Here is a 64,858-nt window from a genome sequence, read left to right as displayed (position 1 = left end):
TTCTTTTTAAACCACCTCCAGACCTGCCAGCTGTAATTTATGCTAACCTTGAAGGCCATCATGCCTGCTGAAGATCACCAGCAGATGCACCAACCAGAATCACCTTGCCTCCATCCACCCTGGCAAGACAGTAGCTCCATGAGCCTTGCTCTACTGTGACTGTCCTTGGCCAGCCGGATGACAGCCTGTCACATAGTCACTTTGCAGGCCAGAACTGGCCCAGAAGGGCTGCAGCTCCTACCTGTGGAATTCTACACAGGTGTAGTTGCTCTTCTAGCTGTGACTACACACCATGCCTTGCTCTTTCTTCCTCTGCTTCAGCTTGGTCTGCAGCACAGGCATACAGAAGCTTTGCCTCAGCGATGCCTCTTTCACTAAGGCTTTAAAAACAAAACAAAACAAAACCAAATCATTTGGAACTGTGGAGAAAACTGTGCTTCAAAAGATTTATTACATATATTTGTACATATTTTACACCAATGGAATGTTAAAACAGACAACCTAAAAATCAATAAAAAAATATTTTCATTCATGATTATTATGTACTGGCAAACCACTGAAAAGGGTACCTTAGGACAGCTGAAGTCAACTTGCAATCACACTGCTCAATTAAAAAGAAGAAACAAACCCAACACACAGACATGGTTTACGTCAGACATTGCAAATTACATTCCCATTTCTGCTCCAGGTAATGAAGGAAGACATCACATCCATTACCACTGTGTGTACTGGTGGCAGTAGGGGAGCTAGCACACAGTTCCCTCTAGCTCATGGGCAGGGGCAGCTCTGTGGGAGGAGGATATAAGAAAAGGGAACGTGGACACTCTGCTCCTTACCAGTGAGGTACTTGCTGGAGGGTAGGAAGAGCCAGAATGCGATTTGCCATCCAGTGATGAGGTTCATGCTGGATCTCTGCTCTTTCAGTGTGATGCTGCAGCTTTGAACTTTAATTAGTCTATCATAACATCCCCTCTACAGCTAAGCCATCTCCCTCCTTCCTTGGAAGTTATCATGCTTTGGCAATATCTGCTAGGAGAGAATTCCTGATTACTTCAGCTTCACATACACAGGAATAAGACAGAACCACACTTTGACGTCTCTTTTCTGTTAGCATTTCACACCTTGAGAGCCTGTGACCAGTCAGACTGAGAAGTGTTTACTATTAAATACAACAAATTAGCAATGAAAGAGAGATATTTTAGGAAAAACAAGAGGAACAGGATTCAGCAACAGATTATGTTCTTGCAACATCAGGTTACTTACACTTGAAACTCTGCCAGAACCAAGCAAACCTTACTTATCGCTGCAAAATCTTTGCCAAAGCACACCCAAGGGCAAAAGTCTCTCAAACAAACATACAGAGATTAAAAGCTGTCAGAGATCGGCTAGCAGGCTTGCTGCCTTCTACTTCTTGTACACTGCCAACCTACTAGATCAAAGACAGAACCAAGTCCAATCTCTTCCAGATGTGGGCTATTCCTGCAATGGTTTACCTGAGCAAGCCTTCAGCAAGCCCCACAACAAGGTAATTTTGAAGTTTCTCTCAGCAGCAGCTATGGTGCTTCATTGAAAAATGACTTCACAGAACACAAGGTGGCTGCTTGAGAAGTCAGCCACACTCTGTGGTAAGATAACCAAATGTAACTTGAGACATCCTGAGGGCAAGGGACTGGGCTTTCCCCAGCCCCCCTCAACAGGCTAAAGCACCTCTGACCTGCTTTTAGAAATAGGTTAATTTAAATGGAGAAACATCTTAAGTTTTACATTCAGGAAATGACCCCTGGAGATCGTTCTGTTGTGAATGTCTCATGCGGAGCACTCTGAAGGACAAGAAGTGATACAAGCTGATGACTCTGCTGCAGGAAAAAAAAACCACATTTGGCTGGGTCGTAGCAAATCCATAACAAGTCCTCCACTTCCAGCTACAACCTCTCACATTGCTTTGCTTATACCAGTGGCCCTTCTGGCAAGCAGCATGTTTATGGCAGACCTGAGTATGGGAATGATTCCACACCCTTACATATTTAAGGAAGGACAGGAAATACTCTGAAACAGCACAGAATTGGCAATCTCAATGTATTTACAAAAAGAAGCACATCACACTGGAATTCAAGTTATTGCTTCTCATGGACAAGTGTGGCGTTCCTCAGCTGAGACTGGTTTGGTGTTTGCTTTTCCCTTCTGAAGCACAATGATTTCAGGAGCACTGTGAGGATGTTTGCAACATGAAGGTGTTGCCTGCAACTAGAGCTGCTGCATGGTCACAGCCAAGTGACCAGCACAGCTGGTGACAGAAAGCTAACAAAGGGGAATCTACACAGACATCTTCAAACATCAGAACCTCTCTCATGCTTCCAGGGTCATTCTAGGTTTGGTCTATATTACAATTTTTAATACAGGAAAACCTCCCATAGGCTTTCAGGATAGATTTATGGACACCAAGAATGCCAAATGAGGATATCTAAGGCTGACCTCCTATCAGCTCCTCAAATAACCCAGGCTCTTGCTGCTCTGCTGTGCTGATGGAAGCAGCAACAGCCTCTTGCCTGCACCACCACACCTGGCTGCTCATGGTGTGCTTCTCAAACACTGCTCCTAAATGTGGGGCAGCAGAAGTAACTGCTGGGTCTTTAAACCAGCTTCTTGCATCTGAACACAGAAAATGAAGAGTTATTAAAAAAACCACAAAACCCAAAAAAACCAATAAATGAACTAGAAATATGAACTACAGAGCTTAAGGTGTAAACAGATTTCTGTTTAGAATATTTACCTACTGAATCCCCAAGCCAAAGGCTATCTATGACTTCAGAGCACAGGACACCAAACACTTACCTACCCCCTTTACATTGCTACAGGTGAGTTTCTGTAGGCAATCAAGCCAACAGTAAACATGAAATGGATGTAAATACAAAAGCTTTCCTTTCAGAAGACAGCAGGAATTTCAAACACTGGAAAAGTGGCCCTGCAGGCAACACCACTATTGGAATATTCCAGGGTGCTGTAATTCCTCACCCCTCTCCCTCCTCCCCAGGACAATGCAAGGCAGCACAAACGTTGTTGGCTAAAAAAGGAATCTGTACAGGAAACAACTGTACATTGGATGTGACTGCACAAGTGTGACAAAATGAATCTGCTCCCACTGAAAAAGAGAATACCACAGGGCCCCACAGTTACAGACTCAGCTGAAACTAGTGATGCTAGCCCAAAATATATAGAAACTGCAGGGGTGATGATGACAATCAGCTAGTTTGGACTCCTTCAGATTTGCAGCATGACAAAGGCATTTTACAGAGCAACATTCAGGAGAAAGTGTGACCCTGACAAGAAATGCTCTGCAAGCAAGACAGGAGAGTTTAACATGCACTGCACTTGTTCTCCAGATAGCAGCAGTTGCTCTTGTTCTTTGCCCATTTTGATATGAATCACAGTTGCAAGAGAAAACTAAGTACTTGGAAAAAAAGAAAAGCAGAATTTTGTGTGTAGAAGAAAAAATATTCCAAGCGTTGTGCAATGTCTTTTAACTCTTGAAACCCACTAAAAATGCTGTCCCTAACAAATAGTCAGAAATTCTTCCCTGTGCTGGCAAATTCAGATGACTCAATCTATTCAGATTTCTACTTTGATTAATTCTTGATATACAAACTATGCTTCTATGCCCTGATATCTGTTCCAGTTTATTCTCTTTTTAATTTTTTTCCCGTTTCCCTGCTTTCTTTTGTAACTGTGATACTTTATGGGAACTTCTCCACAGTTTTACTGCATCCTGCAGAGCCCTGGTTAGACCAATATCTAAACCAGGAAAATAATTAATAAATTAAACAAAATGCAGGTGGCATTTGAAACCAAACCGAAACCACAAAGCACGCTATCAAATGCTGGTCTCCATGTGAAGAGGCCAAGGATGCAGAGAACTATGGATCTTTCCATTAAAAAAAAACTAAAACATTCAAATAAGGAAAGAAAAATTTTGTGTTTGAAAAACCTGAACACAAATCCCACCTCGATGTTATTTCACCCACGCCTATAAAAACCTCTCACTGTGCCCACGTTTGCAGTTCAGGAGGCAGCCTGGACATGATAGTAGTACAAATAAAATAATAATTACCTGAAACTTCTTTAAAAAAATACCCGTTAAACAAATTACCTTAACTGGCAGCACTTAAAACTGGTAATTATTTTTCTTTTTCTTTTCCTATTTAAAAAAAATTTGCATAGCTCTTAAAATTTTGCTTTGCTGCATTTTGTTGTTGTTGTTACTCACAAGCAGTTAAAAGAGAAGTTGTAGTTAATTAAACAGCAATACAATGTGCAGATTTCAACCTCTAGCGTGATGGATATAAATCAGTTACCTGCCTTGGTTTCACTCTTTGGATTGCATTGTGACAAAGGTTTAGTTAGAAAGTTTGGAAATCTCATATTCCTATGCAGAGTTGGTTTTTGTTCTTGAAAAAAGAGAACAACAGAAACCAGAGTGTGAAATCAGCAAATTAAGGTCACACTGTTAGGTTATATTTAATTTGCCATTTACTCTTCTTCAGCCAACAAGAAGGTGAAAACGTTCCCACTCCAAAGCAGGGCCATCCTCCTGCCAGGGACTCAGCCAGCATGGATCTCAGGTCTCCACTCCTGAGGCAGCAGCAAACATGTCCGATAACCTGTTTCTTCACAGAACCACAAGTTAGGCTGAATTGAGGAACTTTGGCCTTAGGTACAAAAGAGTGTCAGGAATGTCTGTGGGGAGTCGATTGTTACCCAGCGTGCAGCATTCTCCAAAGCACTGTGTGTCCTTTGCATGAGTGCTTGGTGGACCAAGCTCTGCTGGCAAGGAACTGCTGTCTACAGTGCTTTTCCCATCCCACTGTCCATCTTTGCCTTTTTTCCAGCCACAAAGAACTGTAAATCTCAAGGCAGGCATGCTGTGCTCAGCAAGGGAACCTCGCATCTCCTATGTTGTCTGATCAGTGGAAGCAGCTGTTGAAAAAGCAGAAGACAAAGTGCCATCGCTTCAGATATTTCAGTCCACAACACGTACAGCAGGAGCACAACCACTGTGCTTTCCGTCCCCTCTTCCCTGAACCCCCAGTTAGCACCATCTCTGCTGTGAAGAAAAGCAAATGAAATTTGACATGCCAACCATGAGCATGTGCAGAGGCAAATGTGTTCAGAAACAGCATGTGGGCTTCTTCCAAAGCTCACTTCCTGGGGGGCAACATAGGATGATTCATTTTGGTTAACACTGCCTTGGGGTGAAAACAATTCCCCCTTCCTTCTGCTACTCCTACAACAAGCACAGCACTGCAATGGGAACTGCAATGCAGATTCCTGAAGCAAAATGAAACAAATTAACAAATATATGCCCATGATGAAGTCTTCAGATGATAATTTCTTTTCAGATTTCATCAGAACAACAAAACCAATGCCTCAGCTACCAGCCAGAGCTTTATATATCTCCATTTCTCTAAGATTTCTGGTGAATGTTGGTGTGTTTTGCAATGCTTAGGGGCAGTACTTTAATGTAAAATGAAGTTTTTGAAGTAGTCCAATAAAAGAATAAACCAATCCTTTAAACTTCGGACACTGATTGCAGCTCTGCAATCATGAACACAAACTGTGATCCGGAGAAATGTGAGCTCCTGTAAGATGGGATGCACAGAATATTAGCAATCTGTAGTTATTGCAAGTTTGCAAATGGTACCAAACTGAGTGGTGGGGTTGGTAAGTCTGAAGGATGGGATGGGTGCCATTATTAAGGACCTGAACAGGCTAAAGAGGAGAGCTGAGGAGAATTCTCATGAGGTTCAATAAGGCAAAATGCAAGGCCCTGAACCTAGGTCAGGGCAATCCTAGATATCAATCCAGGCTGGGGGATGATGAGATTGAGAGCAGCCCTGCAGAAAGGGACTTGAGGGTGCTGGTGGAAGAGAAGCTGGACAGGAGCCACCAATGGGCACCTGCAGCCCAGAAGGCAAATGGCAGCCTGGCAAGAGATGGAGAGAGGGGATTCTGCCCCTCTGCTCTGGGGAGACCTTACCTGCAGTGCTGTGTCCAGCTATGGAGCCCTCAACACAGGAAGGACATGGACCTGATGGAAAAGGTCCAGAGGGGGGCCATGAAAATGATCAAGGGGCTGGAGCAGCTCTGCTACAAGGACAGGCTGAGGGAGCTGGGGTTGTTCAGCCTGCAGAAGAGAAGGCTCCAGGCAGACCTAACAGCAGCTGGCCAATACCTGAAGGGGACTACAAGAAGGCTGCAGAGGGACTGTTTGCAAAGGCCTGCAGGCACAGGATGAGGGGCAATGGTCTGAAATGAGAGCAGAGCAGATTAAGATTGGATGTGAGGAACAGCTTCTACACCATGAGGGTGCTGGAACGCTGCAACAGGTTGCCCAGTGAGGTTGTTGAGGCTCCATCCCTGGAGATATTGAAGGTGAGGCTGAAGAAGGCTCTGAGCAAGCTGCTCTAGTGGAGGATGTCCCTGCTGACTGCAGAGGGGTTGGACTGGATGACCTCTAGAGGTCCCTTCCAACCCAAACCATTCTAGGATTCTTTGTATTTAAAACATTCCTTAATGCATTAACATGGAAGTGGTTTTGCAAATATCTAGTTTCACGTTTTTCATGTGATTCCAGAAGCTTTCTGTCAGAAATAAACGCTCATGGAACAACCGCAAATTACAAAATTGTGTTTTCTTCATCTTGTTTTATTTCCACAGGAAAGAAAAAAAACCTCTTTAAAAGTTAATGCCTTACTGGCACTGATTTGACACTTTCCAGAATCCATCATTTCAGACCATGGCATGTAAAGGATGCAGAAACCTTTTATATACTGCAACACACATCAATACTTACTGAGCAATCCTGCAGTTCTGAGTCAGTAACAAATTCACAAATGAATTATTTCAGGTAATTAAGATTTTTTAATTGTTGAAATGGACATGTCTAAAAAGATATATTACCTAAAATCATGAATCTGGTCTTAATCTGATGGATGCTCAGGGCAAGATCTATTTACTTCAAACCATTCATCTATGCAGCTGTTGAATGGAAGACAAAAGAAAAAAAGAATTGCCATGAGTATCTCAGTACCATTGAGCAATAAGATATCAATATAAATTAATTGGTCATCATTTCAATGAATAGCAGGATTTGACATCATGCAAAAAAGTATATGTGCATACAAACATCCCTGGGAAATTTCAATAACCCCCAAACCACACTAATAGTTGGATATGAAACTGATTTCTTTGTTGATAAAGTTACATTTCCCAGATGTGAAGCATTTTATGAGTTACTGCTTTTATACACTGCTTACTTCACTTGCTTGATTCATCTTTACTCTTGTTTTACTTCATGTAGTAACAGACAGCCATGAAAACAAATAGGAAATGGGTTTTAAAAGTGTTCCTCCCCTCTCCCACCCATGTCTGCCAGCATTTGACAGAAGTTAATTAAACAGACCCCAAGCTCCCCAGAAAGGATGTCCACTCCTCCTCCCTTTTTTCCTGTAGGCTTTTCATGCAAGCATAAAGATGACCATGGAAGGTAAAAATTACTTCAAATATGTTGGTGGGGATGCAGAAAGATGTCATTTAGAAAACATCATTAGGGTTCCTGCTGTTGTTTCTTTGATGTTTGGGGGCGCGGGGGGGTTAGTGTGAAAAGCAGCTAAGTTTCAGTGCTCCTTTTAAGCGCCCCTTACCCATAAATGCAACCTGCTGGACTCCTCCCCACACCCTGCTGAATACTTGCCCTTTATGATATATGCAGAGACAAGGCAGCCGTGCTATCGTATCTCCTTGCTGCAGCTCCTCCAGGCATATTGCACACTCCCCAGCATCTTTACTCAGCACATCCTCTGAAGAAAGAGCACAGAATTCAGTGGTTAAAAAGAAGGCTGCCACTAACACAATGTATTCAGGGACAGCTACAGAAGGTAGTGCTTGTCCTGGAGAAAGCCCTGTCAAGGTGGGGATCAATCACAGACTCCCAATGGAAGGCTTCTCAGCAGCTCAAATTAAAATATGGTTATGACGCAGTTTCTTGCCTGAAGAACATAGCCATAGCTCCAACTCAAGTTTTGTATGGGAGAGTGGCTGGAATAATCAACGGCCAGTATTCCTTTGGAGTTTATATTCTGCCATAGCACAGAGGCTGCTCTCACCTGACCTTGGAAAGCTGCACTCTCAACCACACAGCCACAACAGACACACACTGTGCTGCTCACTCCAAGAGCGGGGTTCCTCATGAAGGTGGGACATAACACCTCCAGGACTCTGAAAACTGGTGCTGGGTAAGTTTTTTCCTAGCTCTACTTTCTTCCACTTGCTTGGTTTTCACTATGGAGGTGAAGTTCAAGCCTGAAGATCATTTTTTTTTTGACAGGATACTGGAGGTAATTAACTAGGTAGGTAGGTAGGACACTGTAGGACAGGACACTGGAGGTAATTAATCTTCTAAACACCTAGTCTATCATTTGTTTTTTCTACTCCTACTCATCTCTCCTCTGTATGTTTGGCTTTCTTTTGCCAGTGTTGTCTGTGCTTGTATTTCACACCTCCAACCTCCTCTGCTCACAATGTCAGTATTTTCTACCACATCACATCCACCTTTTCCTCAATGTAAAGTATGCAACTGTTATCAATAAGAATAATCCAACAGGGAAAGATCAGTGCTGTTGAGCTACAATGATCCTAAATTCCTGCAGATAGTGAAGGTTTTGCAGCATTACCAAGTCCCATAACAAAGGAGGAAGAAAAAAGTTACTAGGAATGTGCAAGAGCTGGCCTTCACACAGACAGTTCTGGGGAAAAAAAATATTTTTAATGAAAACCTTCTCTCTTGGACAGTTCTCTGAGCCAGAAGATAGGATGCAGAATTCAGTCTGGGCACAAAGTGAAACAGGACTTTTCATGAGGATGTCTAGAGACAGGACAAGGGGAAATGGTTTGAAGATGAGGCAGAGCAGGGTTAGACTGAATCTGAGGAAGAAGTTCTTCAGTAGGAGAGTGGTGAGTAGGCTGCCCAGGGAGGTTGTGGATGCCTCCTCTCTGGGGGTGTTCAAGGCCAGACTGGATGAAGCCTTGAACAGCTGAGTCTAGTTGAGAGGTGTCCCTGCCCATGGTGGGGGGATTGGAGGAGATGCTCTGAGATCCCCTCCAACCTGAACCACTCTATGATTCCGTGGTAATTCTATGTAAGGCTCCACTGGTCAGAAGCAGCTTAAGTCCCAGTTAGATGTGACCTCATGGGGCACAAATAATTTCCAATAAGGGACCAGGTAGCCACCAAGCTGGCAATCTCTGCCAGGCCAGAAAGGTGCACACTTGGCCAAGTGAAGCCCATGTGTTCATACTGCCACAGCTTCATGGGAAAAGGTTCTCCCTCTTGACCAAAAGCAGTCTAATGGAACTGTTTATGCAGAGCATTGTTTTCAACCACCAGCTCTATGCTGTTCTCTCCAGTGGCTCCAATACTCAGCACTGTGGCACTCCACATGCAGAGAAAATTATAAGCAGAAAATAAAAAGCTATTATGGCAGCAAAAAGTGAAGTGAGGCCTGCCTTGTTTCCCATTGAATGACATTAAGCTGTCCTGCAGGCACTTGGGTTTCTCAAACAGGGATTGTTTCAGTCTCTGCTGTATTCACTGCTTATCCTAAATGCACTGTGAAGAATATCTAACGTGAGGTGAACTGTTACATAGAAAAATATTCACCATGAAATAATAAGCAATATAAATCCACCACAATGAAGAAAATTAACCTAAAGGCATTTTACACATGGGAACATTATTGATAAGAAATCACTCCCCTTGCTCTAACAGAAGCTTCTGAGAACATTAGAGGTATCCAAGAGACAAGGCATTTTGAAGCAATGAAAAAAGATCTTAAGAGCTCTTATCTGTCCTTATAAAATCCTGACACTAAGAATTTGCCCAGGAGAGGGTGCTAAGGATAAATACTTCTTGGAGGGGTTTGGGTTGGTCTCCTGCATTTTTTTTTTATTTTAATAAAAAGGCACTTCAGTATCTGACAACAGGAGGCAAGGACTCTCCAGACAGTATTGTCCTGCTGCTGAGGCTGTTTGTCCAAAGCCCTGTGAGCAGATCTACCCACCCTTAGGTTTCAGGAAGAAGCACCATTAATAATTCAAGCATGTATCACACACATGAAACATACTTAATAAAAGTCTTTTTTTTTTTTCCTTGCCATGGAGTCACCTTAACAGATCAGCAGCTGCTACCCAAACCAAAATGGCACTAAGATGACTCCAGTGAATCAAATCCCAATATCCCTTACTTAGCAGTCTCAAGAGGCATGCATTTAGTCAAGATTTGATGACAAAAAGCTGTCCAAAAAAAGATCCCATTTAGAAGAGAAAAAATTCCTATGAGCTGCTTTCACATCATTCTCTACTGTACATGACTGGCTTATCACACACTCAGAGTCAGTGATGGGGTCTGAGCTCCTGCTGAGCAAGGTTCTGCACCTGTGGGCTAACATTAGGACAAGATGCCCATTTAAACATTTGTATCTCCCACCAGCCCTAAGTGTTCTTCCCTCCAGTGTTCCCATGCCCTCCCCAAATGCTATTCAGTTCCCTCTTGCCAACACAAGCCCTGCTGCACAAGCAGCTTGCTGCCCTCCCTGCCATCACCCCTGGCCTTCCCTGCAGAGCAAGCGGCCAGCACCCATGGCGCTGTGCCTGGTGGTGCCAGGGGAGCTGCTGTGAACGGGGGCGATGGCTCAGAGGACAGGGCCTCACAAAGATGGTGGAGCTCTGCCAGCCCTACAGAAGAGATTTTGTCAACAGGTTTTAAATCTCTCCAGCCTCTGAAATAACAAGCTGGCATTGCCCACTTACTCATGCTAACCTTACAGATCCTACCAGGCTCTCAGGCAAGAGGAGAGCACAAATACTGCAGGAATTAGTACAAAGTACCCAACTGCTAAAAATGCCCAGGTGAAGCTTGGCACTGCATGTTCACAAGACTTTTAACCCATGTAATTATGCCCACAACTGCTAACACACATAGAGCAACGACAGCAAAACCAAATCCTTTGTGGACCTAGGGCACTTTGGGTCCAACTCCCTTCTCACCACAGTTGGTGATTCAAATAATCCATCTGAGATCAAGAAGAGGGAGCGAAACAACCTGTGAGACACAGATCTGGTCATGCTGTGTTCTGTTCTTGTCTCATACCGCACTCTCCTGCACCCACACTGGCTTAGCACCAGACAAAGCCAGTTTAAGGCCATTTGACACCAGCCTTTAAACACATCTGATATGGAAAAATGTGTAAATCATTTTACACTGAACCACTGCAGCCAGGACAAGCCTTTTGTTCCCAGATTTTCCTGCAGCAGAATGATTCAGCAGATACCTATAACTATTTTTCTCTCTTCTCTTTCAAAAAAAACAAACCACACCAAACCCAAAAACCCAAACCCAAAAGGGTTTGAGATTTCATCAGTGCTATCACAACGTTCACATGAATGCATTACCTAAAGGGAAGGGGAGATGATGATTCTATGCTTCTCTGATTCACAGCCAGGAGTTAAACTTGCACTGCCTTCAGCAAGTAACATGCCCTCTTAAAAGGCCCTTCTGAAGCAGCAGTGGATTCCTGACCAGAAACATTTCTTATTGCTCTAATACAAGCAATCTCCTTTAGATAAGACACCAGAGGGAAGGGCTTTTTTAACATCTGGTGTTTTCACTTGAGCCACAGACAAGTGGTTTTCAGGATTCACAATACCAGAATGCTGAGCACATGGAAATTCAGAATTCATCTCTGCTGTCTATCTTCAATCCCAATTCCCTTCTATACTGTTGGAAAAACTAAACACCCACATGCTAACCAAACAAGCACATTGCAACTTTCTGTACACTTCTGACAGACACAACAACCCCGAATACCACTGCACAGCTCACATGGAACTACCTAGAACTGAAGAAACTGAAGAAATCCTTTCCCACCACAATGTAACAAAAGCATAACCTCTCTAAAGCAAAGCAACCAGCTACAACAAACATGAGACTTCCTCTAATACTGACAAAGTATTTGATGAACTTGGGGAGGATGTTGGCTGTCATCTCACTCCTCACCCCCTGCAACACAGCAGCCCCATCACAATTTCCTATCCAGAGGTCAGTGTTATCCTCATTTCCCCTTCCCTCTCACCCTGCTCAGAGTTGGTCCAAGACTGAGGTATCTATATGCAAACATCCCCAGCATGAAAGACTTTCTGCACAAACAATGCCTACAGTCTTCAGGGCTCCTTCTTCTCAAACCACAAAGTAAAGGGGAGGGAGCACACAGAGCATAGTGAAAATCACCCAGGAGAGACATTTGCAGAGCAAGGGCCGAGTGGCAATGCTGGTATCACAGCACCAGCTAGCAAGAGGTGCCTGCAGAATTTTTGTTTCTCAGCAAACCCAATGTTTAAAAAGCTGGATTTAGCTTTTTGTGGGACATTCTCAGCTTTTAGAATCTAATTCTGAGAAACAGCTAGATGCTTCCTCTTCAGACAGATAAGGATCAGGTGTGTGGTAGAGAAAAAAAAAACCCTCTTGTTTCTTTAATACATATATAAACTAAAACAGTAGCAACAGAGACATAGTTTAGGGAGCAGGATGAGTATAAAAGCCTGTATAGTCCTAACTGTATGGATACAATTCTAATTAGGTAAAATAAATTATATAGAAGGGAGAGGGATTCATGCACTTTTGTAAAGAGGTTTGCCTCACTGGAAATCTGCTTGCAACTTTAAGATAGAACCCTAGAACAAGCTGGAGTTCTGCAAAAGCAAATGTTAAAACCCAAGTTTAAATAACACAGCTTTCATGCAATGTCATGAAGTTTGTATCCCAGGATGCCCAGTGAAGAGAAAAGGCCAAGTAGTCTCTGAATAAAGCTCCTCACTTCCTAGCAACAACATCCACAGCTGCTCCCATGCCATCTTGACCAGCCTTCACTTCCAGGAGAAAGCACTGGGGTGAAAAACTTACTCATACAAAATAAAATCCTTCAACTCAGTTGGACATGAAACTTCTTGTGCTCCTGTCCTGAGATTCATTGCCAGAGTGACTGCAAATTCCCACAGTGACTTAAGATCTGCTCTCCATGCAGAGGCAATCATCTGATTTGCTCTGAAACTTCTGCTTAAGATGCTGTCTTCCCAGCTTGTGTTTAATCAGTCTGCTTGCAGTATGAGATGCCCTTGAGACGGTTTCATCTAAAGACAGCCAAACAACTTTCACCTGTTGCACTGACTTCTGAAGCTAACTTCCATTCACCACAGGTGAAGTACCACATCCTTAAACTGTCAAATTTTACTCCACCTATGGGCCAAAGAGCTGCACCTGTTCACAAACCAGCCACAAATAAACATCTCATCCTTCAGAACATGATGTGAAGAGACTTTGTGCCAGCCTTACCCATCCTGCATGAAGACCCCACTCCAACTGAACTGCTGTGTACTTTTGGTTCATATGACTCAAGGGGTAAATTGCTCTCCAACAGCATTCCTTGGCGTGCTGTGTTTGTCCTAAGGCTTCCCCATCTCTCTTCAGAAACACTGCTCCTGGGAGATTAAAATACTCCTAAATACTATCTCATCAGAAGGCAACTGGGCAAAAAAGCCTTGAATGCAGCACTACCAAGCTAGTGTCTCACCATGAAACCCCACCACCAATGGAGTACATCCCATGCACCAGACCCCTTGAAACAAAAGCTGCTTGTTGCAGCTTATGGAAGAAGGAAGCTGCTTTTAGGCTGTTTCCTTGGGTTTAATCAACATTAAATGAGCTCTCAGGTTATTGGGTATTAACCTTCCATGCCAGGAGTCAAATCAAAAGTAGCACATAAAGGGGCAATCCCACAAGAAACAAAACACCAGCAAGTAAGATTCCTTAGGGAAGAGTGGAAGGAACTGTCACTTGGGGAATACCTCCCCCTCAGCTCCATATAAGAATCATTACCCTTCTCAAGGCTCAGTTTGCCCATCAAAGTGGATTTTACACCACCAATATGCTAGGAAAGGAGCAGTGCTTGAGTAAATAGCCAGGGGTAACCAGCATGTAACCCTGATAGAGTCTGCTGCAGTTAGAGAGGATTGCTTCCTACAGGCATCTGGGATGAAGGAATCTTGCAGCAGTGGGCCACAAAGAATATCACCAGTACGGGATCCATGCATGCAGATTTTTTTTTTACCTTTTTTACTCTTTGCTAAGCAACTCTTATCTTTGAGGAGTGAAACAAAGCAAATTATTTAAGGGCTAGTTTCTGTACCAACACTAAGAAATTGCTAAAATGGATGAAAAATTCAGATCTGTTGAGAACTTGGGGCTGTAAGTCAGAGATTCAGTCTGAGCCATCGTTTCCAGAGCAACAGGCAGAAATTAAGTCTTGTCTCCACAAAGACACACTCAAAAAAAGAGAGAGAAGCCTGAAGTCCAGCTTGCCTTGCATAGCAGATGACTTCTTTATCCAAGGTTAAAACCCAGTAACAATAAAACAAAAGCAAACCAAAAAACCTCCCACCACAACCAACCAGACATGAACCCCAAGAGGATTATCTGCAGATGATTCTTCTGGTAGTAAATCACTTGGGAATCTGAGTTAATGATTTAATGAAGAAAAGATAGCACTGTGGTCAGGAGGAGGGTGAAGAATTCCTTTCACCTATCATTGAAGACACAGTTCTCTTCAAACAGCTTTATGGGCAGAAGGAAGGCAGCTATGATGCCTGTGATGCAAACTCTACATGGGTGCAATCATCAACAGCATTCACTAAGGCTGGGAAAATACAGCAGAGCCTGGATGTGGCAGAGTAGCTACAACAGAAGACAGTTGTCTCTGATCAAGCTGAAGGAAAAATCTAAATTGGAAACCATCTTGCAAGTGCAGGATGTTGGTGTGACTGTACAAAAGAATCCTCACTGAGGTTAGGAAATCCCTAATCCCTCTTACTTTAGCAGCTTTTTAAACTGGCTACACTTAATCCCAACAGGAAAAGAGAGCAGAAAGATTGCAGAGCAGCTTTTCCAAATGGCAAAGCTTCAGCCATTCACCATGACTGGAACTATGGTCAGAAGCCAGAGAAATTGCTTTGCAATGATTTTCAGCTGAGAAGTTTCGTTCTAGTAATGGTCTGCAACGAATTAAGAGCATGATGGGCACACGCTGGCCTAATGAAATGCAGGAAAACTCTCATCTAACACAACATAGGTGAAGTGAGTGAATTAAAAACTTTTGTGGAAGAGCTGGACAATAGTGTCCCCAAAGAACAGGCAGGGAGGGAGGCATGAAGAGCAGCTCAGATGCAGCCAGCTGTTCTGGGGAACACCAGCTATACTCTAATGGTGGATTGTTTTGAAGCTGGACACGGGATTTGATTCAGTGTTTTGTTCACTTTGTCCTTTTCCAAGTTCCTATTCCAGGCTTCCTACAGGTGCCCTGAGCACAATGGGCTTTGCCAAGTCTTTTTTCCAGTCTTTTAACATTGGCCAACTGACTCCTTTCTGTGCAAGCTTGCAGAGGAGTTTGATCTAAAGCAGAATGAACGCATAGGGAGCACTAAAGAAGATGGCATGAAAGATGAAGCTATGAGCCTAAGCTCAGAACAGGAGGAGAAGAAACAGGTGTGGCTGACTAAGATGCTATTGTTAGGAACGACGAGATACATTACTGAGCAGCACACAATGAAAGCACTACTGCCAAAATTCAGTGTGCCAAAGTCTGGCTTACCAACCCCCCTGCCAGGTGCCAGGCCTACAGGGTGCTTCTCCCAGCAGGCTCAAGATCAGCCTTTTCCAAGTGAAAACTGAATGCCTGGTGTCAACATGCATACGTAGGACAGGGATATAAATCACTGCCTAATTGTTACTTGTCTGTCTTTTCTGTTCTCAGCAGACAGACTGCTTTTTACAAGCTATTCCTGTTTTAGATGCAATTATAGGTGTAATGCAAACCATGCCCAAATGCAAAAAGTTCTGATAACATCAAACATTGACTCAGAGTTTTCAAAGTTATCTCAGTTTTTCTACTCTGCAGTAAGCCATAATCCAGTGTTACAATTTATCCTGGCAAGCACAGAGACAGAGCACTTCTAATACTAACAGGTACCACAGTGTGCTTACTATCCCAGAAAGACACAAGTAGACGGGTCTCTAATTTCAAGGGGGAAAATAAACAAATAAATAAAAACACCAATAAACTTCCCTTTATACTTTAGAGCAAACACAATCAAGAGGAGTGTGGCCAGCAGGGGGATTCTGCCCCTTTACTCTGCTCTGGTAAGACCCTACCTTGACTACTGCATCCAGTTCTGGTGTCCCCATCACAAGGAGGACACAGAGCTGTTGGATCGAGTCCAGAGGAGGGCCTTTTCTAGAATCAGTGGATCTTGTAAGAGTACTAACAACTACTCATCTTTTCTCTGGTATAAGCAGTCAGAATCATAGGATGACAGAATGGTTTGGGTTGGAAGTGACCCCCAAATGTCATCTAGTCCAAACCCCCTCAGTCAACAAGGACATCCTCCACTAGATCAATTTGTTCAGAGCCTTCTCCAGCCTCAACTTGAATATCTTCAGGGATGGGGCCTCATCCACCTCTCTGGGCAACCTGTTACAGTGTTCCAGCACCTTCATGGTGCAGAACTTGCTCCTAACATCCAATCTAAATCTGCTTTGCTCTCATTTCAAACCATTGCCCCTCAGCATATCACTAACAGGTTAGAAGTGAGAGTACTCTACCACATTAAGTGTTTTCACCCAGCTTGTTTCTGACGAGTTGACTTGTTCTACCACAGAAACTCCCTGCAGAAGCTGGACTGACTTCATTTGTCACTGAAGGGCCGAGTCTGAAACTCAGAAGCACAAGATTTCTGAAGTAATCAAAAGCTATCAGGTTCTAAAGCAAGATTTTAATCTGAAGAAACAATAAATGACAAATGCCATTTCGGGCAATACTTTCAATTGCTCTGCTCCTGGGGCAGTTTCTGAGCAAGAGGGAGTGTCTCCTATTCTTTTATATTTCTTTAGGAAAAAAAGGTCCTGATCTGTGAATAATCTAGTTGAGTTCCTGCAAAACAGTGAGGAATTTAGAGAAGGAAATACCATGAAATTCCTACACAGATCACCCAGTCTCAGTCAGATGTAGTCTGGTATTTATCTTTAAAAACCTCAAGATTTCAAGTACTTTTATTTGAAAATTCATCCAATCAAACCTGTTCTATAAGAGCAGGAAAAGCTCTGTAGTTTCAAGGGGGTCATTTCCACTAGGAAACTGCAAAAAACAAGTCAGCTTGCTGCTAAACAGCTGAGTAAAATCTCAAGGTTTCAGAGGTAACAGCTTTAAAGCCTGCAGAATTCCCACACAAACCAGGAACGTTATTTCCCCTGAAGCTAAATTCCCAGCAGTCACAAGACTGCAGCAGTTGCAGACACGATTTATGGCATCCTCTGAATGACCTCTCGAAGCTAAAGACTGATTAAGTGTAAGACATGGAAGGTAGCTCCTGTCTGCCTTCATCACATGGTGCAGAGTCACAGTCCCTCAGCTCTCCACCGCATGCAGCACTGCGCTGCCATTATGTAAGAGAAACACAGCGACACAGGCAGAGCAGCAAGGCTTTGAGTCCTCTTCTCACCCCAGCTGAATCACTCCTCCTGTCCCTTGCAGATGTTCTTTGCAGCACCGCCTCACAGGTGTGTCTGTTGTTTTCTAGGGCAAGAATTGTCACTTGACTTGCATGCTCTCAGTACCCAAGCAAGACAGCAGCAGCAGCTGCCGAGCACAGGAGCAGCCCATAAGGAAAAGCAACAACTTGAGCTTTCAGCACGTGAATGATTCTGGTTTCTCTACTTCTTTCAGAAACAAGCAGGCTTGTTTTATGGTTGTCAAAAGCTTTACTGTATTTATCCACTGCTGCACACAAAATATTCCTGTGGCACATGTATGCAATTCCAGAGTGCTGAGGAAAAAAAAAGGCCTCTGTTGTCTCACTCTCAAAACTGAATTCAGTATGAGGTGACACTGAAGCTATTTTCACAGAATCACAGAATTGTCAGAGTTGGATGGGACCCCAAGGATCATCTTGCCATGGGCAGGGACACCTCACACTGGATCAGGTTGCCCAGAGCCACATCCAGCCTGTTCTTAAAAACCTCCAGGGATGAGGTTTCTACCACCTCCCTGGGCAGCCTCTTCCAGTGTCTCACCATCTTTATGGTGAAGAACTTCTTCCTAATGCCTAATCTAAATCTCCCCTCCTCTAGTTTGGATCCATTCTCCCTTGTCCTATCACTACCCAACACCCTAAAAAGTTCTTCACCAGCTTTCTTGTAGGCCCCCTTAAGATACTGCAAGGTCTCCATAATGTCTCCTCGGAGCTTCTCTTCTGCAGGAGTGACTCTCAGGAAGTTCAGTCTATCAGAGTCAGGCCTGGCTCAAGGGAAAATATGTAGAGAATCACCCACCAAATATCCTTCTCCTTAAAGGTTCCTGAAAAGTCTAAGTTGCATTCACAAGGAATCAGAGAACAGTTTAAGATATAAATGGATGTGATCTCAGCAGCGTGTCCTCCCCGGCAGGATCCAAGCATGGTGACTTTATTGCATCACAGCAAGAAAAGTCAGGATAATCTCTTGAGCATCCCAGCTGGAACCATGGCAGTGAGCTGCTGTGGCTTCCTTACAAATCTATGCCTCCCTTGCTCTTGCACAAAATACCAAACGAAAGCAACATTGGTACCTCAACCACCACCACCGAACCTGCAAGATTGTATCATAGTGTGGCATTTTTAGATCAATAGGGGCACACTGCAGTTCCAGGAACTGCTGTTCAGACATTTGAAGCACTTCCTTCTCAGATACACTGTGCTCCTGTTTCAGGAGCTTTCTGTGCAGCCACACCATTAGGAATGAACAGCTTCCTTTTCATACTCCATAACAGAGGGATGAGTTTGAGGAGGTGGAAGAAAGGTAAGAGCCTTTAGCCACTAAAAGTGCTGCAACTCCATGCTATCACAGACTGACTCAACCACTGACTGAGGATGAAAAGGGGTCACCAAAGCAGGTCCTACCCCCCTTTCAGGAGGCAGGCACACGCTGAACTTGAGGGTGGTTTTATTTAATTACATTTGTCAGCATTTCTGAACAACCTCCCTCCCAAAAAACCCAAACAATAAAAGATTGCTCTTGAAGTGATGCTCTTCTGTGAGGTACCAAAAACTGCTGACGAGACTTGCAATGAGTGGAAGGGAATACAGCTTTACTGAGTAGCAGGGTGGAAGGATTAGAGTTTGCCATTGTTCCTCTTGGCAGTCTGGTTTGGATGAGTGGCTATCCACAGCCTACACTAGTCAACACCAGTGAAGGTTCTCTCCTTGCTGAAATGTCACCAACTCCAAAGGGAGGAAAGTACAAACTAATCCCTATATTTTAATCAAGTTCTTAAAACACAGTTTCCCTCGTTAAAATCGTAACAATTATTTCCAAGACAGGCTGTGAAAAGTCTGGCATCATACCAACTCGCAGACTAACAGCAGTGTAAATGTCTGACATAAGAATTTTAGTTACTACAGCAGTGTTTTTCTGTTGCCACGTTGAGCAAAATCTCAAAGTTCAACAGATGTTCAACAATTCTAATTATTTTCATGAGCTACTGAGGAAAACAGTTTGAAAGCATCAGGGAAAATGAATCAACCTCCTATGTACTCTGCAGGATGTTCAGGAGTACATAAGATCACAACAAGAGTAAGTGTCATTATTTCAACTGCAAGCACAGAATATCTGTGTACTACCTTAGGAAGTATGCTCTTCTCCCTCCCCAGCAACCCTGAGGATACAGCACAGAACCAGCTAGGGCAGAATCCTGGCAAACTCCAAAAATGGAAGAAGCGAGAAATTCTATGGAGAATTTTATACTTTGGAATGAAAGAACTGATTTGCCCTGCACTGCTTTGCTGAAAGTCTAGTCCTATTAAAGGATGAGGACAAGGAGGAAGGCTTAATCTTTTCTAGGCAGACTGGCAAGATGCCCTTTTGCAAGGTCTTTCAGTCTATGATCTCAAGAAGCCTGGCAGAGAAGTGAACTTGAAGGTAGCAATTCTTTTCAATCCAGACTGAATTTTGAGTCTGGGTTGTCAGGGTCAGCCTTGCTGAGCAAAACACTCTCCCATTTTTGTGTACAGAAGTGACCAAGGAAATTGAATCACTGCAGTGGGCAGAACTACCAGAATCATGGATTTTGGTAGTCCAAACATTAGGTTAAGATATGCTGGTTTTTTTTTTCCCTTCCACTGAGCAATAGTTGTTCAAGCACAAGCAGCTTGCTCCAAAGATACTGAAATGGCCACAATCAAGAAAGCTTATAACATATTATGTTAGAAAAAATTAGGTCAGTCCCATTCACAAAGAATGCTTCCAAAATAGTTTTATTTAGTCCTCTGGGTGACTCCTGCCAATCTTCAGGTCTTTACTTTTGATCAAGATGTGTGTGTTATGGCTGTCACTGAGCTGTCAACAGCTCCTCTGGCAGAGGTACTGCTCATACAGACTGCAGCTCACAGGCAGCCCTCAGTCTGTGGCAGCAGCACCAGCATTTCTCCTTCCTCACAAAACTTAACCAAATACCTCAAACTTATTTACAACAGACAGTGTACTTAAACCCTTCCGACAAAGCCCTGCTTTGCAGCCTTGCTAACCTACATCAGTTGCTCTTTCAACCTGGCCCAGGTTGCTCTGAATTTGGCTGAAGAGCATGGGAATATTTGGCTGGCTGTGCTTGGTGTGAGGACGCCTCAGAAGACAAAGGGCACTGCCAGAAGAGCACATTGAATTTGCTCATGTTTTTCATCCAGTACAACCACCTTAATTCTCAATATTCTGACTGTAACAGTCTTTCCACATACTAATCCTCCATTCAAACCAGAGCTGAAGAAACTTTAAATATAAAATCATATATGCAATCCCTGCTGCCTGTGATGTTTGATCCCCTGCTATTTTGTTGGTGTGAAAGGGCTAAAAAAATCCACTTACCATAATTTAAAAAGAGTTAACTGCAAAGTCATTACCTTGAGTAAGGAAAACACCTCCAGCAGCTCACGCACTGGATGTCTCAACATCCTCCCTTTTTGAAATTACACTAGCAAAAGCTTTTCACCCTAAAATGACCCTCAGTAAATCCAACGAGCAGCCCCAGTGCCACATCTCAGCTGCAGTGCAGCCTGAGCGAAAGCGGAGCGGAGGTCACAGCAGCACCACCCCCAGCAAGCGGCTTGGATGAGACCCGCTTAGAGACTTTCCAGTAGAACAGCGTTCCAGCACAAAGTGCTGACTTGATGAAAACCAAAATATTCCACAGGAATGTGCTAATTCAGGCAGAACTTCTGAAAGAGGCCAGGCTGGCCTGCCGAGCCAGCCGGCCAGCCAGCCCAGTGAGCTGCCTGGCTCTCCCCAGGGTCACCGGCTTCCCCGCCGGGCATGCTGCCAGGACCTGATCTCACAGGGGCCCTCTAATAACAATGAAGTCTTGAAGTCTTCAGAGAAGCAAACAATGGCATTTTAAAAGGAAAACCAGAACGGCTTCATGACCAACAGCTAAGGTTTCTTCAAGAGGAATCAGTTGTATTTGTTGCAAAGCAACTTGAGCACCCAAAGTCACAAGTCTCCCCTGTGTGCCTTCTCCATGTTTATAAAGCACCTTCCAGTGAAAAAAAAAAACAAAAAACAACAATAATTATATCCTAACCCTAAACTTCACCAGATAGGGTCTAACAAGCAGCAGGGGGGTAAAGGCAAGCTGCTTCCAAAGCACTGAGTAAATGCCAGTAAATGCCACTGCCTGACCAAAGCACAGGGCCACCTTCTGAGGAACATAGGAGGAATCCCTGCATAAATCACTGTGGGAAACTTGAACAAGATGCTGCAAAGGACCCCATTTAACCCTCTGGAGAAACTCAGCAGTGGTTTCCCAAAAAATCTGTCATCTAGCAAGTAATCCACTTGCTTCATAAAGCTGGCTTTTGGCAACCTGTGGCTTAACCACTGTATGAGACCCACATGGGCTTCTCAGCACCCCAGCAAGCAACAGCATAAAGGGAATTTTTATTTGCTGAGAAAAGCAAGCCTTTTTAAGACAGTAATACCAACCACCACAATGCTTTTGCAAACTACCATTAATTTAACCAGCTTTTGTATCAAAATGCCTAGATACTGAATCATGTGTGACCACGACAAGCAGCTTAAGAGATACTTGCAACAAAGTTCCACGGAGAACAGAAAGAGCTCTTTTTACATGACAAATGGAGTCAGCAATGAGATCTCTGTTGCAGACAAGTCACATGCTTTTGAAAGAATAAGACTAATAAAACACACTGATTTATTTATATGAAAGTTAGCACAGTTTCCAGCATAGAACTGGGACAAATCTGTGACCACTCTTTTTCAGAAAACCCATGGAAATTAGACAGCTGCCAGGGTTTGCAGCTCACTGACTCTTTCTACTGCCAAGTGCAATGCACAAAGGTAGCTCAGAAAGCAATTAGAGATTGGCTGGAAGGACTCATTAATTTTTTTGAACTTTAAGTCACAGCTAAACAGTCTTAGAATATTTTTCTAGGGAAGACTGTATGCCTTAGACTCGCGTTCAAAAAGAAAGGTTTGCCTTCTCAGAGGTACAAAATACATACAATTTCCACTCTGCTCTCTCTGAGAAAGAACAAGCACATTTGCAGATATCTAGAACAGAACTAGCCATAAAAACAGTTCAATCCAACTGCTTGGATTGAAAATTTTTAAAACATCTCACCACTTGCCAAGTCTGACACTCCTTTCAACTACTTGCATCACAAAAACCAGTGAGAAAAAAGGTGAGGAAAAAGGAAAGAAAGAAAATAAAAAATAAATATTTTTCCAGCCAGTGGTTACAGGTCTGGGAAACCACCAGTGACCAGCAGAAGCAAATGATGCTTGCTTACCTCTATTTGAATATGTATGACATAAGGCCAAGATAACAGTAAGGAATTAAAGCATAGAGATGCCTTCCATTTTGGAAGAAGGTATCAAAAGTTGATGGTAGAACCTTTTCTTCTCTCAAGTAAAACTTGACATGCTTTTCTAATGGCTTATGACAAGAAGGCAGATCCACCAGATCCATCACTGATCTCCTCATCATGGCAAACAGCAAAACGCTCAAGAAAAGAAAGCATGCATATAGATATTCATATGGGGGCCTGTAAGCAGAGCAGCATTAAGTTAGCAATCTGCTAGCTAATTCTTTCACTAGTCTCATTAAAGGAATCATAATCATGCCACAAAGTCACAACTGAGTGTTGCACAACTCTGAAGCCATATCCTCCATTTCTTGGTACTGCAGTAATTAAAATTTCCAGCCACAGGCTAACATTTAAAATGTAGTCCACAACTCTGGGAGTTAACCAACTGCAGTTACAAGGATCAATGCACACTTTTATGAAGTGCTTATGAGAATGAGACCACACTTCTAAGTGCCTCTCTCTAATCAGTCTATTTTCTCCTTTCAAGCTTATAAAAGCAATTCCAGAGAGTTTGAGGCTCTCTGTACAGCAGACACCCCCAAACTGAGTAATAACACACTGGCAGTCAGAACTCATATGGCATTGCCCACAACTGCTTTTGTTACGCTGCAGATTATCCAGAGAGTGGCTTCAGGTGCCACTCACAGATTTTAACTTCTGCTTACTTACACAGAAGTTTGTTCACTTACCAGACTGTGCAAAGGTAAGAAGATGGCCCAGCAGAGGTCCAGCCAGCAGCGTGCCAGCTGAGAGAAACAGTGCAGGCAAACAGTCTGAGTATGGCACCATTGTGATACAAGTCACAAACACAGAGATGTTACCTTTTGTAACTGAGTGTGCTCATGTAGTGAGCAGCAGGGGCAAAGGATTTCAGCCAACTCATCATTTGCACACATCCCACCAGTTTAGTAACTGTCAGAGCTTGCTCTCTGCAAACTTGTCTCCTCCCGCTCCACCCTAACTGATCCCCAGGGCATTATCCCTCCCTGACTGGGGCGACTAGCCTCCTTCTCCCTGATGCTCAACATCCCTCATTACACAGATTTCTAACAACTTATTTTGGAAAATAAGTCCTAAATTTAAAAAAGGCAAAATAAAGAGAAACAAAGCCCTCTTTGTTAGATGAAGTCAACCTTCTCACCTATATGTGTGGTAACACCAGGAAGGAGAGGGGAAGGGGGAAAATTTTTTTTTTTCCCTGAGCGCAATGCTTTGAAATGGATTTCATGGCTCAAATTGCTTTTGCAATTAAGGGCCAGCATTATTGCTATCTAGATAAAGAATAGGATGGTAAATTATACTGGCATGCAGTATAAAAAAAAAAGAAAAGACCAAATTCTTAGAAATTAATTTGAAAAAATAAACTACAAGCAAAAGCCCTACAGAATTTGACTCCACTGAACTAGTTACCAGAATGCCTCATTAAATAAAGGAGTCTTATCACTCTAATGTTTAAATTTAATAAAGAATTATCAGCTTACTTCTTTCTTACCATTGTAGGTTATCCTTGGTTTTGTCAAACACATCACAAGATGTAAATCCATTTCATCAGAAGATACAAATTTTGAACATACAGGGCACTTGAATCCTATGGAAAATAAAAAGATATAAGTGTGAGTACACTCAATCATATTACAAATAGGTACATTCAAGGGGGGAAAAACCAACAAAACAAACAGAAACAAAGAAACCCCAAACCTATTTTGCGCACATTAAAAGGAAGAAAGGAAAAAAAAATATCTGGCACTTTTTCAGTTGTGATTTGACCTTTCTTATATTAAAATCATTCCCTTCATTTCCAAAGAGCTCAGGATGGATCGTTTTTTCTGCAAGCTGCTCTGTTGCCTATTGCACAGGGCAGCACCTCTGGAATACAAACCCTCCCAGCAAGGCTAAGAACAGTTTAAGACAGGAGCAAGAGGATAGCAAGACTCTACTAAAATAGGAATGCGTAGAGAACATAGCCACTACAATCTGCGCTTAGGCAGGAGCCCTGAATTACCATCTCTGTTTTTACCAGGAGCAGCAATGCAACAAAGGAGCTGAGATTTACAGGCCATCACACAACCTGCAGCATCTTTTACCAGTCTGGGGCACAAGGGAAACACTAACTCAAGGACCAAATCACTAATATTTCCTGTAGCATTGAATTTGTTTGACTTCTCTCATTCTAGCCAAGCATAACTTTGTTTAGCTTGTGAGGTCACAGCCGGAGGCAACATGGGGTAAAGCATAATTAAGACAGTCTGGATTGTGATGCAATTTTATGATAGTCTATGACAAAACTGCTTAATTCTTGAATTCCTGTCATTACCAAAGACAGCAGTCTTCCAGTTAAAGGACAAGATTTGTTGGGTAAGTTTTATAGTCCACAGAAAAAAGTCTGTCTGATTTTGAGAAGCTGAATAATCAACACATAAGTGAGACATCAAAAAAAGCCACCAACAGGGATTTCAATGTGTAACAACTCATAAGGAGCTCCAGGACAATACACCGCAAAAATATCCAAACCCAAGCTCAGTGCAAAGGAACAACTTTTTCTTTTCTTCCACCAGCACCCACAACTGGGCTTGCTCCCATACCTTTTAGTTTGTTGCCCCTTACTTTTGTACTTCTAACCTTGTGAGTCCACAGCGAACCGAGTCAGTCAAGGATGACGAGTGACTTGATGCTGCCACTTTCAAGCTACTGACACCTGAGAATTTTGATCCTTCTTGTTAATTATTATCCAGATATAGAACAAGCAACTAACCTGACACATCAGCACTTGAGAGATGTAATGCACTTCATTTAGCAAGATCGAGATTTCATTTCTGTAGTGCAGCTAATAAGAAGCAAGTCAAAGCAGACAACTAGTAACCCCCATGAGGAACTATGAGCAGCAGCTGAACATGTACTGGAAACCACTTCCTGAGATAAAGTACAGTTCTGATTCTTCCCCTTTTACTCACAGGCACTTTATATCTGTTTCTTCTTATGTCAGTCTTACACTTCAGTTTAAATATTGTTCTTCTCACACCTTCTTTTAAATCCTTCTCTCCCAGCTCACAGCTTTACAAACAACAGGTACAACCACAGGTTACTAAGCATACAACAGCCAAACACTTTTTTTTTTTTAAGTTAAAAGGATTAATTTACTTGTAGAAAGCTTTGCCAGTGACCCCAAACTACTGTGTAGTCTCCTTCCCCCAGCCTGCACCTCAACATGACTAAAATCACAATCACCATCTCAATCTTCCTAACACCCCAAACCACCCGTTTTGTCACAGTTTTCTTCCAGAACTAGCCCAGGGTAAATTTTCTCTCAGCCTTTATGAGCCTTATGTAACTGATTACTCTTAAGTTCAGTCAAAACCTACTAAACCCCAGGCATTATTCATATGCTTCCATAAGGCATAACTGATAACATATTTTGATGTGAAAAAGCACCTAACTTCCTTACACAATGCAGACTAAGTCTGCACAAAGTGTTTGCATTACAGCAAGCTAACATATATGCCGGTGGCTAGTTAAGCACTGGGACAGTCATTAAGAAGGGACCCTAGTAGCTCATTCCCCAGGGTCATCAACACATCTAATTGGGAGTGACAGGAGGCAGGTCTTTAGGAACAAAGCAGAAGTTAAGAGTATTATTAAGAAGGTGCATATGCCAGGAATGTTTGGAGGGAATACCTGAATCCAAATAAAACAGCAGAGAGAGACTGGGTAAATATGATGATTGCAATAATTCTAATTATTATTATCATTTCAAGTAAAACCATGCTGTAAGATAGACAGCTGTATAAAAAAAAAAATCTTTCTGGTTATCCACCCAGAACACTCAGATGGATGTGCTTACACTGCCATGTATCTGCCTCTAAGCCCAGTAAGCAGCCTGCATTCTGGCAATATTTTAGTGTTTTAACAACACAATAGCTTGTGGCTTGTCCAGTGTCAAGGGGGATCTGAAGACAACACTTCAACAACTACTATTATCCTCCTGACACAGTTAGCTTGGGATATCTTGACTGCTGTAGCAGTACACTGAAGAAACCAAGAAGCATGGGACATCACACTTAAGTCAGCTTTATGGACCAATTTAGCTGCTGGTGGTAAAGTTTTCTTTGTGGAAAAGACATTTTTCCAGTGATTAGCCTCAGCTGCATGCCAGAGAGTGGCGTAACAGCAGGAAGAGAGCCTGAGCTCACAACACCGGCTGAAAGAGTCTTCAAATACAAGTGAAACCTGACTTCTCATTCCTTCACAATATCACAGAATGGCCCAGGTTGGAAGAGACTTCAGAGATCATCTACTCCAACCCCCCCACCATGGGCAGGGGCACCTCTCAACTAGACTCAGCTACTCAAGGCCTCATCTAACCTGGCCTTGAAAAGCCCCAGAGAGCAGGCATCAACAACCTCCCTGGGCAGCCTATTCCAGAGTCTCACCACCCTCCTACTGAAGAACTTCTTCCTCAGATCCAGTCTAACCCTGCTCTGCCTCAGCTTCAAACCATTTCCCTTTGTCCTGTCTCAAGACACCCTCAGGAGAAGTCCCTCTGCAGCCTTCCTGCAGGATCCCTTCACCTATTGGAAGGCAGCTCTAGGGTCCTCCCAGAGTCTTTTCTCCAGGCTGAACAACCCCAGCTCCCTCAGCCTGTCCTCACAGCAGAGGTGCTCCAGCCCTTGGATCATCTTTGTGGCCTCCTCTGGACTCACTCCAGCAGCTCTGTGTCCTCCTTATGCTGGGGACATTGGACCTGGAGGCAGGATTGGAGGTGGGGTCTCAGCAGAGCAGAGTCCAGGGGGCAGAATCCCCTCTCTTGCCCTGCTGCCCACACTCCTCTGGATGCAGCCCAGCACACAGCTGCCTTCTGGGCTGCACGAGGGCACTGCTGGCTCATGTGGAGATGCTCAGCAACCAACACCCCCAAGTCTCTTTCTTCAGAGCTACTCTCAAACCCCTCTGCACCCAGCCTGGGCTTGCGCCTGGGATTGGTCCAACGCAGATGCGGGACCTTGCACAATACTCTGCTGCCACAGCCATCTCCCCAAAGGTGCACGGTGTATATTTTGGAAGGAAATAACCATTCCCAACTCCATTCCCAACCACAAAGAATAAATTATTTTGACTGCAGACACAATATTTACTTTCTTTTCAAATGTGCTTGAAAAATACAACTAAGTGGACTATCAACACTGTCCACAAGGCAGTTAAAGGTCCTTTTGAAAAGCTGGTGTTTCCCCACCTTTCCTCAAATCAGAAGGCAATAGTTCCATGACCCAGTTTACAATTAAGCACTCCACCAGAACAAAGTCTCTATTGTACTTCTGCCCAGCAGGCTACCAACATTTATAGCCCATGTTTGTTTTCACAATCAGTCTCAAGGAACAATTCTGATAACCTGAACAAAGTCTCACATGACTTTAACAATCAGCACCAAGTCAAACATGACTGCCTCTCTCCCTGTCTTGTTTGCCTGAGCTCTGCAGATAAGCAGTGCAGGCACAGACACTGGGACAACAAAGCAGAAGCAGTCATTGGATGAGGTGGCATCACAGGAAGTGTCCTCTAAAAATATACACCTCTGGGTGACTTTTACAAGAGGTGGGGAGACAAACTCTTACAGGCTCCCAGCATCTCGTTTCACAGCCTTGACTACAATACTGAAAGTAATACACTGCTTGAAACTATGATCCTGCAATTAGAAGCAAAGAGAGAACAGAAAGTTGCAGTGCAGCTACCAGAAAACCCCAAGGGGCTACAGAAAGTCTGAAACAACTAAACCTGCAGGAGTTAATTACTGAGAGCTGAATTCTCTCAGTCTCCATTGAATGTATCATGTTCTTCAGGCTCCACTGTCTTTTGTAAATGAACCTCCAGGTAGCCAAGGAATCCAATCTCACATCTCTCTACCAGACTCATAAATTTCATCTCTGGCAGGCTTGGAAACTGTGCACAGGGATAGGTTGATGGGTGGCCACTCACTCTACCCATACCCATTTCAACCTCATATTGATATCTTACTGTGTTTGCCTTACTTTGCAAACATAAGACTATTTAACTTGCAGTTCAGTGCATAGTGAAGCAAACAAAAACCATCCAACAAATACACTCCTGGACCTCTGTACATTTTTTGCTAATCATGTTAGAGCTCGTTCTGGAATATCTACTTTGTGGTGGGAAGAAAAATTGCTAAGAGCTTCCAGACAACACAGCACAGTGTTGCAGAACTGCACAGAAAGGAAACAAGTTAAAGCAGTATTGGACTGGCACAGAGGCAGGAAGGATCCTTTTGGTCAATATTGAACCAGACACAAATAAAAGCTGCATCAATGCAAAAGGCTTCATCAGTCTGATCAGAATAAGCTTTCAGCAGGAAAACATCTCAGCTGGAACACTGCCAAAACCAAACTGAAAGTATGAGACCAAAATAAGTATGCAATGTACTAGTATTTAAAGTTTTTGTATTCCTGTGTTTCCATCTTGATTTCCATTTAAAGAAGCCATAAGAAAAGAGAAATCTTTGCATATACATGCTTTGAGAACACGGATTTGACAATAAGAAGCCTGACAAATGCTACTTACGTACCCGCACTTGTTCTTCAGTGCTTAGGAAAACAAGCAGGACCCATCTGGAAGCACAGCATACAGTCAATATGATGGGGTGAGGTGGTGTGCAAGAGTACTGGCACACAAATAAAGCCTGCATAGGCATGCTAAAACAAAACAACACACCCAAACTTATTTCAGTTAAGCAGCCTGTGGAATAACTAAAGAAGTTCTCTTTGGTTAACGTTTCATCTCCTAAGCAACAAAGTTTGAGAGAGAATCTTACTACACAACTTCTTTAGCTCCCTTCATCTTGGTACTTGGGAAAGTGAGATCTTCAGTAGCAATCACTGAACAATAATGCAGTACAGGAAGAAAAAGAGAAATGGAACAAGACCCATAAATAAAGCCTGCATCAGCTGCACGACTTCAGGTGTCTAACACCTGTGTAAAAGCGCCGTGAGGATTGCAACCGGCGCTTGCACTTTTTTAGAAACTGAAGAACAATTAATGCAACCATTCAAAGAGATTTTTAAAGCCCTGTGCTTAAATATCCTGCAAACAAGAAGATGAATTTACAAGAGGGAAAGACATACAGAAAGGCTGATTCCACCTCCTAATACCAAACCACGAACAGCTGTTATCAGAGGAATAGGTTTTTAAGAGTGGATGTTAGACCAATTCAAGTGCCTAAAGAATGGAGGAAAGACCTTCTTAGCTCCACTTGTGTTTGTGGGGGAATGTTACCTCCCCATTTCCTCAGCCATAGGGATCTGTACCCAAGGTAGATGAGATAATGCTCAAGCCCCCTGCATCCAAACTCCTGGTCTTTGCACTTCCAAACTGACAAGCAGACTAAGGAAAAGTTTGTAAAGTGACTTGTAAGCTCTTAGTTCACTCTAACTAACCACTTCATCAACTGCATTTCAGGCATGTCACATCCCCAGCATAGAAATTTCTCAGCTGAACACAAGAAGCAGAAGGCAGACGAGTGTGAGTATAAACTCACACTAGGAGTTGTATTTGGTTGGTTTAAAGCTAAAAGTGAGCCTCAGTTTTCATGTAAAAAAAGGCTTCAGTCCCACCCTAAATGCAGCTGATGTTCAATTTTAGCTTACTATGCTCAAGAAGCATATTTTCAACTGGCAACCAAAACCTCCAGCTATCAACAAGGCTTTCCCCAGAAGAATACCATTAATTTCCATGGCATTTGTCCCCAGGGAGGAAGGCAGGGGAGAGAACCCAAGTGAACACACTTTCTCTGACAGATGTGATGACCCCCTTCCAAAATTTGAATCAAAGGCAACAAAGGAAAGAAACTTTTCCTCTCCCTCACTTCTATTCATTGTCAGATCTATGGCAAGTGGAGATAAGAGTAAGGTCCCCTTTTGGGCACACTGGCAGAGTAACCTCAGTAGCATGGGAAAAAAGCAGCTTTAGCACTATTTCAGAGGCTGGGGTACAAAGTGGGGCTCTTGCCCCTTTGGAGAAATCTTGTGGAAATATGTAGAGGATTAAAAAGTTGTCTGAACGCGCAGTTAAGCCAAGAAGGGACGTATTTTGGAGCCCAACCACCCACCTCATTCAGAAAGCAACACAGAAAGCATGGCCCAGGGTTTGGGACACGAATGCACTTTATTTACACACAAGGCAAGATTAACCTGTCAAACAAGCTTAAGTCTTGCATTACCAGATGACAACAAATAATTCACTGCAAGTCAGCCTGGAGGTCTGAAAACTTGATGCAAATGAAATGCCTTAAAACTCTTAGAGATATTACATACTCCCATTGTGTTTTTTTAATCCTTAACTTGCCTATCACACCTCAAGGAGAAAGAATTCCTCTCTCATCCCTGGTCTCTCCTGCACCTGTAAACTTTTTCTTTCTTCCTTCATTTTCCTCCTCCCTCATTTCTCTCTCATTGCCTGGAACAGTATTGTCCTCAAACACCTGAAAAAAGGGCTTTCCACTCATGGTTTCACAGTGAATGCTGGGGAATTCAGACAGGGTAACAGTGCTCGCACTCCGGAGATCTTCAAAACCCGTCTGGATGCATTGCTGTGTTATCTGCTCTAGCAGGAGGGTTGGACTGGATGATCTTTCAAGATCCTTTCCAACCCCTAACATTCTGTGATTCTGCTCTGCTGCCAGAAGCAAGCTCTCCTGGAGTAACTGAGTAATTTGGCAAGACAACTACAAACGTTTAAGTACAGGGAACCAGATTGTCTACACTCCCCTCCCCTTCTTCACTCCATCAATAAAGTCACTACTTCCACAAATATTCCTGGGTTAAAGAGAAAGTGTCCATTACAATTCACATCTTTAAGAGGAAGCACTGGAAGAGCTGCTCCAAGATCAGAAGAAATATTCAAGTCCTGCTATTTAAAAAGGCACAGGCATAAGTATCTTGAAAACTTACACTGAACAATGCAACAAATCTGATTAAAATTACATGAGGCATGATAAGAAGAGAGAGGAGGGTGGCTACACCATGCTCAGAGTGTATTTCACGATAGCTAAAAGGGAAGAGAGGAATGATGTGAAAATGGCTGACAGGGATGACTAAACTGAACACATGAAACCAATCATCTCGTTGGATGCAGAAGTCTTCTGAGCAAAGTGGCCAAAAAACACAGACGAGGTCTCATGAAAAACAAAAATAAATAAATGGGACAGACAAAGTAAACACTGCACTTGAAATGCAGCAGACAGGAACAAAGGAGCAAGCCCCAGGAGGAGGCAGCATCTGAGAAAACGGCACGGATAATGATGCTGCTTGAAAGCATGCAGAAGACAGTCTCTCAGAGAAATCTGAAAACTATTACTCTACTACACAGACAAGGCAAGAATGAGGAGCTTGGAAAGCACAGCATTTACAGACACTCAGTCTGTTGTCTACAAAGTTTTTACCAAAGGAAGTGAGGGTAAAAGAAAAAAAAAATAGTCCTCACTAAGGCAAAACTTTGTAAAGTCTGATTGAGTTGAAATACTTACCAATAACCTACTTGTTCCTGCAGAAATAGAGGTAGCAGTGGCAAAGAAAAAAGGGGAAAACCAATCAATGACAAAAAAAAAAGGTCAGAGTATGAAATATTCAATATTAGAACTGGGAATAATAAATGTGAATAAAAAGATAAATTCTTATGTTGGATGTTCTCAGAATATAGATATTCAATTCTAAACATAACAATGCTTCATTTTTTTCAACAGCAATATTTAATGAAATAGCAAAACTAGTCAGAGTTACATTTATCATTCAGCACAACAGAAAAATTAGATTTATTAAAAGCACAGTTTCAAGAAAGTCACCGACAAATGTTTCAAAGCATGCTTCTTTTCTTGTGCTTTTCATCTCATTTTTAATCATATATCCAAGAATTTTTATCACCTAAGCACAACAGCAGACTTCCCTGCATTATTATATTCTAGTATTTTCCCTCTTTAGCTCTCAGAAGTCCTTCATGAAGGGTACCAACTTCTTAATTCTTCAGGGAAACACTCAACTTATGGACTAGTTTGCTTTCATTCACTTGAAACTGGTGAAAGTAGAGCAAGTAAAGTTGTTTATTTATTTATTTGGGCTTGGTTTTTTTTTTTCTCCCAAAGTAAAAATCACAGAATGGTTTGGGTTGGAAGGGACATCCTTCACTACAGCAGCTTGCTCAGAGCCTTCTCCAATCTCACCTTCAATATCTCCAGGCATGGGGCCCCAACCACCTCCCTGGGCAACCTGTTGCAGTGTTTCAGCTCCCTCATGGTGCAGAACTTGTTCCTCACATCCAATCTAAATCTGCTCTGCTCTCATTTCAAACCATTGTCCCTTGTCCTGTCCCTGCAGGCCTTTGCAAACAGTCCCTCTGCAGCCTTCTTGCAGCCCTCTCCAGGTACTGGCAGGCTGCTGTTAGGTCCTGTCCCTTAAATTACTCTAAACTGTGTGTCCTGGGGCACTTTTTCCACTGAAGTTTTTATTATGCTTTCTGGAAATCATGGTGTGGATGTGCTGTGAGTTACCTTCCTTAAGGCACTGAAGGTAGCACCATCCAGCAAAATAAACCCAGCAAGCCTTCTGGAAGAAATTCAAAATATGGTCTTCTAATCTACAAATGCTCAGGCAAGAGCAGGGATAAACAAATCTGAGTCTTTAAAAACAATTTTGACAAATCTCCAAATCTCAAATGTATTCATATGGGCAGCTACAGAGAGGGTAGGTTTGGTTTTGTGGTTGGTTGAGTTTTTAATGGACAAACAGCTTGTTCACAAACAATTTAGGTAGATTTAGGCTAGATATTAGGAATAGACTAAATATTAGGAAGAAATTCTCTACAGTGAGAGTGGTGAGACACTGGAACAGGCTGCCCAGAGAGGTCATGGATGCCCCTTCCCTGGAGCTGTTCAAGGCCAGGTTCGATGAGGCCTTGAACAACCTGGTCTAGAGGAAGGTGTCCCTGCCATGGCAGAGGGGTTGGAACTGGATGTTCTTTAAGGTTCCTTCCAACCCAAACCATTTTACAAATCTGTGAATTTGTAAAAGATACAGAACATCTTCTAAAGCTCCAGCTATGACAACTGCTATTATCAATTTCTATTCTCTCACAGTTTTACAGAAAGAAATTGAAAGTACCTGCATGGTGGGTTCCACCCCTAACTGCATTCCCCCTCATCCAAGCAAACATGAACACTGCTTACTTCATTGCCCTATCTCCATATGTTTCTGTAACTCCTCAGAAGCAAACTGTGCTTATACCAAACCTATGAAGCCAAAATACCTGGGAAATACCATCTAGAAGGTGACCACTCAAATCCTTTGCCTTATAAATGAAATCATGGTATACATCATCTCTCCAGCAAAGCAAGTTTAAGGGGGGGGGGGGGAGAATAGTAATATTGAAGAGCATCATGCAGCCCTGGAAATTACCCAACAGCTTGCCACAGCTCCCAGCTATATGGCCACGGTCTGACCTCAATCCTGCAAAGTTACCCATAAGCTAAGTTCCAGACAAGTGGTCTGGGTGGGAACTGGCTGACAAGCTGCTTGCTCCCAGAGGCTTCTGGCAAACAGCTCCTTTTCAATCTGCCACAAGTAGGGTGCCCCAGGGATCAATATCAGGCCCAATACTGTTCAGTATCTCCATAAATCATCCAGAGGAGGGATCAAGCGTACCCTGATGAAGTTTGCTGATGACACTAAACTGAGTGGAGAAGTGGAGACTTCAGAAGGGAGAGCCACCCTGCAGGAAGACCTGGATAGGCTGGAAGAGTGGGCTAATAACATCCTGGCAAAGTTCAGCAAGGGCAAATGTAAGGTTCTGCACCTGGGAAAATGCAACCCAGGAGTGCAGCACAGGCTGGGATCCGGTCAGCTGGGAAGCAGCTATGTAGAAAGGGACCTGGGCTCCTGGTGGATGAGCTCAACAGGGCTGATCTGTGTGCTGCAGCAGCAAGGAAAGGCGACAGGATGCTGGGGCTGCATCAACAAGGGCAGCACCAGCAGAGGCAAAGTTGTCCCACTCACGGATTGTCAGGGCCCCCCTGGAATACTGTGTCCAAGTTTAGTTTCTGCTGTATAAAAAATGTGGAGAGGCTGAAGAGGGTCCAGAGAAGGAACACAAAGGTGACCCAAGGATTAGGAAGCTGCCATGTGAGGAAAGGCTGAGAAAACAGAGTTTGTTCAGCCTTGAGAAAAGAAGGCTGAGGGGAGACCTCATCACCACGTTCCAGTTTCTATAGGGTGGCTGTGAAGAAGTTGGAGACAGCCTCTTTACAAGGATTCACGTAAAGAAGATGAGGGGTAATGGGTATGAGTTGCTACTGGGGAGATTCCAATTTGACACAAGACGAAAATCTTTCACAACAAGGACCATCATAAATCTCCCCAGGAAAGTGGTGAAATCCCCAACACCAGAAACTTCTGACTCAGCTGAATAGGGTGCTAGGCCAACTTGTCTAGCCTGGTGTGGCAGTTTAGGCTGGATGCCCCCTGCCACTGCTACATGAGATACACCTCTGGTGTCCTGGGTGCCCACCCACAGGGGTGGACACAGGAAATGGCGTATTTCTACCCATAAATCCTGCACCCTATAAGGCCATCTGCAGAGTCATTCTCTTCCTCTTTCTTCCCTCTGCTCCCATGGGAGATGTCCTCTCTTATCGGGTAATGCCGGGGGAGTATCCTCAAGGCCTCTTAGGCCTGTCTAGGCCTAATGCCAGGAGGAGAATGGAGGGGGAGGCAGTCTCAGACCTGGCCAGCCTGAGACTTGCCTAGCAGTAGGAGGGGGGGGAAGGAAGAGCCCTGAGGGGTTGGGTAGACCCTCAGGTGGGAGGAAGGGAGGACTGGGAAGCTTTTGGGAATCCTGTGAGGGGATTCTGTATGCTTTAGGATGTTCTTTTCCACTATGCTTTGTAGTTTGTAGTGTTCTGTAGCTTCACCAATTCGTTTTTCCATTTAAACTTTTCCATCACTCTCCAATCCGTTTGCGTGTGTCATTCTTTTGTCCCTTTCGGGGCAAGAGATGTTCTGGCTGGCCTCAAACCAGCACACCTGGGCTTTCCCCAAGAAAGGTTGGGCCTGACGACCCTTGAGGTCCCTTCCAACCTGGGATTCTATAAGTTAGGGACAACTGATTTGGAAACACAGCTTTTCTAGGACACTGATGAAACTCTAATACTAATTTTGTTTAATTATGGTCATTGTTCAGTTAGAAGTCAAAATTAATGTATTCCAAGAAAAGAAACAGCAAACCCAGTGTATTTTCCTTCTGAAATTCACTCCCTTCTTCCACTAGGGAGTGAGTGAAAGAAAATCCCGTGGCTTCCCTTTCTGTTTGCTTAGTGGCACACTGAACAAAGCTGCTGATGTTCTCCCAGAAGCTGGTTTAATAGTATAGTAGTGTACAAAAACATATTCAGCATAAAAAGAAAGTAATGTTTACTTTAGGTTCCCATCCCTAAGGAAAATCCTGCAAGACATTTATAAAAAGCTAACAGTAAGTAGGACAAAAAGCACACACTACCTTAAATAAACTGCACTTAACAATAGGGAAAAAATATTGAAGCCACACAGACCTCTTCAGCAGGGTCAGAAAAAGAAGTGAAAAAGGTCACTGAAGTATTTAGAAATGCTGTTTTCACATGTGAATCAAAGCATTGCTGTGTTTTCCAGCTTGGCTTTGAAAGTCCTTAAATGAAATTAAATATTTAGATGTTTTGTTCTTTTTCCTCCACGCAGAAGATTGATCTGATCTTGTTACCTCAGCATTACTGGATGCAAAACCATCTGTAAATATTTCAGAATGCCACCTTCTTGATTGCTAACCTTTTGTCAAGAAAAACTAATGTTATTTTGAAAGGTTAACCTTTCAAAATAACCTTTCAGTGAGCCTCCCGCTGCTCAAGGCATCTCTCTAGTACTAATTCAAAAACATATCACAAGTTTCTCCAGGTCTTTAAATATTTAAGGTCAAACATTGTAATCATCTCATTTGGAAAAAAAAAGTAGTGTCACACAGCATCAAAGAAAATTTAACAGTGGGATAACATAAAGGATCTCTATAACCTGCTTTTTCTTTTACTTCCACTTACTAGAAGGAACCAAGCAGGGAAGCCCAGATGAAACTATAAGACTAAAAATATGATGAAGATGAGAACTGGCTTCAGAAAGTCTTTAAACCACATGAAAAACAAATAACAGCGATGAAACTAAGAACAAGGAAGCTAGCTTACCAAAGTCTGGGAAGGCTGTGGCAAGAAATCTATGTTCTGGGATGAGAGCGAGCAAACAGATGAAGATTGAACTTCTGAAACCCAGATAAGATTTTTCTAAAAGAACCAAGAGACAGGAGCTGTAGGGCTGTGAGTCAGGGAGCCAGAGGCAATGCACAAGCAGCACTCCGGTGGGAGGCTGCCTGCTCTCTTTTCACCCTGCCAAAGCTGCTTTCTGCATCGCAGCGACCCGGGGCTATCACAGACCCTCGGTCTTAACGCAGGGAGCAGCTCACCCAGACGGCCTGGGGCTAACAGCGGGGACACCACTCTGAGCAGGGCTTGCTCCGTCTGCCGGAGCAGCAGCAGGGACCGCCACACGGAGCACCCCCGGAGCTGCAACAGGGAGCCACAGGAGCACCCCCTGGGACCCTGCGGCGCACCCCCGGAGAAGCAGCAGGGACCCCCCGGAGCTGTCCGGCCGCGGGTGCTGAACGGTCGCTGCCCTGCGCGGCCTCTGCCTTCCGGCTCTCCTTGGCTCTCGCAGAGCACGTCGAGCACTGAACAATCTGCCGTGATTAACAACGGGATTAACGACAGACTAATTAGTGCAGTTAGCGAAATACCACGGCAACGACACAACAGATCTACTATGACAAAAGGCAGCCAGCCCAGAATCCAGCTCGTTTAGTGGAGTTCAGTCTCGGTTGTTGGGTAGGTTTCACAGCTTAAAGACACAGAGACACTAATTTCAGTCTGCACAAGGAATGATGAGGTTTATGTAAGTATAGAAAAAAACTGAAATCCCCCTCTGTCTCTGCAGCCCTGGTGCCAATTTGCACACACAGTTGCAGCTGCACTTTTTTCTGTGTTATAGAGAGGTTGGTCATGGCCCAACCAGATGTTTTGAGTTTCAAAGAATTGCAGATGGCTTTTCTTATTTACACAGGGATGCCAGACTGCACTGTCAAGTGTAGTAGCTAGCACAAATAGCCAGATAACTCTGGCTTTAATGAATTCTCTTATCAATCTATCCTACTGAATCTGGCTAGGCAGAAACAGCAACTTCAGGTTTTTGAGACAGTTACTTTATTGTTAAATGTCACCTGCTTCGTTACCACCCTGCTTCTTTTCTGACAGGTTTAATTTGCAATACATGTCTAAGTGCCTCAAAGTAAGCAGATTCAAAACCTGAGAGATCCTAAACCATAACGGTGCAATAAAGACCCTTTTGGTTATGTTTCAAGGCCACAGATGCTGCTGAAATTGTATCCAATCACTTGAAAGGGTTGAGTACAATCAAAAAGAAAAAAGCCCCTCCTGATGGTAAGGAAGAAAGAACTATCTACTAATAAAAATGCATCAGTTGCAAATTTCTCCATTCAAAACTGGGAATCAGTTGTGAAATAGTTAAGAAGGATTTGCTCATTAGGAAGTTTTCCAATGGTAAAATTATTTGTCAAAATAAAAGACCCAAGGAAATTGATGTTTCTCAATTAAGAAGTTAAGAAATAATAGATAAACAGCATCTGCTCCCAAAGGGCTAAGCACAGCTGTTCCCACATTCCAGTGCCAGGAAGCAACTGTCAACCTCAAGGTCCTTTTCACATGATACAATCATCAACAAAGAGACTTTCACCCACACCTCATTCCTTAGAATTAAATCTGTTCTTGTAAGCCCTTTTCTGTAAAGTTGGAGCAGAGGAGCCTGAGGGGTGCCCTTGTTCATGTTTATAAAGCTGTGAAGGACAGTGTTGGGAGGACAGAGCCAGGCTCTGCTCAGGGAGGTGCAATGGGTGCAAGCTGGAGCAGAGGAGGTGCCACTGGAACATAAGGAAAAACTTTTTCATTGCGAGGGTGCCAGAGCCACGGAGCAGGCTGCCCAGAGAGGCTGTGGAGTCTCCTTCTCTGGAGACATTCAAAACTCACCTGGATGTCTTCCTGTGTGACCTGTGCTAGGTGATCTTGCTCTGGCAGCAGGGGGTGGAATCGATGGTCTTTGGAGGTCCCTCTCAACCCCTATCATTCTGTGAAAAGTTGCTGTATACCTACTAACCTAAAACAATTCTGACACTCATTTAGAGTTCCAAGAGCAAGGGCTGTGGTTTTCCAACACACTGTGTGAGAAAGGAAAATGCAGTGTTGAAGTACTGCCTGCAGTGATAACTGACTGTAAGGGCTGACAAAGTGTCTTTTTTCTATCCTGAGTCCTCTATGGACAGGTCCTTGTGGTGACATTCCCCATCCTCAGCTACAGAGGTCAACTGTCAGACCATGCAATGGCTTCAGGGTGAGGAAAAACATCAGAATTAGCTTCCCAGTTAGGAGTTTCTGCAGGGGGCTAGAGATCCAACAATTTAAAGACACAAATGCTAAGATGACAGAAGGTGCTAAGATTACAGAAGGAGGTCCTCTCCTTCAGCAGGACCTTGTCAATTTCTGACACTTCCTGACAAACCAGATTAGGCCAGTCAAGGTAGATTTGTAGGTGCACCAAAAGTCTTGCACATGAAGACTTGCTGGCTCCAGTAAAGCTGTTCACATGGTGTCTAAACTGTCTCAGGAGCTTAAAAGCATTGTATCTGGTACATGTATCATCATTGCCTGGAGGGACACAAAGCTAAATACATAGAGAAAACCACACTTGGGAAAATGCAAGAAAAAGCAAGGTAATGACTTGAAGCTTTTCTTCCTCTCCTATTTCTGTATGAAATTTCACATCTGGCATGGCATGACAAGTGTGTCATTGTGTGACCTGACAAACCTGGAAGGCATAAACTCAAAATTGAGAGGGCTAGAGTTCAGTGTGTTGACATATAGGTGACAGGCTTTGCTGCCATGTGCTCAGTGTCCAGCAGATGTAACAGGTTAGGTCTTTGAGGAAGCAAGTTCAACCAGTTTTAACTTGTGTGCCCTTCAAAATACTGCTAACGGAAAGGGAAACTTACACTGAAATATTCAAGTTTGGGGAAATGAAAGTTAGAAGACTGGAAACAAGAAAATACCCAAAAATAGATACCCTAAAATAAAGAATGTCCTGAAAATTGCTTCCGTTTGATACAGAAGTCATTAAGTGTTGTCTCAGTGTATTTCTCTTTAAGCATTACTCCTCCAACAACACATCAACTATTGCTATGGAAAGGAGGATAATCAAGTTAAAATCCAAACTGAACGTAATACCCACAATTGCATCTTTCTAGGAGAAAGAAAAATGTCTCAAACTGAAACACAGGAGAGGCTCTCCAGCAGACCTGCACACACAGCTTTGGTCTGCCACAAGATGACAGCTCGAGAGGCTGGAAAACACCTGGACCAGCACACCTCTCCCTGTCTCCCACTAAGGAAGGACTCTACAAGAAACACCCCCATTCCATACAGACCTCATCCCCTCTTCTCTCTTACTTACAAATTTGGCCTCCCTTTTAAGGGACATCCTTTGAGGTTAACATTTCCTGGGGTGCTTTTGATTTTCATCCATTCTAATTCTGCACCTTTGTGAGCAGTGTCAGGGCAGCCACCTTTTGAATAAAAACATCTGCTTCTAAACATATTTCAAGGAACGTTTGCATGCATCCCCACACTTGCACAACACACACCACATGATTTGTGTTTGCCTCCCTGTTGCTGTTTGCAGTAGAATTAGCCCCAAATTTGCAAGGAACATTTCCTCCACTCCTTAGCTGCATGCTGTTGCTGGATCCGGGTCTTAGCAAGTGCATGAAAATCAAGGTTCATTATGCTAGCAATGAAACCTCTATGTCCTCCAAACTGAAAGCTTATTTCAGCATTGTATTTCACTTCAAAAACATTGTAAACATTGGCTTCCCACATCCATAGTTACAAAGAAGTAGCACAGTATCATAGAATTGTTTTGGTTGGAAAAGACCTTCAAGATCATCCAGTCCAACCAATTCTCTTACTCCAGCACGTCTGGGGCTAAACCACATCTCTCAGCACCACATTTCTACCTGTTGGAAACATCATCCATCTTTGAAAACTCTGTCAGTTATAAAGCACACAAATCCAGGGATAGGAGAAAGACATAAAGCAGAGCAAGGCTGAGCTGTAGCAAACATACACCACTGTGCAGTTAGCTTTCATTATAACTCAGCTCTTCAGAAGCAAGCGAATGGCTGCACACTTATCTGGCATCCAAAAGTCAGGACAGCTGGGTTAGAGGTTCAAAGGCTGCTTCTTTGACAGCACACAGCCCCTCTGCAGACATGAATTTTATGATGTCTTCATTCACATGCTGCTCTAGATCATTTCAGAGGAGAGTAACAAAGATGATCCAAGGGCTGCAGAACCTCTGCTATGAGGACAGTCTGAGGAAGCTGGGGTTGTTCAGTCTGGAGAAGAGAAGACTCCAGGGGGACCTTAGAGCTGCCTGCCAGTACCTGAAGGGATCCTACAGGAAGGCTGCAGAGGGACTTTTCCTGAGGGTGTCTAGAGACAGGACAAGGGGGAATAGTTTGATGCTGAAGCAAAGCAGGGTTAGACTGGATCTGAGGAAGAAGTTCTTCAGTAGGAGGGTGGTGAGACTCTGGAATAGGCTGCCCAGGAAGGCTGTGGCTGCCTCTTCCCTGGGGGTGTTGAAGGCCAGGTTGGATGAGGCCTTGAGCAGCTGAGTCTAGTTGAGAGGTTTCCCTGCCCATGGTGGGGAGGTTGGAGCAGATGATCTCTGAGGACCCTTCTGCGATTCTATGATTGTCATTCAACACTCAGGACCAGAGTTCAACACTTTGGGACAGAGTTTAACCTCCTGTTTCATGGATAGGTCTACTTTCAGCTTTTCAACACATTAGTGGAAAGAGTGGGATGCGTAACACTAAACCCAGGGCACAGTGGGAATGACAGCATTAAGTATCCCAGAAGACCAAAATATGCAAAAGGGTGAAAATGGCAGACTTAAGATAATCAGCATTATAGAAAGAATCATAGAATGATTTGAGTTGGAAAGGACCAAGGCTTCTTTTCAAGGAACCATCTGGAATCCTTAGCAGGGAAACAGTTTCTTTTCTGAAAGAACTTCACCTCATTGGTCCAGATTTCATTATACAAGAATTCTTTTTAAGATTCTCCAAACAGTCTCTGCTCAGGCAATCTGCAGCAAGCATTTCCAAGCGTACCCTTCTTATAGTGCACATGGAAAGCTTCACCCACTTTACATTTCCTCCACAAAGGCCACATCTGTTCATGTACACCATGGGTGTTTTTATTTTAGCAGGACAGAAGAACCGCAGTCAGGCTACACTCAAGGCAATTCAGCAAGAGCCTTTCCTTCAATTTTGTGTCCAATTCAAAACTGGGACAGAGAAATCTGTGTTTTACTAAGATATGTGACCCTTCCCTTTTTGCATTGACCCCTAGTAATTAAAAAAAAAAAAAAGGTAATTGCCTTAACTATACTTCAATTCAAGCAAATGTCTATACAGCCTACTTTACAAAAATAAAAAGTTCAAGAGCGTAATACTAAAGCTCCATTTTTCTCCACAGAATAGCCATTATGCATGAACACAGGTGACTCTTGCAGTGTGTGATTTGATCACTGGTTTAATCCTACACAAAGCCTTCTTTTAAAAGGATATTAAAGTTTTTAGTAAAGAACTGCCCTCCCAGGAAGTGTTCAAGGTCACGCTGGACGGGGCTCTGAGCAACATGAGCTGGTGGAAGGTGTCCCTGCCCATGGTAGTGGAGGGTGGAACTAGATGATATTTAAGGGCCCTTCCAACCCAAACCATTCTATGAATCTATGCTTAGGCAACCTGCTAGTGCTAAAATTAAAAAAAAAAAAAATGTAGTTCTGATGCTACTTCAGATGCTCAACTAACCCATCATAGCTAAGAACTCCACCTTCAATGTTTAAAGCCATCATGAATTTACGGTATAAATCAATCTGACATAGGGACTAATTTTGGTAGCCTGACTAGGAAGTGTTTTTGAACACCATTAGTTTTAAAAGCCATTTACAGTTCAAATGTTGCTAAATAATTGCTTTCTATAAATGCCACTTCGTATGGAAAGCCAAATAAATTCTAACAGCTCATTTTTTCCTGCCGTTATTCTTAGGTGAATTTATTATAAGTTACTAGAAGCTGTGCAAAGTGCATGCCAGATGAGAACTGGGTATTTATAGCACACTAAGTCAGTTAGCAAACACAAGCTACTAAAAATACCCACAGTGGTATGCATCACACCCACCCTTTGGGGACTGCTCGCAGCCTGCGGTGGTCTGGTTTTCAGGCACAGCAGATGAAGAAGCAGCAAACACCCAGGTAGGTCACTTCCTAAAGATGAGTAACAAGAGTCTAATTCCACACAGCACCTCGTGTTGTTTGGCAGGCAGTCTGGCATCCCAAGATTGTCCTCTCTTCCCAAGTCAATTCTACCCAGCCTCCACACAGAAAAAAGCAGCTTGTCCTGAGTGAAAGTGAGAACCAGTCTTGCTCTTGCTGTGCCTTACCCTCCAGTTTCTGCAAGCATCAGGATTTTGAAGCCTAACAAATAACAGACATCAAAGAGCTCTGGATGCACACCAAGACATCCTTATGGAAGTCCTAATGATCATTTAGGAGGATGAAAAACTGGCCTTGAGAACACAAGCACTTGTTTAAGAAACAAGTAATCAGAGGGTAGACAGCAAAATACAATTTCCCACTTTCTTGGATGCTTAAGAAGTGCTCTTCTGGTTTTCCTCAGGGAATTGTGGGGTTGATAAAAGTTGTTTTCTTTTGATTGATGAATGTCTCTAAAGATATGCTGAAATGGAAACTCAAAGCACTCCAAGATGTATCACTGCTTCTTTTCACAGGTTAAAAACATCTGTAAGAGCAACATGTTCCACTACCACAGTAATTTAACCCCATCTGTAGAAATGACCATACCTCTCTGCTGAAATTAAACCAATAATGAGCAATAGGCTGCAGAAAGAGCTTGAAAATAATAAAAGTTTGGTTCACACATCTGCAAAACAGCAGACAAAACCTACCCAAAAAATCAAAACGAAAGAGGGTAGATGGAGAACATTTACAGGATGAAGTTTTCCATGAGCATCTAGCAAGAAGAGGAAAGAACTTACCCAAACAGATGGGTAAGCAATGTGTCTTCAAAATAGTTCTGATTTTCTAACAGTGACAAAAGGCTTGCTGTATGAGACAAAGAAATTACCAGAAATGAGACTGGAATTAAGACCATGGAGACTCTGGAATTAGTTGCCCAGGGAGGTTATGGATGCCTCCTTCCCCGGGGATGTTCAAGGCCAGGCTGGACGAGGCCTGGAGGAGCCAAGTTTAGCAGAAAGGTGTCTCTGCCTATGGCAGGGAGGTCAGAGCAGATGATCTCTAAGGTCCCTTCCAACCCAAGCCATTCTATGATTGATTGATTGTACCTGGGAGGTTGTTGGAGACTAATCTGCAGCTAGGTGAAAGAAGATGAGGAGAAGCACACTGACAAGATATCAGGGTTGGAGAGGTATTTAGAAGACATTAAAGAGGAAGGCCCTTGTTTGAAGTGGCACTGGAAAGGCTCAACCAGGTATTATTGTGGTGCTGATAGCCAAAAGCAGTATTTATATATGCCATTACACTTGGGCTGCTTCCTTCTCTTCACAACTTTAACTAGTTACATTTCTCCCCTAAATGCAGTGCTCCCATTTTTATTATTTGGCTTCTCCTACCCCCTTTTGTTTACCAGGCAGGAGAAGAAAAAGAAACCCTTCAAAGATCCTCCATCACTCACCTCAGTCTTCATTCCAGCACCCCAAGCCTCTCATCATCACAGAGAAGGAAATGAGACAGGGCTCCCAGGGCCTTCACTACCAGAAGACCCAAACAGTTCTTTTAGCTCATTGTCAAAACACTAAACATGTGAGAATAAAGCACTCTCCTGACTGAGCTGGAGCAGGTGGGTGGTAGTGTTGGACTTTCTGCTACTTTATCCTGTCCTCTCTCTTTAGAAGAGTAACACATTTCCCTTTACAGTAACACATTTCCAAAACATCCCCTGCCTGAATTCAGAGACTGCAAAAGTCACTCCTCTGTCACTTTGGAGTCAATTCATTGGTATAACTGAAGAGAAAATGAGGTGCACATCTACCTCACCCCAATCTGTGGTTGAGATGTCTCTGCATACACACACATTTCTATTTCTCTCAGCTTTCAGAGTGGATTCCATTTTAACCTTCTACAATCAGGTGACTCCAGCAAGCCTCACTGTTATACCCCTCCTTTTTTCAAAGTGGACAAACATGGATATGACTGAGGTTCACTGGTACAGCCAGGTCAGCAGACAAATCCAAACACCAGAGCAAAGATAGCCTCAGCTTTCATTGTTCTGTGCCTTGTAACATCTATGAACTGCAACAGCAAAACACCTGAAAACGTCCACAGGCTTGTTTGTGTTCACAACAGCCAACAGCAGTGCCAGCACACCTCAGAGAAAGGGCAGGATTTGCATGCAAAATATCACTTTTATTAGACTGAACCCTTACACTCCTTCCAAATTCTGAATGAGGTACATCTAAAAACCTTCTTTTCCAAGGCTTCACATCATTCTTCTACTGACAGCTGCTTCCCACAATCCAACAAGTAACTCAGATTACAACCCAAAGCTTTCCTGAACTTTCTTCTATGGAATGAAAAATTCTATAGAATGAAGAATGACAGTGAGGGTAGTGAGACACTGGAACAGGTTGCCTAGGGACACCATGGATACTCCCTCCCTGGAGGTGCTCAAGGCCTCACCCAACTTGTCTTGAACAAGCTGGGCTAGTGGAAGGTGTCCCTGCCCATTGCGTGGGGTTTAGAACTAGAGGGTCTTTAGGGACCCTTTCAACCTAAACCATTCCATGAATCTATGAATTTTCTCATTACTTTTAACAGCTATTACTACAAACCACTGCTAGTCTAACAGACCTACAAGGTTTCACCCATTGTATCTTATGGACATTCAGTAGCTGGCCATAAATCCTGAACTGTTAAAGTCCTTGATTAAAAAAGCCTGATCATTATTTGACTTGAAAAGAATGTTCTCCTAATTAAGTTCTTTCCTAATAAAGTTGAAAAGACACAACTTAATCTTCAAATTATTAATCCATGTCTTGAAAGCTGTCAACAATTGTATTTGACATCACCATGTATTTAAAAACTTGTCCACAAATACATCATATCAAATTGTATCTAATGGTATAAAACGTGAGATTTTGTATGATACTTTGTATGGTCTCTGGTCAATCAGCTTGGATGAAGAAGTTTCAAAATGTAACATTTCTGTTACCTTCAGCTGAATTTTTTACACATTCTTCCCCAACAGACATTTAAAGAAAAATAAATTAAAAATTAAAAGTTTTATTCTTGTCTTTCAACAACATTCCCAAGAAGAGATTTAAATTTGAACACCAGAAAGATTATGTCTATTAGGTGTTTCCACTAAGAATTCTCCCTGCTGTGACTATCCAGAAACAGCATCACAAACAGAATCACCGAATGGCTCAGGTTAGAAGAGACCTCTGCTCTGAGCCTGCTTGCAGGCACGCTGGCAGCACAGAGTTAAACACAGGCACATTTCTCTTGTTGCCAGACCAACCATTTAGCGACCTGAACTCTCCCCAGAGGAGACAGGAGGTCACAGCAGCATTTGCTCCCTCGCACTTTGATCACAAAGGTGCCCCGGGCTGAGGTCAGAGCATGAAGGCCAGGAAAGGCTGCTGTGACTGCCACTCCCCTGCCAGGCACCCAGAGAGAACTCATCACACTGTCCTATCCATTACCATGCAGAACACAAGACTGTATTTCCTGGCTCAAAGGACCAAGTACAGCAGGGATGTAAGCATGCTACAGGAGAGAGTTAATATTTATACATGACTCCAGCATGCAAAGCTGCTCAGTAAAAGTGACAATACTGTAATTCACTAATAGCAAATTAATTACAGTCATTTAACAAATGCAACACCCACATGTCACTGATGAAGAAAAGCAGCATCCATAAAAACAAATAGCTGGAGATTCAGTTCAACTTGTGGAAGTTGTTCTTCTTTTTTTATTTTAATTTTCATACAACTGCTATGCTCATCCTCAAAATGTATTTCTGTACTTTTCAAGAGAAAAATAAACAATACAGCTAATTTGCAAGTTACAAAACAAGGGAGGGGACTTCAAGCAGGCTTAGGATACATAAGGCAAATGCCAGATACCACACCTAGGCAAGCTTGAGCTAGCTACCATCAGCACAAAAACAATGCTTCAAGTTATTTTTCACCATGCTGATACTTATGATATATGATCTCCAGTGGGGCCACTCATTGCAAGTATGTAGTTATGACGTGGAATCAAGAAAACACAAGGCAAGCAACCAACTAAGGATGCTGAGAATCAATGTTATGTGGTATCATGTATCACTGATATCAGAGAATATTTAAATTGAAAAACCTCAATGCTTCAAGTGATTTCACAGGTGTTGCAGTCTTATCATTATACAGTTATTTAACCTGATAAGAAACACAAAGATTTGTAGAAAAGGCAAGTAGATTCCTAACCGCCTTGTGATCACATAAGGACAGTAGATCTTGAAACTTGCTACCCAACCCCTAACACATGGCATTCTTTATTTACTAGTCAGCAGACGAGGAGAGTGTACCCCTCGTGGTGCTTTGCCTCAATGGGAAAAGCATCCAGCTCTGCACTACTGCATCCTACATCCTCTTTAGCGTGCCAGTTTCAGAAATCATCAAAAGACAAAACATGGTGTGGTACAGTGATTAAGAGATTACTGCATGCCATAGAAATTCAGAGTTACTCTGAAGAGACCTTCCAGCATCTGAATAAAGTTTCCTAGGTTATTGATCCTCATCACAGCATTTACATTTAATCCATTCTCTCCAGGAAGCAAAGCAGGTTGCAAGACAACGTTTAAGCAAGGAGGAAAAAAAAGAATGTTTTACCTTTGAGTAACACCTGGCTTTAATGACTGCCCTGTGCCTAGCATGAACCACATACACTCAGTGTCATGGCATCCTTCCATCACTAAAAGAAATGCAGGCACCTTCTTCCCCCACAAACCACCTTGACAGTGCAACAAGCATGCTCACAACAAAGCCCTGCTACTGAGCAGCCTGCTGTTGTGAGAACAGCTGTGTTCTTTAAGGGCAAATATGCTTTCATTAGAACAGGGTTTGACAGCTTTCTGTTAATGTTCAGCCACTCTGCTGGGAGGAGGCAGTTTCAGATCTAGGAAGTAACAGCTCCGCTGTCTTCAGGTCAACACACCCACATGGGACAGAAGCTTTGGCACCCTAGAAGGGTTGAGCTGAAGAGAGCTCTGCTTTGGTTAAAACCAGACTACAGATAAGAAGAAAACTCAGCCTACAAATAACATTCACAAACAGGTTAACTGGAACACAGAAAGGCAGGAACTTTACATTAGCATTCTCCTTCCCTAAAGACAGCTTTTGGAGAAGCTGGTTAGTGTTTAGACAGGTTATGATATACACACGTATTAGAATTACCCATTCAAAAAGTCACCTTGCACCTTAATATTTGACTTGTATGAAGAGTGACCTTTAGAATAAGCAGTACTGAAAGTAGTCAGCAACTCTGAAAGCAGCTGGCAACTTATAGGATATCTTTACTTATAGGCAGTAGAACACAAGTCCTACACCAGCCCTACTGAAAAACACGGGAAAAACAAACAGAAACCTATGACAACTTGCTCCATGCCTAATATGCCTCTGACAGGGTCTCAGCTTCCTCGTTAATTTCAAAGGTTAGGAGCGTTTCTCCTGCCTCAAGAGCACACGAGGCCATCCCCAAGAAAACAAGGTGCCGGTGCTGCAAGCTATCCAGCTCGTCTCATCTCTTCGGGGGAAACAAAACAAAGAAACTTAATTTAGCTTCCATTTGTCTGAATCGACTTTCAGAACTGAGAATCCAATAACTCAGAAAGAGGAACAAGCATGGGCCATACATTACTCAGTACCTGAAGAGGGGCTCGGTCCTATTTTAAAATAAACGGCAGAGACACATGATCCAATTAAACTCTAATTATGTAAGTAGCAGGCAAGAGTATTTACACAGGCAGCGATTACAGCTCTTAGAGTCTCCAGCCGCCGGCGGAAGCCCGCACCGCTTCTCCTCGGCCGTCCCAACCGCCCAGCCGCGGGGTCTGTACCATTTCAGCTCCCGCCTTCCACAGTTCCCGTACCGAACAACGGGAGACAGCGGCCCGAGAACCCCGGCTCCAGCCCCTGCCTCCTCCGCTATCCCCGGAGCGATGGCTCATCCCCTGCCCCACCTCGGGCCGAGAGCCGCAACAACAACCCCCCTAAGAATCCTCCCACCCAGCCCGGACCCAAAGCCCCGGGAGAAGCCGCGCAGCCCGCCCGCTCCCTGGCCGGCCCTTACCTCCGAACAGGTGCGGCGAGAGGTGGGCCGGCAGCGAGCCGATCACCAGCCGGGGCCCGCCGGAGGAGCCACCGCCGCCCCCCGTGGGCCGCTCCCGGCCGCCCTCCTCCGGGGTGCTGCTGACTGAGTCCTGCGAGCCGTAAGGGCCGCTGCTGTGGGGGATGTTGAAGGCGGACTGCGCGGCCCGGGCACCAGGGACGGCGGCCCCCCCTAAGGACCGGCTCCGGGTGGCCGTTCCCGCGGCACTGCCCGCCGCCGCCGCTCCTCCTGCTGCCGCCGCGCCGCCGGGAACGGCATGAGGCGCCGCCGTCAGGTGCGAGTACCGCCCGCCGGCTCCCGCCGAGCGCCCGCCAGTCCCGTTAGCGCCGCCGCTGCTGCTGCTGCTGGAGGAAGGTAGATCCCCGCCCGAATACGCCCGGGTGCGGCCGTTGGCGGCGGTGGGGCTGCTCTGCTTCGCGCCCATGGTCCCGCCGCCGGCCGGCGCTACCCGGTGTCCTTCGCCGCCGCCTTCCCCGCGGCGGCCGGGAGCGGTGGGAGTCCGGCCCCAGCGGAGGCGATCCGAGGTGCGGGTCGAGCTCGGGAGGCAGGAGAGGACGCGCCGGAGCAGGGGAACGGATCGCTCAGTAGGTCGGTGTCGCGAGGGAAGAGCCGCCTGCCGGGAGCCGGCTCAGCTGGCGGCCCCGGCGCGGCCGCTGCCCGCGGCTCTGAGGCGCCGCCGTAAGCTGCTCGGGACGGTGCTGGCTCCCGCCGCGTGGCTGCTCGCGTCCGCCGCCACTTCTGCTGCGTCCGCCGCCGCCGCGCCCGTCGCCGCCATCCTGCTCCTCCGCCGCCGCCGCTGAGCCCTGTGGGGGGCGACGGCGGCAGCAGTGCTGCCGAGGCCGCTCGCTCGCTCGCCTGCCCGCCCGCGGCGCGCCGTGCCTGTGTCGAGGGAGGCGGGAGGGGGCGGCCACCCCGGCGCAGCCGCTCCTCTACATTGTCGCCATACTGGGGGCGGCACCAGCAGGCGGGATGCGGAACGTTACGGCGGCGGGGGTTGCTGCCTCTCCTTCTTCCACCACCAGCACCCGCTGCTCTCGCCCCGCGGCGAGCCGGGCCCGCCGCCCCGTCCCGTCTCCTCACGCAAGGTGCAGGGCAGCGCCAGGTGGGCGGGCGCACGGCGAAGCTGCCCCGGCCATATCCCACGGAAGGGGGATTCTCCACGACGGGTTCTCCCGGAGCGTGAGGCCGAGGCGGGAACTGCTGGCGGATACGGACGCGCACGCACGGGGTGTGGTGCCGGCCGCCTGCTCGCCTGTGGGGTAGCCCACGGGGTACCGGAGCTGCAGCCCTAGCCAGCAGGGAGTTAAGCGCCGCTTTGCCGGCGGCAGAAGGCAGGCCGGCGGCGGCGGCGGCAGTAGCTACGGACCCGCAGGGTGGGCGGGCCGGGCTGGGCTGGGGGCTGAGCAGTGGGCCGAGCTTCGCCAGGTGCAGGAGCGGGCCGGCTGCGGCGAGAGGTGGCTCGGCAGAGCGGGCAAGGCCAGGGGCAGGCTGCTGAGGCGGCAAGCTGCGCGGTTCGCCCCAATAGCTTCGGCAAGGCTCCAGCAAGCTGGAGGCTCCCACACCGGAGCGAAGGGCCGTGCCCAGCCCTCCGCGCCCCGGGCCTGCGTTCGGCCTGAGGGCCGCGACCTTGGCCGGGAGCTTTCCGGAGGAGGGGTCTGCAACCTGGGCATTTTGCTGGGGAGAAGCTAGGCAAAACCGATGAAAATCTCTTACATCTTTGACTTACAGGAGATAGGCTGAGGTCTGCAGGATTTTCATCTCTCAGTCGGAGTAAAGCTGATGAGGGCTTCACACGAGCATTGACTGATAGGCAAAAGCGGCCACCCTGTGAAGTGTCCTGGTGTGGACAAAGGGTTCGGTTTGCTCATGACAAATCAATCAGAGACATTAAATTATTTTGCTCTTTAAAGGTACGTGACATCGAACGTCATTTACCTTGGATTTATATAAACACGATTCCTACAGTCGGTGTGGGTTTTGTGGATGATTTGGGGTTTGCAGATGATTGTCTGCACGTCACCATGGAGCAGTTCTGGGCACCATCTTAGGATTCTTAATACCACCTAGGAAGGGTTTCCAGCTGCATCGATGCCTGTGTCACAACGGCACAGTACCTGGGCTGTTTCATAAGACAATAAAAGAGATCAAACCCTTAATTAACATACAAAGTATTTTGTAATATTTGCAATACATCTGTTACATGTACATGAATTAAGTGTGCATTGTTCTATATTACACATGTGTAGCGTATAAATGTAGCGTGTGTACAGGCAGGGCATCTTTGATGCTTCTCCCTTTCCTCATCTCCGTTACAACTACAGTTGCTTTCTGGCAAACCTGGTTTGCAAGTGGAGGTATCACAGCTGGGGATGGCAGAGGAGTCTTCCAGCCCTAACTCTTTGTTCTGATACTGTTTTTCTGGATGGCTGAGATCCTTGTGAAGAATCTGAACCCCATTTAGAGAATGCTGTTGTAGACCGTTGCCAGTTGCAGTAAGAGGCAGAAATTCCACAGCTGTCTGACAAACAGCTTGGTCTTTTGTGTGCTGGGTGCCAGGCAGACAGCTGGGGGTGATAATCTGCCGTCCCAAGCTATGCCATCCCCACTTGTGAGTTAGAAGCTGCAGTCTGTGCTGCTGGTGGTACATACTCAAAGGCAGATCAAGCGTGAGCACTTTGCAGCTCATTTTCCTTCAAAAAGAAAATTGGTTTGTGTGGTCTGCTCTGCCACTCTTTACTTCTGACACCCTTGGCCAGCTTCAGCCAAATGTCTCACACAGGCACTAAGAGTATAGAAAATAAGCAGTCATGGAAAAGATAGAGGTCCTGTTAATGTTGCCACAGAAGGGAAAGCTACCTCAGGAATTCCCATCTTGATAGGTTCCAAGAATCTGCATGCGCAAAGGATGTTGCAAACACGAGTCATAATTTCTGCTGCTTGCAGAATGCTTGTGGCATGTTCAGAGCAGGTTTAGAGGGCATGCTCAGAGTTTGGTGGAGTTTTAAGAATTTCCACTCCTGAGTACCAGTGAAGCTGGTCAGCTGCTAGAACAACCAGAGCTTTGAAACTAGTGCATTTGTACACAGCACCACAATACTTCTGATTTCTTTACAGTAAGTGTAAGGGTTGAGCAGGTATTAAATACAAATTATAGTTGACTGTGAATAAACTGTTGGTTTGGGGTTTTTTTCAGTATAAGATTAAATGATAAAGTCCATGGGGAAAAAAAAATAAAACAACCAAACATTCAGTTACTCAGTCTTACAATCAGAGAATTCTCTTTAGCAGTGTAGACTTTCACAGAAAATAAATCACAAGACAGCCTGTGTTTCCTTCTTGCATAGTGTGGCTGTTCCCAGTGCAATATGATTTTTCATTTTTGGGGGAATTTCACTTTTTGGGTTGCATGTAGGGCTGCTCTCTGACTATCAAGGATGAGTCTAAACAGGACACATACCTCAAAGAACACCTACATCTTAAGAAAAGCAGTGTGACATGCTTCTGGACCAGCATTCTCAGCTCTTTCCTTCCTGTCTCTCTTTAAAAATGGTTAAATAGAAATGTTTCTATATATGGAAATTTTCTTTCTCTAGTCAACAGTACAGCTAGGTTTTCAAGCTTGCATTTCTTCTAGCAAACGACTGTCTGAGAGCTGTTAAGCCTTACAGTCACCACATGCTGGTGTCTGGCACTGTGACCTCCACTAATACACTCCAGGAGTAGTTTGCATAGAAATGCCAAATTCCTGTCCAGCATAGAAAATAACCAGTGCGAAGAGGAAACAGTGCAAAGAGAAAGTAGAACACCTTGCTGCTGACCATATTTCCACAGCTCTTGAGGCCTTGGTGGCAAGCAGGTTGTTATATAATAACTGACTTCTCTAGGCCTGAGTGGGTGAATGCTGATATTGTTCCTGTAGAAACACATCTATGGGATCTTACTCCTACTTAAATAAGCACAAAATAGGAACTAACCTTTTGTTCTTTGTCCAGGATAGTGGAAAAAGCCTGGCTGAGGCAGACAATTGTAGCTGCTGTTCTTTGTTCATACCTCCGTGCATACCTCTGCTTCAGTTCTGGTTGCCCTGCTTTGTCTATCAGCAAGTGAAAATAATGAACTTGCTTATTGATGAGTTTCCTTGAAAATACAAGGTAGCAGCATGGCCTCAGCACACAAATTTAACTGCAGATTCGTAATATTGCCTGGTTTGGAAAACGCGTGCTGATAAGCAGAACAGGGACCTGAGCTTTGCTCAACAGTGAGCCCTTCAAACAGATCCTCCTCTCTCCCTTCCTGTCCCCTTCTTTGGTGGCTTTTACAGAGGCACTGAAACAAGGTTTCGAGCAAGGTTTCCTTTGGACAAGAGTTCTGACCCTGAACTAACAAAGCCAGCCAGAGGTTTGAGCTGTTGGGAGCTACCCAGACTCCTTCCTAAAGGAGAACGGTTTAAAGAGTAATAACATTCCTAATGTAGAGCTGAGGTTTCTAACAGTGAGTTAGGCTCCCACTAGGGCTTGAGCAAGTACATTTTGTGTGCAAATCTTCAACCAGAGGGGCATACCGTGGTTGGAAGATATCAGTGCAGCTTTTACTCTACTATTTCAGCTATTTAAAATAAACAGCACTGCACACCACATCTTCACAGCTACTGAAAACAGAGACTTCTGAAGTGTCCAGCTGCTCAGAGAGGCAGCAAACCAGAGCTGTGTGTGAAATGTGTGTATGCATCAGGGTAATAGTTGATCAGCTAATGTCTAGTGAAGAATATAAAGGTACAGAGCTGGGGTTTTCTGAAGGCCTAGATCTCAGCCACAGCTACACTGAGTCAGGGGGAATGTCAAAGAGCTGCACTTCACCTTCTCTGCCAGCAGCGTTTTCTGCCTCAGCTTCTGTGCATCACGCCTGGTGTAAGCCAAGCACAAGGTGGTGTGAAAGGCTCCATCTGTTATGTTGGCTCAGAGCTACTCGACAGAAGCCAAAACCTGTGAAAGTAAGAGATGAGAAATCAGAATTGTGAGCCTGCTTCCTCCCTTCTCCAGTTTGTATTTCTCCAGGAGCAAGAGGAGCATTGTCTTGTTCTAGGTTGCTGCTTGCAAAATGCAGGGAGCCAGAGTGCTTCATGCGTTTTCCTCGGCCCTCCCATAACAGCACAGAAACCACCCACAATTTAGACTGAGGGACCTACATTTCTTCAAGAAACAAAGAGTGACAGGAACCAGTTGTTTCACCACTTCAAAGAGCCACCACCATACATTTCCTGGCTGATTGCTCTGCTCCAAGCTGGTGTCACTTCAGTATTCAGAAAATATCAGGCAAATAATAAATCAGGGTCAAGTTAGAACAGTTCCTGTACCAGTTTGGTGTAGCAAGACATTTATAGATGATGCAGTGTCTTTCTAGGCAGTAGATCCTTGCTGAGATGAGTCCTGTTAGAAACAGGATTGACAATCCCTGTGGAGCACCTGCAAAACATTATCTTAGCAGAGTCACAACTTACCAAGATAGTTCAGAATAATTTATCTTTTTTTTTTCCTAGTATTTTCTAAACTAAGCTTTACTTCTTGAGTCATTTTAACTCCTCTAACTCAGACACAATGTGAGCACAAAATGGGGAAGGCCCTTTTGCAGCCATATTGATCCCAGTCAAGGACAGAATGCAATTCTACACTTGCCACGTGTAGTTCAAACAGTAAAGAAAAGTCATGAAGTTGGAGGTATTCTGGATGGCTGTTCTCTTCCAGAAGGAAAAAAAACGCAGAGCAATCCAGTATCACAAGTCCACACTGACATCTAGTGCTGAAAAAATTGCAGTAGCCAGTGAGAAAACAAAGAAGGAAAAAGATGTTGAAGGGGAATGAAAGTCTAAAACCAAAGCAAAGACACACACCCCCCCTGCTGTGTGAAAAGCACCTGGTGCTTTGTGGATCTCTCCAGTAGGCTGGAGGTGCTCTGGCTCCATGGGTGCTTGTGAGGGCATCCACAGAATCACAGGAACACAGAAAACATCCATTTGGAAGAGACCTCAAAGATCACCCAGTCCAAGCCTCAACCCATTTTAGAGTTGATCCTAAACCATGTCCCTAGGTGCCAGGACCACACATTGCTTGAACAGCTCCAGGGATGGCAACTCCACCACTGCCTGGGGCAGACCATGCCACTGTTTGAGAACCCTCTCTGTGAAGAAATATGTCCTGCAGAACTGCACAGGGTACCGGGTCTGACAGCCAGATACTCAGCATAGCAACTCCTGGCTGCCCCTGAAATCTCCTCTTGAGGATAGGAGGAATCTGGAATTGTGGCTTAAAATCAGTTTGGGTTGTAGCTGCTGTTGTTGCAGGACTTGGTCCAGAGCAGTGTCCCTGGTAGAGCACTGCTGCCAATGGCCCAGTAATCTTGATTTTACAAAGACTTCACAATGCTGACATGTTCTCACCTTTCAGTCTGAGAAGAGGATTCCCTGGTACATTGGAAAGGTTCCCTCACTAAGGTTTCCTCACTAAGATTTTCCCTGCAAAAGAGGTCACTTGTTTAGCTGTTAATGTTCTCTTACCTCCCATTTTGATACAAAGCATTATTGTCATTTTTACACATAAGAAAAATTTGCATTTTGTAGTATTTTACTGTGTCTTTAAGGGCAAGCAAAGACTGGAAAATAAAATACTTGTGATTTCTCATTGTAATTTCTACCTTCTATGGGGAAGTAAAAAGTAATAATAATGTGCAGAATAAGGAGTGGTTTTCAGTGCCTTAACTGCCAGCACACTTCCTCCCCTGTCACCAGGGAAGTGGTGAGATTAAAGCCATGTGCTCCATGTGCTCCAGAAGTGAGATATGCACCTCAGTGTTGTATAAATCATCAAAGGAAATGAGCAAAGGGACAGATCCAAAGCCACCGAGATCAGTGGACATTTTTTCCCCACTGAATCCCAGGAGCTTTGGATCAGGTCCTGGCAGATGTCAGAGCTTTGCCAGCCCCACTGAGAAGCTGTGGTCCAAGTGCTGGCATGCTGCTTGGCAAGTTGCTTCTTGGAAGGTTAAGCTGAGTTTGGCAGATGTCCCCTCCACAGAGGGAATCCTGGTGTTGGCAATCAGGATTTCACAGTGGGCCCAGCATGGGAAACTTCTTCCTCTGTATGGAGGCAAAGTGGGTCCTAACCTAGCAGCCATTGCTACTTGGAGGCAAAGCAGGTCCTAACCTAGCAGCCATTGCTACCTGGAGGCAAAGCAGGTCCTAACCTAGCAGCCATTGCTACCTGGAGGCAAAGCAGGTCCTAACCTAGCAGCCATTGCTACCTGGAGGCAAAGCAGGTCCTAACCTAGCAGCCATTGCTACCTGGAGGCAAAGCAGGTCCTAACCTAACAGCCATTGCTACTTGGAGGCAAAGCAGGTCCTAACCTAGCAGCCATTGCTACCTGGAGGCAAAGCAGATCCTAACCTAGCAGCCATTGCTACCTGGAGGCAAAGCAGGTCCTAACCTAGCAGCCATTGCTACCTGGAGGCAAAGCAGGTCCTAACCTAGCAGCCATTGCTACCTGGAGGCAAAGCAGGTCCTAACCTAGCAGCCATTGCTACCTGGAGGCAAAGCAGGTCCTAACCTAGCAGCCATTGCTACCTGGAAGCAAAGCAGGTCCTAACCTAGCAGCCATTGCTACCTGGAGGCAAAGCAGGTCCTAACCTAGCAGCCATTGCTACTTGGAGGCAAAGCAGGTCCTAACCTAGTAGCCATTGCTACCTGGAGGCAAAGCAGGTCCTAACCTAGCAGCCATTGCTACCTGGAGGCAAAGCAGGTCCTAACCTAGCAGCCATTGCTACCTGGAGGCAAAGGAGGTCCTAACCTAGCAGCCATTGCTACCTGGAGGCAAAGCAGGTCCTAACCTAGCAGCCATTGCTACCTGGAGGCAAAGGAGGTCCTAACCTAGCAGCCATTGCTACTTGGAGGCAAAGCAGGTCCTAACCTAGCAGCCATTGCTACCTGGAGGCAAAGCAGGTCCTAACCTAGCAGCCATTGCTACTTGGAGGCAAAGCAGGTCCTAACCTAGCAGCCATTGCTACTTGGAGGCAAAGGAGGTCCTAACCTAGCAGCCATTGCTACTTGCAGGCAAAGCAGGTCCTAACCTAACAGCCATTGCTACCTGGAGGCAAAGCAGGTCCTAACCTAGCAGCCATTGCTACCTGGAGGCAAAGCAGGTCCTAACCTAGCAGCCATTGCTACTTGGAGGCAAAGCAGGTCCTAACCTAGCAGCCATTGCTACTTGGAGGCAAAGCAGGTCCTAACCTAACAGCCATTGCTACTTGGAGGCAAAGCAGGTCCTAACCTAGCAGCCATTGCTACCTGGAGGCAAAGCAGGTCCTAACCTAGCAGCCATTGCTACCTGGAGGCAAAGCAGGTCCTAACCTAGCAGCCATTGCTACCTGGAGGCAAAGCAGGTCCTAACCTAGCAGCCATTGCTACTTGGAGGCAAAGGAGGTCCTAACCTAGCAGCCATTGCTACTTGCAGGCAAAGCAGGTCCTAACCTAACAGCCATTGCTACCTGGAGGCAAAGCAGGTCCTAACCTAGCAGCCATTGCTACCTGGAGGCAAAGCAGGTCCTAACCTAGCAGCCATTGCTACCTGGAGGCAAAGCAGGTCCTAACCTAGCAGCCATTGCTACTTGGAGGCAAAGCAGGTCCTAACCTAGCAGCCATTGCTACCTGGAGGCAAAGCAGGTCCTAACCTAGCAGCCATTGCTACCTGGAGGCAAAGCAGGTCCTAACCTAGCAGCCATTGCTACCTGGAGGCAAAGCAGGTCCTAACCTAGCAGCCATTGCTACTTGGAGGCAAAGGAGGTCCTAACCTAGCAGCCATTGCTACTTGCAGGCAAAGCAGGTCCTAACCTAACAGCCATTGCTACCTGGAGGCAAAGCAGGTCCTAACCTAGCAGCCATTGCTACCTGGAGGCAAAGCAGGTCCTAACCTAGCAGCCATTGCTACCTGGAGGCAAAGCAGGTCCTAACCTAGCAGCCATTGCTACTTGGAGGCAAAGCAGGTCCTAACCTAGCAGCCATTGCTACTTGGAGGCAAAGCAGGTCCTAACCTAGTAGCCATTGCTACCTGGAGGCAAAGCAGGTCCTAACCTAGCAGCCATTGCTACCTGGAGGCAAAGCAGGTCCTAACCTAGCAGCCATTGCTACCTGGAGGCAAAGCAGGTCCTAACCTAGCAGCCATTGCTACTTGGAGGCAGAGCAGGTCCTAACCTAGCAGCCATTGCTACTTGGAGGCAGAGCAGGTCCTAACCTAACAGCCATTGCTACCTGGAGGCAAAGGAGGTCCTAACCTAGCAGCCATTGCTACCTGGAAGCAAAGCAGGTCCTAACCTAGCAGCCATTGCTACCTGGAAGCAAAGGAGGTCCTAACCTAGCAGCCATTGCTACTTGGAGGCAAAGCAGGTCCTAACCTAGCAGCCATTGCTACCTGGAGGCAAAGCAGGTCCTAACCTAGCAGCCATTGCTACCTGGAGGCAAAGGAGGTCCTAACCTAGCAGCCATTGCTACCTGGAGGCAAAGGAGGTCCTAACCTAGCAGCCATTGCTACCTGGAGGCAAAGGAGGTCCTAACCTAGCAGCCATTGCTACCTGGAAGCAAAGGAGGTCCTAACCTAGCAGCCATTGCTACCTGGAAGCAAAGGAGGTCCTAACCTAGCAGCCATTGCTACCTGGAGGCAAAGCAGGTCCTAACCTAGCAGCCATTGCTCCCTGTGAGGACATCCTCCAGAAACCCGGTGCTGTACATCGGGGCACATCAGCAGCTATCCCCCACCATTTGATACTCCCTGGTAATAGCTTTTACCTCCTCCTCTTTCACAGCACAGCAAGTACCAAATGAATCTTTAGCCCTTACTGGATTTAGCCCTTACTGCCTTGTGAGTGTAAAAGCCTCAGAAGAAAATGTGGCTTTCATCCTGTCTGTAGTACGCTTCTTCCCCTTATAGTCAGCAAGCCCAAGTACTTAGATGTAATTCCTTCTTTGAAGGTTTGCAATGCTTTTTCTCAACAACAGTTATCCAGAACTAGCATATTGGCACATTTAGGCTGTATTTCTCCCCACCCCCATCTCATGTAATCAACAACCATATGCAGATTTTTTTAAAGTGTTTCAGACTCTAGTGTCTGGGCTGGACAGATTGGGATGTACAGGGAGGATTGGCAGGCCCAGTTAGGCAATAAGTAGCATAAGTAGCTGTCAAAAATTAAAGCTGAGCTGGAGAAAGCATGTGGCATCTCTACTAGATAAGCTGGAATGATTGGCATACTCAGTCAGAAATACTCCTTTCCTCATTTAATGGCAGCTTAAGACAAATTGTCTCACAGCTGAGGCCATGCAAATCAATCATTAAAATGGAGAGTTAGAGTCTGATGTCAGTTTGAATTCCATTAATATCAGTGGAATCACACTAAATTTGTCCATCCAAATTTATAGGGTCCAAAACTTGTCCCAGGATTATTATTAAGAGCAAAGCCATGCAAAAATGTATCATCTGTCTAGAGTTTTCTTCAAATGAAAAGTAATAGAATAGTAAAGCAAAAAAATGTAGAATAGACTAGAGCGGAACAGAGAAACAAGGAAGAGGGGAAGGGGGAAAAAAGAGGGAAAGAAAGAGGACAAAGGAAAGAGGAAAGGAAAAGACAATGAAAGCTTGAAAGAAATGTCAAGAAAAGTATGAAGAAATTTAGGAAAATTCCCTGTTGAAATTTACAAGCATGGGGAAAAATCCAAATATATAGTAATGATGTTGAATTAAATCAGCTGAACACTGATGTCATCACATCGCAGTCATAGAATCCTAGAATAGCCTAAGTTGGAAGGGACCTCAGAGGGCATCTCCTCCAACCATGGGTAGGGACACCTCTCCACTAGACTCAGCTGCTAAAGACAGTCCCATCCAACTTTTGCTTTTCAGCTTTCAAGAGGATCCAAAGGACACACAATTAGGTGGGGGCAAATTATTCAAGCAGGTGCCACAAACATTTTAAAGGTGATTAGTGTGCGAGCATCCTTGGTGTAGGGACTGAGCACCCAGTATAGATAGATTTCAGCTGACATGGTTCCTAAGTCTTTAGAGTATTAAAATCAGGGGCTTTTTTCAGAACAGTGCTAGGCAGTAATGGAGACAATCCTCACTAAGAGCATTGATTTGCTTTGTGAAGAACACTGTTAATGACACTTCAAAAATATTTTGGGGAAGAGGGAGTTAGGTTGAATGCAAATAATTTAGAGTTCTGTGCCTAATATTAAATTCCCCACCTGACTCTTGGTGAATGCAAGTCAGTGAAGGGAACCACAGAACCATAGAACTGTTGAGGTTGAAAGAGACCTTTGAGATCATCAAGTCCAACCACTCACTTAGAGTTTACAGTCCCATGACTACTGCTAAGCCACTACCACTAAACCATGTCACTAAACACCATGTCCATGCATTTTTTAAATACCTCTCGGGATGGTGACTCTACCACCTCCCTGGGCAGCCTGTTCCAATGCTTGATAACTCTTTCTGTGAAGAATTTTTTCCTGATATCCAACCCAAACCTCCCTTGGCACAGCTTGAGATTGTTTCCTCTTGTCCACAACAGCCTAGGGCAGGGCTGCTTGTCAGCAAGGGCTGCAGAACAACAGCACTAGTCACAGAGTCTCTGTGAGGCCTTTTAGTGACTCAGGACTTTGACAAATCCTTAAGTTGGGGTGAAGGAGCAAGATCTAGAAATCAGTAGAATGGGTTTATAAACAATTGGTGCCTTTGAGGTAGGAATGAAGGAGTTCTGGCAGTGTACAGAACCATGCAGCAGCAGGTAAAGCTGGGGTGGCTGACACAGCTGCCAGCCTTACCTGCCCTTATCTTAGAGTCTGGCAGCCTGGCCTGGAGCTGACAGAGGATATGGAGAACTTGACATGTTAGAATAAAGCAAAAACTACATCACTGCGGAACACTCAGTCTTGGAGCTGCTGTGTGGCCCATCAGCCACCTGCTCTGCAAGGCTAGGAGGCAGGGTGCAGCAGCCCTGCTTTAATCCATCACCACATCCAAGATGATATCTTGATGCTTCACAGTTTGGCTCTGAACAACTTCTAATTCAAGCTGTCCTCAGTGACAAAGGAAAATGTAAGTCCACAATGACAGTTATGGCGTGCAGTAGTTTAGACAATGACAGTGGAGGGAAATAATCTAAATCCCCTTGAACTGAAGAGTCTTTTTTTTTTTTTTGGCAGCACTCTCCTTATATTTTGGGTAATTATCTTTGCCTTTATCTGAAAATTGGTGTTTCCAGAATCCTTCCAGACTTCATAATGCTTAAAGTCATATTTGATGATCTGAGAGTTTTCTCTGTCTGCCAAAATGACAATGCAGTTTTCATCAGCTGTAACTCATCTGGTTTATATGCATCTACTGACAGGGCTCAGGCCAGGTCTTAGGTTCAGGTCTCTGTTTGCAGTGGAGGCTGGAGGGGAAGTCTTAATGTACTTCCTTTTTTATGAAGGGCATTTTGCAAGGAATAGAAAACTACAAGTGAAAAAGGATGCTAAAAACTATTAAAAACCTGACATTAAAACCAAATTATTCACATGAAGAATTCTCTCCCAGTGGAAGAAACCAGAAAGAGGGTACAGTGCTTGGAGAGCAACAACTGAGCCACTTGCTGGTCATTTTGTCTCTTGGTGACTCATTTCCTTCATTTTTACTCTCTACATCTTTATCATTTGTCAGTAAAATCGTAAGAAGATCAAACACTAAGTAAAAGGACCTTAAGAAGCACAGAAAGTCAATACATGTTACAGATCTCCACGATAAGAGCAGCTTTGGAAACTTAAGAGCTCTCACAGAAGTCATGGCATCCCAATTATGCAAATGGAGTCACACAAAAACCTGCCACTAATGCTAACCTGCTAAGCAGGGCCACGAGGCACAGAACATGCTAGATACAGCTCCATAAACACCCCCTGTAAATTCACATCCAGCACAACAGAGCTTTAAAAACATGTCATGGTCAGAGAAGCCACTTCTGGATTCACCCTGGGGGGGTTAGACATGACCTATCCAGGAATATGAGAGATTACTATTTTGCCAATCAGCAGCTGCCATACAAGCATTTACTGTTAGTGCTGCTGGCACAATTAATCACAAAGCCCCGGCAAAGAGGTGCTGCAGCACCTGGTGTGGTTCATTAACATCACCGTGCCACACGCATTAGGGCTCCTCAGGTAGGAAATTAATTCTTATTAAAACATCATGTGGGCATCAAAACTGAAGTAATGAGATGGGAGTCAGCTGGGAATCCAGAGGCAAAGAGGGAGGAGGAAGTTCTATAAAACGGCTCCTGAATAATCTGTAGGAGAATACTCATGAGAGGAGGAGTATGTCAGGTGGAAACCGCTTTGCCTTTTGCCTTCCACCTCATTTTAGAGAGCTAAGGTGGAGCATTGTCAAGGCTGATCATTCCCACAGCCAGCAGTGAGGAATTCTTTCTCTATCACCCTTTGCTAACTGAGCTGACTGCCAACTCAGAGCACTGGTACAAGCTTAATCGACCCCATAGTTTCCATTGTTGTCTCTGTTTAGCCCACATCTAAACTGCAGCAGTTCCTTTTATCACACACAACGCCTCCCCAGCCGTGAATGGGACCAGGAAAAGGAGAAGAGACTGGTGTGATGGCTTGAGTTCAATCTGCTGCTGATGCTCAACGCCATGCTGCCACCATACCAGCTTCAAGATGAAAGTGCTGCCTGGAGCAAAGTATAATGGGGCTTGAAGTCAGATTGTAACAGGAGGGTCTTCCTGTTTCTGCTTCTGGTTTCCATTTTTTTGGGGTGTTGGTCTTTTCTGCTGGGCTGGCTCCTGAATGCTTGGGGTGGGGGGGACTGTTTTACAGCTCCTGCTTCTGCATTTTGCTGCACTTTTCTGCAAATGGGCTAAGATAATTGTGCATTTTGTTATCTCAGTCAATTCCTTAGCTCATAGAATCACAGAATGGCTCAGGTTGGAAGGGAACTCAGAGATCATCTACTCCAACCTCCCCACCATGGGCAAGGACATCTCTCAACTAGACTCAACTGCTCAAGACCTCATCCAGCCTGGCCTTCAACACCCCCAGGGAAGAGGCAGCCAAAGCCTCCCTGGGCAGCCTATTCCAGAGTCTCACCACCCTCATATTGAAGAAATTCTTCCTCAGATTCAGTCTAACTCTGCTCTGCCTCAGCTGCAAACCATTCCCCCTTGTCCCTCAGGAAAAGTCCTTTCTATCTGAAGCTTGCTGATCTTAATTTTGTCACTGTAGGAAACAGAGGCAGATCTGGCATTGCTTCTGACTCCTGATGAGGTAAAAGCAGCTTTTAGCTCTCAGTGTGCCGTGGATTGTGGAAAGTGAATTCTGAACTGACATCTTCCAATCATAGAATGGTTTGGGTGAATCCTTGGGGACCACTGGCCTTTGAGCCACACATACAGAGACAAATGGGGGAGCATCTCAAATTGTCTGTCCCCATCTGTCTTCTTGTCACAGCTTACTGCTTTGCTGACACCCCTCTGTGCAGATATACCCCCCACACCCCAGGCAATTCCTCTATCTCAGGAGACATCTATAAACCATTTGCAGATGCTAAGTGACTCCATTGCAGTGTGTGTGTATCTGTGTTATCCGGCCCATGCAGGATGAATTTTAACTGATGCCTAAGTGCTGTGTGGTGATGAGTTTGTGCTTGCTTCATATAGATACCACTCTACATAGCTGGGGTGTTCCTCCATTTGTATGGTAATAACCCAGCATTCAGTGGGGGATTTCTGTGCTGCTTCCTGCCTGGCCCTGTTCACTTTTATCTGAGCAAGGCCCCCAACAGCTGAGCAGCCTAATGAAGGTAGGGGGAGATGAGGACAAAGAGCCCTGCCATACCTATTCAGGGAGAAATCTGCATCTAAAAGTGCCTGCTGGATATGGGCACGGTGCCAAATAGCAGGGAGAAGGGTGAGGCTCTAGAATATAAAGGAGGGCATATTATTATTTCTTCTGTCTTTAAGTCACTGTTTATTAGTAAGAAAATGAAACCTATCAAGAGGAACCGTTTGATTTGGCAGCAGCATGGTTTGTGTTCATATTTCATCAAA

The 64,858-nt window shown here is 44.7% G+C and overlaps 1 protein-coding gene across 1 annotated transcript; it reads right to left on the bottom strand.

The window, feature by feature from the left end:
* Positions 1 to 4,951: 4,951 nt before the first annotated feature.
* On the bottom strand, positions 4,952 to 50,152 carry ZNRF2 (zinc and ring finger 2). The gene is made up of 5 exons (XM_054385099.1): positions 49,690 to 50,152; positions 24,557 to 24,652; positions 7,748 to 7,853; positions 6,955 to 7,032; positions 4,952 to 4,971 (listed from the first exon to the last, which is right to left on the bottom strand). The coding sequence occupies exons 1-4, from the start codon at positions 50,150 to 50,152 to the stop codon at positions 6,975 to 6,977; spliced, it is 723 nt and encodes a 240-aa protein (XP_054241074.1). The 3' UTR covers positions 4,952 to 4,971; positions 6,955 to 6,974.
* Between the last annotated feature and the right edge of the window lie 14,706 nt (positions 50,153 to 64,858).

The sequence above is a fragment of the Indicator indicator genome, chromosome 11 (genome assembly GCF_027791375.1).
Source record: "Indicator indicator isolate 239-I01 chromosome 11, UM_Iind_1.1, whole genome shotgun sequence".
Taxonomy (NCBI): Eukaryota; Metazoa; Chordata; class Aves; order Piciformes; family Indicatoridae; genus Indicator; species Indicator indicator.
Note: the sequence above shows the minus strand (reverse complement) of the source record. Positions and strands in the feature narration are given on the sequence as shown.

Excerpts from the sequence above, each read along its gene's own strand:
- ZNRF2 (XM_054385099.1), bottom strand. The coding sequence starts at position 50,152 with ATGGGCGCGAAGCAGAGCAGCCCCACCGCCGCCAACGGCCGCACCCGG. Across the intron at positions 24,653-49,689 it reads CTCGCCGCACCTGTTCGGAG|GATTCAAGTGCCCTGTATGT; the intron begins GTAAGGGCCGGC and ends TATTTTCCATAG. Across the intron at positions 7,854-24,556 it reads ACCAAGGATAACCTACAATG|AGGATGTGCTGAGTAAAGAT; the intron begins GTAAGAAAGAAG and ends CTCTTTCTTCAG.